At 42.8% G+C, this 60,948-nt stretch overlaps 1 protein-coding gene across 1 annotated transcript; it reads right to left on the bottom strand.

The window, feature by feature from the left end:
- Positions 1-337: 337 nt before the first annotated feature.
- On the bottom strand, positions 338-33,265 carry LOC144682214 (uncharacterized). The gene is made up of 6 exons (XM_078544667.1): positions 33,130-33,265; positions 32,988-33,027; positions 26,726-26,814; positions 14,442-14,587; positions 748-845; positions 338-636 (listed from the first exon to the last, which is right to left on the bottom strand). The coding sequence occupies exons 1-6, from the start codon at positions 33,242-33,244 to the stop codon at positions 477-479; spliced, it is 648 nt and encodes a 215-aa protein (XP_078400793.1). The 5' UTR covers positions 33,245-33,265; the 3' UTR covers positions 338-476.
- Between the last annotated feature and the right edge of the window lie 27,683 nt (positions 33,266-60,948).

Raw genomic sequence — 60,948 nt, 5'->3', positions numbered from 1 at the left:
CAATGCACAGAACAAGGGACCTAATACAGTACCTTGGATGCACTATTGTTTCACTAGATATTGGGAAATAAAAGTGCTAAATGTGAAGTATGCTTACAGGAATGTTTAGAGATGAGAGAATATCTAGCACAGACAAAATTTATAAAAGTTGTCTTTTGGAATAAACAAACTAAGGGAAGGTGAAGTTATCTTGTAATGATAAACCACTAAAACCAGAACTCAGGAGAAAAGTTGCAGTCAGTGAACATTAAAGTGATAAGAATATCTCATATGGTCACAATCCCAAGTGTTATATAAGATTTAAAATTATGAAAATTAATTGCCGCCTTTTATGTATAATGATTTAAGACTCCATTTAGAAATCTAAATTATTCAAGCAGTAAACCTGGAAAACTACAGTTATTTAAAACAACGATGGAGGACATTTGCAGCTTAGGAGAGTGGCATATCCCATTTTTATTCTGCTTTCAGAACTCTTAAATGAAGTCAAATGGGTCATTGAGCTCAGCTGCTGGATCAGGCTTGTGGATGTTCAAGGAAATGTCAGCCAACTTGTGACAATGCAATGATTGATAAGCAGTCAGTTTTCCATAAATTTGTTGCTTTTCAATGTGCTTTAGCCTTTGTTCATGTAACCTAAAAGAAAAATCAGTTAACATTAAACTTGCTATTACATACACTCGGGGAGATCCACAATGGCCATATTTCTTGATACTTCTAGGAAGAGAATGGTTTGTATACAATTACCTTCTTTTCACAACTGAATCTAGCTGTTCTAACTCCCTTGTAACTTCTTGACATTTCATTTTGAGTAGGAACAATGCATCTTCGGCTTTACTTTTAACCTAGAGCAGGTAAAAGCATTGTTTAAATCAGATACGTTTCTAACTGCACACTGATTCCTGTATCTTCATACATACCTCTACCTAAATAGATGTATAGAATTATTAAAATCAATTTTTAAATTCATTTAAATTATTTCCATCCCTAATTGCCCTTGAGAAGGTGGTGGCGAGCTGTCTTAAACTACTGCGGTCCATGTGGTGGAGTTACACCCACAGTGCTGTTAGGGGGAGGGAGTTCCAGGATTTTGACCCAGTGAAGGAATTGCACTGCATTTCCAAGTCAGATTGGAAGACTGATTTTGTTGGTAGTTTTATTCTACAGTAGAATCTAGTCTGTTTCAACAAACTTTTACTATTTGGTTTTGGTATAAAATTGATTTAAGCAGTACATAGTGTACCAGTATTTCCTTCATGTAATATTATAGAAAGCACCTTTCTTTGTAGAACCAATACCAACCCTACATTTTAAATGCAAAACTAAAATGCAGCAAAGCGAGAACCTATGATTTTGGGGAGGGAGGAGAGTGAAAACAGTTCATTACTAGGAAATATAGCATGACCATCTGTTCCTTGCTGTTCTGGTTCCCCCGCCATTTAAAAAATAGACTCCTTGAGCCCTTCACACCAAGCTCACTGGTTTGATGATTGAATTCTGTTGCTTTCATCTTTCTATCACTTGTGGTCTGTTTCAATTGCAGTATATTGTAGGTGTCAATTTTGATAATTTCCCTTGACACATTGTGCTCCTTATGATTACGTATTTATTGGAATTATATTTCAGATATATTTAATTAGTTACTCAAGAGAAAACATTAAATGAAAAGGTGTCCAGGGCAGAGGTGGGAACATGGGTTGAATTTTCAGCATTGAGTTCCTGTCTAAACAGTGGAACCATTAACAGGGTAGGTCAGGAATCCACTGAAATGTGGCATTTTAACTGAGTCATAGTATTAGCATCCTGTTCCCTGACCAATTAAGGAGAGTGGATGGGATGACATGCTGGATCTGTCATTTAAGAACTTCTATTTAATGGTAGGGGTGACAATAATAGCAGGAACTCTTGTAGCAGTTTCCTCTCCAATGTAGGATGGAAGCTACACATTGAAAGGCTGCCCAACTGGTTCTTAGACACAGGTAGAGGTGATGATGAAAGCAGTGAGGGTCAGGAGAGAAGTCCTCTTCCCTGAGGACGAGAGGAGAAAGCAGGCATGGTGGTATTGCTGAGGCTGTCAGTAGCTGAAGTATGTGGATGTGTATGAGGACATAGACAGTGTCATAAAAGGTTTAAAGACCTCTTTAGGCCTAGCAAAGTGATCACAGCAGCAATCACTCTCACCTCCCTAGCATTCTCTGACGCACTTTGCAGTTATACATTCCTTTCTTGCAGCTGCCGCCTCAAATTTCATCTCAATAAACATCACTCACACTCATCTTATTGCCCTTGTACATCCGTTCCTCACAGGCACCCTCCTTCAAGTGTGTTCATTCCATCACACATCACACTCATACCTCTACCTTTTTGCTTTATAAGAACACCCATAACTGCAATTGTCACCCTGACTATTGGAGGGCAACACACTGGGTGGGACCATCATTGGGCATCTATGATGGAGAGAGGGGTGTGAGCCAGGGACAAGGTGAGAGCACTATGATGCACTTCATTTGATCCATAACATTCACTTACGTTGAACTGATGTTCACAATAACCAAACTTGCAAAAAAAATGCATTATGCTGAGCTTGGATTTTTTTTTTAAACTGTCAGACAATAACTTCCCTTTCACTGATACATCCCCAATGGAGAACACAGGACACTCCAAGCTCTGCTCAGCTGAGCCTCAGCTGTCATCCAATAAAAGGGAAATTCCGGAGCAGCAACGGGAAACGTGTGCTTCTGTCAGCGTTTCCATAGGCTGTCTTGGAATGAAATTAGAGGGTTCTATCTCTAGCAGGTGTGTTACAACATCACAGGTATTAGCACTGATATCCATGTCAAGTGGCCACTGTAATGCAAAATTAAACACAGCAGGCCACCAAGTGATTGTTGGTCCAGATCAATGACCTGTAGTTTCTGTTCCATCCTCTAAAGTGACAGAGCCTTGGTGGCGCAACACCTCATTGTGATCAAGTGCTCTCCACTCCTGGCTAGCAATGAAGTGCAGGTGGGCCCTGAGAGGGAAGATGGAGAAAGAGTGCAGGATAATGAGGACTTTTCTCAAAGTGCCCCCACTTTTCAGTCCTTATGTCCTCATATAGAGCCACATGCACCTCCTTCCCCAGTGACTGAATCTGCCCATACACAGGGACAGGTGGGACACTTTAATGAATAGAGCACTTGTTGTGAACTTATCAACTCATGGCCTCTTTGGCCTTTCATTGCATCCCCTATTCACTCTGGACTGTAGCCTTCAAGTGAATGGTTTGATCAAACTTTGAAAAGGAGTGTTAACATGATGTTTGGGTCATTGAATGTTAAAATGACGGTTGATGGGCACAGGACTTTGAGATAACTGCCTGCACAGACACACTATTTTTAAAAGGAAGCATTGCTGGATTTGGTTCTAGGTGCGACAAGTTGCTCAATTATCAGTCGAAGAACATTTAGGGGACAGTGATCATAATAAAAGGTTTAAGTTAGCTATGGAAAAGGATAAAGAGCAATCAAGAGTAAAGGAAATTAATTGGGGAAGGACCAATTTCAATAGGGAGAGAAAAGATCAAGCCCAGGTAAATTGGAATCGCAGATTGGTAGGCAAAATTTTTTTTAAATTAGGAGATGTGTGCCTGAATGGGACCATTGTGGCTTCTCTAGCAGCCAGGTGTGTAGTTACTAAAATAACTGACGCACCAGGCTCTTTAGAGGAGGATGCTAACCACTCTTCACCTTCCTCCTGCTGTAGCTTCACTCCTCTCAGCAGTGCCATGTTATGAAAGACATAACAGACCATGACAATCCTGGAGGCCCTTGCTGAAGTAAACTGAAGAGCACCCTCAGATCTGTCCAGACCCCTGCACTACATCTTGAACAAATCAAATCACCTGCTCTATTATTGCTCTAGTGAGAATAGGGCACCTCTCCTCTGGATCAAAGGCTGGATTCTTGACAGGAGTTATTGGCCAGGTCTTCGGTGAGTAGCCCTTGTCTCCCAGGAGCCAGCCACTGAGGCTGTTTAGTGGACAGCTCGCCTGCAGCAGGAGTGATTGGCAAAGAATGAAAGAATTGTCAGCTCCCTGAAAATCTGGTGCAAACCTTCATGATTACTTTGCTGTGGTCACAAACTAGCTAGACATTAAGGGAGGGCAAGCCCTTCCAATTCATGAAGATGCCTGCCTGAGCTGTAGGCACCTTGATTTATTGCATGCATGTGGCAATCACTCCCTGAACCTGTGGAAATCTAGCCATTGAAATGAAGTGAAATGAGTTCTGGGTTTGAGTGGCCCTATCCATGGCAAGGCTGATGGAATTGATGGACTTGACAAACAGGACATCGATTGCCTGGGTGATACACTTGTGAGCAGCAGACTGGTATCCAGGAGATGTCTCTAGCCAATGCCTGAAAGGACCTGGATGAGATGAAATTCAAGGTTGTGGTAACCTTGATAGCTACTGGCAATACAAATGCATGGTCCCCTGGTCTGCTTAGAACAGGCTTGGCCAACTCCATGTGGCCCCCGAACCGCTTGTTGAAAATGCCGGTAGGACGGCCAGTGAGTTTGAAGATGTCTGCAGGGCCCTACTCCTCCAATCACCACCTGGTTCTCTCCCACATTTGCTGCTGATTGGTTTGCTATTGAACCTATCAGCAGCAAATGTGGGAGAGAAACAGGCTGCAATTGGAGGAACAGTGAACACTGGCAACTCTGGAGCATGCTGGACCTCAGCTCACCATGCACCCCCTCCCCAACCCCCCCTCCAGGCTTATAGTGTTTTGGCATGGTGTCATGAAAGTATAAGAATTATTATAATATTATTGTGATTTATTGTAAAAGTAGGTTAATAGTTTCTTTGTGTGTGTCTGTTTGTGTGGGATTTAATTGAATTGGAGACAGCTAATCTGAAGGCTTTTGATCCATCAAAAGAAGCTAGGTTTTAAATACTAAATACGTAAACGTGGCTGAAGTTTTAGAAGGTGAAGTGAGCAGAATTTGCATTTTTAGATAAGTCAGGGTAATCTGAATTTCAAAGAGATGGTAGGATGTTACACCTAGCCAGAGAAGCTAGGCCAAGCAGTGTGTTTATTTTACCCAAAGGTTACTGATAGTATTAGCACCATGAATAAATTTATATTATGAGAAAGGTAAGTTCCAAAGACATATGGAGACAATGGAATTTGCATTAAAAGGGAGAAACATGTATAAAGGAGAAGAGGCTATGTGTCAGAGGGGAAAGCATTGCAAGATCTACCTGAAGTGTGAAAAGCCTCCAGTACTTGTGCAATAAGCTGCTGTCTACAGAAACCAAAGCTGGGAGTAGCCACTTTGGACTCTACTGTCCAGGATGTTGTGGTGATCTATTTAAAATCCCCCCCCCTCCTTCCAACTTCGCACTAGGAGGAAATAATCACAGATGAGGCATTATTATATGCTGGAAGGGGCAGTTCTGGATTTAGGGAATGAATCTTAGCAGGTGAAAGGGGTATCAGTGGCAGTGATCATAATTCAGTTAAATTTATCAGTTATGGAAAAGGTTAAAGCTAGAAAAGGTTAAAGCTGGACCAAGAATAAAAGTTTCAAATTTTATTAAGCTGAGATGCGATTTACCGTAGTGGACTACAAACAGCTATTTGAAGGTAAATCAGTGTCAGAGCAGTAGGAAAAATTCAAGGAGGAGACAGATGGAGTTCAAAATAAATACATCCCAATAAAGAAGAAAGGTGGGACTCCCAGATCTAGATCCAACTGAGCGTCAAAGAGCATACAGAGTAGGATAAGGCAAAGAGATAAAGGCCTACATAAGAGTGTGCAAAATTAAAGCACATGGGATTGGGGGTAATATATTGGCATTGATTGTGAATTGATCAGCAGACAGAAAACAGAGAGTAGGAATAAATGGGACTTTTTCGGATTGGCAGGCAGCGACTAGTGGCGTACCGCAGGGATCAGTGCTTGGGCCTCAGCTATTCACAATATATATGAATGATTTGGATGAGGGAACCAAATGTAATATTTCCAAGTTTGCTGACAACACGAAACTTGGTGGGAATGTGAGCGACGAGGAGGGTGTTAAGAGGCTTCAAGGCGATTTAGACAGGTTGAGTTAGTGGGCAATGCAGCATAATGTGGATAATTGTGAAGTTATCCACTTTGATAGGAAAAACAGAATGGCAGAGTATTATTTAAAAGGTGATAGATTGGGAAATGTTGGTGTACAAAGGGACCTGTGTGTCCTTGTACACCAATCACTGAAAGCAAGCATGCAGGTGTGGCAAACAGTTAAGAAAGCAAATAGTATGTTGGCCTTCATTGTAAGAGGACTTGAGTACAGGAGCAAGGATGCCTTACTACAATTGTACAGGGCCTTGGTGAGACTACACCTGGAGTATTGTGTTCAGTTTTGGTCTCCTTAGCTAAGAAAGGGTATACTTGCCATTGAGGGAGTGCAGTGAGTTTCACCAGGCTGATTCCTGGGATGGCAGGATTGTCATATGAGGAAAGATTGGGCCGACCAGGCCTCTATTCGCGAGTTTAGAAGAATGAAAGGAGATCTCATTGAAATATATAAAATTCTGACAGGGGTGGACAGACTGGATGCAGGGGTGATATTTCCTCTGGCTGGGGTTTCTAGGACAACGGGTCACAGTCTCAGGATACAGGGTAAATCATTTAGGATTGAGATGGGGAGAAACATTTTCACTCAAAGGGTGGTGAACCTGTGGAATTCTCTACCACAGAAGGCTGTGGAGACCAAGTCATTGAATATATTTAAGAATGAAATAGATAGATTTCTAGACTCTAACGGCATCAAGGGACATGGAGAGAGTGCAGGAGTACAGCGTTGAGGTAAAGGATCAGCCATGATCATATTGAATGGCGGAGCAGGTCCAAAGGACTGAATGACCTACTCCTGCTCCCATTTTCTATGTTTCTATTATTTAAATATCTTATCCAACAGCTGCACAGTTCCACTCTTTCGTCTGAACTTGCTGAGGTGAAACCCATAAGTGTTAGAATGATGTCAGGATCCAAACCTGATGTCACTTTTAGGGATTTAACTCCCTGGAAACCCTCAAACCTGCCTCCTCATGCTTATAGAAATTTCCTCATGCTGGTTCAAGGTACTTCATTCTAAGTGAACTAAATGTCCCCCTCTTTCTCTCCACCTCCATGTAACAAAATACACATGGGGCTGAATTTTCCCAGAATTGCACTAAGTGCAGTAGCGGGCGGGTAAAATGGAGTCCTACCTGCCGATTAAAATGGTGTGTTTTCACGCCATATCTTCCCGAGCCTGCCTCATTATATATTCACTCCCATGAAACACGCCGTTTCCATGGCAGGCGGACCCTCATTCGCCCGCTCACCATCACCCCGCTGTTGCATCACACCGGCTGCCATCTTTAAAAGGCAGCTGCCAGCAAAGCACTTATCATCACCAGCTCACCACCGCTGTCCGAGAGACATGGAATGCAAAGGCAAAAAGACTGCAGCCCCCCCGCCACCAACTTCAACAACAGGCCCCTCGAGCAACTGCTGGATGCCATGGAGGCCCGCCAGGATGTGCTCTGCCCCCGCTTTGGCTGCAGGATGGGTGGCAATGTCACCAACCCAGTTTGGGAGGTGGTGGCAGCGGTGGTCAGCGCCAATGCCCTTCAGAAGAGGACAGCCACTCAGTGCCGCAAAAGGATGAATGATCTCCTCTGTTCTGCCAGGGTAAGTCACTCTGTTCATCACACACCCACAGGGCCCTCACTCACTGCCAGGTCAAGGGACATCACCATTCATTCTTTCAAACATACCATCATTGTCCTCATCCCGTCCATGGGACCACTCACCACCCACACGGGCCAGGCATACTTATCATCTGGCCTGGCAGGCGTCCTGATACACTCTCCCCATCTCTATACATGCAGGACAAACTGGCTCACAACAGGAGGGAAAGGCTGCAGACAGGTGGAGGGATGCCGGAATTCAAAGTTCATCACAGAATTTGAAAACAGAGCAATCCAGCTGGCCAGCGATGACCAGGACCGGTCTTGTGCTGACAGTGAGGTCGGCACTGCTCTACCAAGTGAGGATCCAGCAGTGCAACATCCATCAGATAACCATGCTGTGAGTGATGTGTTCTCTTTCACAGGCCACTGCCAATGAACTAATTATCTCCCCTTGCTTTTGCAGGCACATCTGGGAAGCAGCAGACAAAGTCCATGATCCAGAGCCTCCAAGCAAGCTCCGAAGAAACCTCCGAAGAGGAATCTGAAGGCACCCTCCCTGAAGTCCCATCACAGCGCCCACCCACACCCTCCACCAGCACAGAGACACATACCTCGGTGGGACCTAGCTTTAGAGTAGCCTCGGGACCACAATCTGGTGAGTACATCGCACTTTCTGATCCACAGCAGGCAGAGGCAGGGACTTCCCAGGCCCCCGGCACTCGGAGCACTGCTGGAGGCCAGAACATTGCTGAGTCCGAGTCAGATGATGAGCCTCTGAACTCAGTCATGTCTCAGTTGCTGGAGCTGCAAAGGCAAGCTCGGGAACATCAGGAAGGGATGGCCGCTGCACTCTTCAGATTGCAAGGCATGATGGAGGAATCCATCTGTCTTCAGGCTGAGGTGATAGCGGTGCATTGTAACGCACCAAGGTCAACACTGGCAGGATGGCGGTCGCCATGGAGACCTTGGTCCAGGACATCACTCCTGCACTGCTGCGCGGGCTTAACTCAATCACTGATGCCATAGTTGGCCTCCAACAGTGTGTACGCGAGAGGGGTGCCGGGCAGTTCGATCTCACTCCAGCTACCCCTTCCGCTCACAGGGTCAGCCAGGGGCCCTCAGGCACCCACAGGGAGGGGGATCAGTAGGTGCACCTTCCTGGGCCATCTACTCAGGTGAGTCTGAGAGTGACTCCCCTCTTCCTGTGACCTCCACAGATCCACCTTCACAGGCCGAGGAAGGTGCCACTGCTACACAGCAGGACCCCAAAAGCAGGCCAGGGCCCTCCAAGTATTTGCCCTCCAGAGGACGCCCACCAAAGTCCTCACAGACAGCAGGCTGCCTCCCCTCCGCTGTGGATGTCTGGGGAGCACCAAGATGTAGCGCCAGGGTTAGGACAGTTAAGGAGAATTAGTTGCATAGCCTGGGAGTAGGTGTTAATCACTTGTATATAATGTTAACTATTGTAAATAAACTCCCAAGAAAGTCTCCTTGTCTATGACTCCTTGTTCTGATGAGCAGTGTTCTTGCCACTCAGATGTGAAACCTTTCTGCACAAGATAAAAGGCAGGTATCTCAGTCCAGGGCCTCTTCCCTGTGCTCTGTGCAGCTTTCAGACCACAGTGATGGTCCAGCCTCACACTCACTGGAAACATTACTGATGCCTGCACCTCGGTGGTGCTGGTCATTCCTGCCAGAATGTAGTGGGCAGTCACCACAGAGTTCTCTCATTCTCTCTGTGTGCTCTCAGCACCTTTAAGGTAGGGTTGGCCCCCATCACGCCAGCATCTGCGACCAGTGATGCAGTGCACCAGCTCTTGAAGGGCTGAGGTGCTGATGTCGGACATAGCATCAGATGCATCTAAAGTTTCATGGCTGCGTCTCAGATGGCCCTGATCATGGAGCGCAAGCAAGCTGCCCTAGGTCAGACAGTCTCAGAGGCCATGGAGTGTCCTCACTGCATGTTGTCATCATCCTCCTGCGATCGAGCGACTATTAGGGCCTCCACTGCATCTCCATGACAAGAGCATTCTCTCAGTGGGTATTGGCACTGAGATAAGCCAGACTGGAGTCAAACGTTCATAGCTGCGATGTGAGGATCTATGGGGACACCTCACTGCATGTTGTTATCATCCTCCACAAATCTGGCAGCTATGAGGGCCTCCCGAGTGCACCTGTCCCGTCTAGCCAGTGAGACAGCCTCTTCCCCATCATCATCACCGCAAAGGACTCTCTCACCCTCATCCCCGTCAGCGTCCTCCTCATCGGAGAAGACATGCAGCTCCTCCATGTCCTCTCAGCCAGCTCCTCACCCTGTTGTAGCGCCAGGTTGTAAAGGGCGCAGCAGACGATGACAATGCATTACACCCTCTGCGGACTGTATTGCAGGGATCCACCAGACCAGTCCAGGCACCGGAACCACATTCCGATGGACTGCTCCACCAAGTTGCAAGCTGTAGCATGAGCCTCATCTCTGTTGATCTCTGCAGTCTGAGGCTGCCACACGGGTGTCATCAGCCAAAGCCTCTGCGGGTAGCCTTGTCCCCAAGGAGCCAACACTTCAACATCTGTGGACCCTGGAAGACTGCAGGGATCTGCAAGCAACTCACACTACCAGGAAACCGTGCACATATCTGCAGGATGCGTTTCTGGTGGTCGCATACCAGCTGCACATTCAGTGAATGGAAGCCCTTGCAGTTGATGAAGTCCACTGAGTGTCCCCTCCATGTCCCCTTGGTGCCAAGTAAGTGGCAGATGTGAGCCACCAGGTCCCTAGACATGCGCAGTCGTCGGCGACACTGGTTCTCAGTCATCTGCAGGAATGGCAGGCGGTGTCTATTGACCCTGGGTATCGCTAGGCGCCGACCAGCCATAGCTCACTGTCGCTCCTGGGCAGCGTGTGCAGGAGCCCCTGCTGCCCCTTCTTCATGAGGTTGCTGCTCCTGCCTTTGTGCAGCCAGGTGCCTCAGTCACTCTCTCCTCTATCTTCTACGGTTTCTGTAGGCCATCAGGCATACAGCTAGATCACTAGGATCTATGATCCTTTCGTGATCCTCCTGCAGCATGAAAGAGAAGGAGACGTGGTTATCATGGCTGCACTTAGCACCTTTCCTGGCCCTGTGTGACCGCCCCTTAATGCTTCCCAGAGAGTGCTTGTCACCCCTCAGATGGCCAGAGATGAGTGCGCTGCATGGCTGCCCTGTCAACCTGTGACATGGGGGACACTGGTCCAAACCAGGATGCTAAGATTGCAAGGGGCTGTGAGCACCTCCAGCAGTGATTGCTACATGGAAAGCATTGGCGAAGAGATTGTACAACGTGTGCAGTCCAATTGCTCTGCAGTCCAATAAAGTGATGGGGTAAGGTATGGAGCGCTTGGTGGCCCTTTGGTGCCTCCGCAATCCATGAGTGGGCAGGCTAGGAGCCTGACTCCAATCATATCACTATGGCTGCACCTGCTCTGTCTTAGTTGCAGAGGCATGGTCAGTTTATACAGGTGTCCTGAATGCAATGCCATTTCCCTCGCTTACCCTGCCCCTCCTGCTCCCCATCTCAATTGCCTGTGCGCGGGATGCAACGCCAGGGCAGCACTTGACCCCTGCCCCAACCGCCCTCAGCAGTCGCCTCCAAGGCTGGCCAGCACTTGCCCCCAGACACCCCTCACCCGTCGCCTCCAAGTCTAGCCAGCACTTGCCCCCAGACACTCCCATCCCTCAGCAGTCACCTGTGGGTCCAGGCATCAGTTTACACCGCCCCTGAGGCCTGTAAACAATGGGCGAGCTGTGGAGAACGCTGCTGCTCACTCACTTCAGTTCCCCCAAAGTGAAGGCCACCGTGCACGTCGCCTGCTTGCTGTTGTAAAACACCTCGCTGTTCTTTCCTGCCAACATGGACGGAAGATACGGCGGGGTTTCAAGAGCCTGGTGGGATGGCCTTTTAATTATATGCTAATGTATTACAATTAGCTCCCCGTTGATGGATGGCAGGAAATGCGGCCCACCATTGGCGGGCTGAGTGGAAGATCGTGACCTGCCTTCACGCCGTCGCGAAGTGGGTCCTGCCATATTTTCCACGCATGCCACCTATCACACCCGTCGCCAGCAGACTCAGAAAATTCTGCCCATGATATCTTGTTGTGAAATGTGACAGGATTAATGAATGACCTGAGAGTGAAGGCACCCTTAGGTAGCAACGACCACAATATGATTGAATTTTACATCCAGTTTAAAAGGGAAAAGAGTGGGTCCAAGACTAGTATTTTAAACTTAAATAAGGGAAACTATGTGGGCATGAAAGCTGAGTTAGCTTAAGGGAAGTGGGATACTAGGCTAGGAAATAGATCAATAGAGAAGCAGTAGCAGACATTTAAGGGGGTATTTCAGAATACTCAGAATAAGTATATTCTTACTGTAAAGAAAAATTCTAAAGGGAGGACTCACCATCCGTGGTTAACTAAAGAAGTTAAGGAATGTATCAGACTTAAGGAAAATGCATATAACTGCGTAAAGATGAATGGCAAGTCAGATGATTGGTCAGAATATAAAAAGCAGCAGAGAATGACTAAAAAGTTAATCAAGAGTAAGAAATAAGGGAATGAGAAGAAGCTAGCTAGAAATGTAAAAATGGATAGCAAGAGTTTCTATAAGTATTTAAAAAGGAAAAAAGTAAAGTGAGTGCTGGTCCTGTAGAGAGTGACGATGGGGGGTTAATAGAAGATAAAAAGGAAATGGTGAAAGAAATTAACAAATATTTTGCTTCTGTCTTCAGTATAGAGGATACAAGAAACATTCCAGTAATAGTAGTAAATCACTAGGTGGAAGGGAGAGGGAAATTTGGTGAAACTACAATCACTAGGGAAGCAGTACTGAGCAAACTGATGGAGCTACCGGCTGACAAGTCTCCGGGTCCAGAACTCCTGAATCTTTAAAGAAGGGTCATACAGACTCAAAACATTAGCTCTGTTTCTCTCTCCACATATGCTGTCAGACCTGCTGAGTTTTTCCAGCATTTTCTGTTTTTATTTCAGATTTCCAGCATCTGCAGTATTTTGTTTTTTCTCTGGGTCCTGAAGGGCTTCATCCTAGCGTCTTAAAAGAAGTGGCTAATGAGTAGATGTTTTGGTGTTAATCTTCCAAAATTCTCTAGATTCTAGAAAGGTTCCATCAGACTGGAGAGTAGCAAATATAACCCCTCTATTCAAGAAGGGAGGGAGGCAGAAAACAGGAAACTATAGACCAGTTAGCTTGACAACTGTCGTGGGGAAGGTGTCAGAATCGATCATTGAAGAGGTTATAGCTGGGCACTTGGAAAAACTCAAGGTATCAGGAAGAGTCAGCATGGCTTTGTGATAAGGAAATCATATTTAACCAATTTATTGGAGTTCTTTGAAGGAGTAACATGCACTGTGGACAAAGGGGAACCTGTAGACATGCTGTACTTGGATTTCCAGAAGGCATTTGATAAGATGCCAACATCTAAGGTTATTGTCGAAAATAAATGGTCGTGGTGTAGGGGGTTGCATATTAGCATGGATAGAAGATTGGCTGGCTGGAAGAAAACAGAGAGTATGCATAAATGGGTCTTTTTCTGATTGTCAGGATGTAACAAGCAGAGTACCGCAGGGGTCTGTGCTGAGGCCTCAACTTTTTACAATTTATATCAATGACCTACATGAGGGGAGTGAAGGCATGGTAGGTAAACTTGCAGATGACACAAAGATAAGTAGGAAAGTACATTGTGAAGAGGACATAAGGAGTTTGCAGATGGATATAGATAGGTTCATGAGTGGGCAAAATTATGGCAGATGGAGTAAATTGTGGGAAAATGTGAAGTTGTTCACTTTGGCAAGAAGAATAAAAAAGCAGATTATTAGTTAAATGGAGAGTGACTGCAGGGAGATCTAGGTGTCCTAGTGCATGAGTCACAAAAAGTTAGTATGCGGTTATAGCAAGTATTTAAGGCGGCTAATGGAATGCTATCCTTCATTACAAGAGGAATTGAACATAATAGTAAGGATGTTATGTTTCAGTTATACAGGGCACTGGTGAGACCACATCTCGAATATTGTTTGCAGTTCAGGTCTCCATATTTAAGGAAGGACGTAAATGTGTTGGAGGCGGTTCAGGGGAAGTTTACGATACCTGGAATGAACCTGACACCTGGAATGAACAGATTGTCTTATGAGGAAAGGTTAGACAGACTGGGCTTGTTTCCACTGGAGTTTAGATGAGTGAGGGGTGACTTGATCGAAGTATATAAGATCCTGAACGGTGTTGACAAAGTGGACATGGAAAGGATATTTCCTCTTGTGGGTGAGTCCAGAACTAGGAGGCACTATTTTAAAATTAGGGTTTGCCATTTTAGAACAGAGATGAAAAGAAATTTTCTCTCTTGAGGGTTGTGCAACTTTGAAACTCTCCACCTCAGAAGGCGGTAGAGGTGGGGTCATTGAATATTTTTAAGGCAGAGATAGATAGATTCTTGTTAGGAAAGGGGATCAAAGGTTATCGGGGGTAGATGGGAATATGGAATTCGAAACACAAACTGATCAGCCATTATCTTAATGAATGGTGGAGCAGGCTTGAGGGGCTGAATAGCCTACTTCTGCTCCTATTTCGTATGTTCTCCAGCGTACCTGGCTACTGCCATAATTTCAATAATAGACATGAATTTTCAGGTCATGTTTAATACTGTAATTAAATTATGTTCAAAACATTCACACTTACCTTTTCATTTGTTCTATTGTCACTTTGCAGACTCTGCCTCGACTCCCTGCTAATTACTACGCCTGGAAGCTGTTTTTCTAACCGTTCCTGATCTTTTTCTGATGTTATGCTGTGAATATTCCATAGTTCACTTTGGCCAAAAATACCTGCAGGAAAAATGCATTTTTGTTTATTTTTTAGGGTAGTATAATCCAAACAGCAGCCTCATTTTCGGCATTACTGTCCAGACAGGAGAGGGGGTGCAAAATTAATCTTTCTTCACGTGAATGTGTGATGCACTATCAATGTAAGGTGCCTGACTTAGAAACCTAATTAATAACCAACAAACCTGAAGTGTCAGTTTAGTTTACTTGGTAGCACTCTAAGTCAGATTCATAATGTGAACAAATAATGTAGGTGAGCATGATTACAATACTGTCCTTTGGTTTAAATTAAATTGAGGTCCTATTTGGGTGAACAATTGACCCAAATTGTTCACCCAATGACATTATTTTGAATAACGAAATACTGACAGCCTGGCCAAAACTCCCAGCATCAATCACTGAAACTAAATTCAGTCAGTTCATTACTGTTATAAAAGCAAAATATTGCAGATGCTGGAAATCTGAACTAAAAGCAGAAAATGCTGGAAATAATCAGCAGATCAGACAGCAGCAGTATAGAGAAACAGAATAAATGTTTCAGGAAATGTTAACTGTGTTTCTCCACAGATGCTGCCTGATCTGCTGAGCATTTTCTATTTTTAGTTCATTAATTTTTATGGTTTCTTACTCTGACACTATAGCGAGTTTTAACTATGTCACAACAATCATTTCACTTGGGTTTGTTGTGTAGAGTCAATACATAAATGCAAGTTTTTCTTTTTGCTCATTGCAAATGAGTTGACAGTTTGAAGAAGCCATAAATATGAGGCTGTATCTGTGGAACAGATGATGGAAGGATGCCAATCTCTGAAATGCTGTAATTTCCCCTTGCAGATGAATGGAATTAACTTTGGAGGTTGTGTGTTTTTTTGTATTTCTTCCCTTTTCAAAAAGTTGTTTTCCTTTACCCCGTACAAAGTAGCATTTTCATCTCCCACAACACTTTCTCTTAAGGGACCTTCTAAGTGATGGTTAATTTAATATCATTCTGGGCAATTTTGTCTTAGGTCCATAACAACTTGCATTTATATAGTGCATTTAATGTAGTAAAACATCCCATGGCTCTTCCCAGAAGCAAGATCAGAGTTTGGCACCAAGTCACATAAGGAGATATATAAGGCAAGTGACCAAAGGTTTGGTTAAATAGGTAGGTTTTAAGGACATACTTAAAGGAGGAGAAAGGTGGATGGAGAGGTCTAAGGATGGTAGCAGTTTAGGCAGCTGAACGTAATGGTAGGGCAATGAAAATTGTGGATGTACAAAAGGCCATATTGGAAGAATGCAGGGATTTTAGAGGGTTGTAGGGCTGGAGCAGCTTATAGAAAAAGGGAGGGGCAAGGGCATTGGGAGATTGGAAAACTAGGAAAATGTTTAAATTGAGGCAATGTCAGACTGGAAGCCAATGTAGATCAGCAAACACAGGGGCAATGGGTAAATGGCACATGGGGTGAGTTAGAATATAGTTATCAGAGTTTTGGAACAGCTCATCAATGGAGGATACCAGATGGGAGACCAGTCATTAAAGCAATGGAATAATTGAGCCTGGAGTTAACAAAAGCATGGATACGGATTTGAACAGTAAATAATTCCATTCCTTTTTGTTACGTTTGAGTTTCAGATCAAAGGGGAACCTTAAACTAAGGAGAGAATTTCATCAAGGTTCAATCTGTGGCACATCCCAGAAATGAAAATAAATTCAGGGTGATTTTTCTTCTCCTCTTTTTCTCTATCTTTGTCATCTGCAGATTTAACCATTGTGCTTTTAACTCACAACTCCAGATCATTTATAAAAGATATTAAACAAAAGAGATCCGAAAATAGACATTGGTGGGATCTCACTGCGAACATTCTTCCAAGCTGATGACAATCTTTGTATCACTAATCTCTGGATTCTACAGCAACTCATGTCAATTGTAATATATTTTCACTGATTTCCGCTTTCTTTATTTTCAGCATTTCCAGAAGCAATGTATTAAATACCTTATTGAAATCCAAGTACACCACATCCATTGTCTTACCCTATCAAGCTTATCACACACACACAAAGAAAATCAGTAAATTAGATAGCAAGATCTCCCTTCATGAATCCATATCGGATATACAAAAGAATTGGATATAGTAGTCCAGGAGGAACACTGCAAGATATTGGATGGTTTAGTCATAAAGAGAAAGGAAGTACTCGAAGGGTTGAAATCCTTGAAAGTTGATAAGTCATCAGGGCCAGATGGATTGTTTCCAAGGTTGCTGAAGGAAGTCAGGGAGGAGACAGCAGATGCTCTGAGGATGATTTTCCAATCTTCACTAGATAGAGGGGAGGTACTGGAGGACCGGAGAAATGCAAACATAGTTCCATTGTTTAAATAGGGATCAAAGGAAATGCCAAACAATTATAGGCCAGTTAGTCTTCCATCGGTAGTGAACAAATTAGTAGAATCAATCCTGAGAGATAGGATTAACTGTCATGTGGAAAGGCATGGACTAGTCAGCGATGGTCAGCATGGATTTGTTAAAGGAAGGTCTTGCCTCACAAATTTGATTGAATTCTTTGAGGAAGTGACAAGAAGGGTTGATGAAGGTAGTGCAGTGGATGCTGTGTACATGGATTTAAGCAAGGCATTTGACAAGGTCCCACATGGCAGATTGGTCAGGAAAGTAAAAGCCCATGGGATTCAGGGTAATGTGGCAAACTTGATAAAAGGTTGGCTTTGTAACAGGAAACAAAGGGTAATGGTCGATGGATGCCCTTGCGAATGGAAAGTTGTCTCAAGTGGTGTTCCACAGGGCTCGGTGTCGGGACCCTTGCTGTTTGTGTTATATATTAACAATTTGGACGTGAACGTGGGGGGCACGATTGGGAAATTTGCAGGTGACACAAAGATTGGCCGAGTAGTGGATAGTGTAGAAGATAGCCATAATCTCCAAAACAATATAGATGGGTAGGTGGAGTGGGCGGTAAAGTGGCAGATGGATTTTAACATAGAGAAGTGTGAGGTCATACATTTAGGGAGGTCAAACAGTTACAGGGATTACACAATAAATGGGAATATACTAAGAGGGGTAGGTGAAATGAGAGATCTTGGCGTACAAGTACACAGGTCCCTGAAGGCAGCAGTTCAAGTAGACAAGGTTGAAAAGAAGGTATACGGAATGCTCTCCTTCATTGGCAGAGGTATAGGATATAAAAGTAAGGATATAATGTTGGAATTGTATAAAACACTGGTGAGGCCACAACTGGAGTATTGTGTGCAGTTCTGGTCACCACATTACAGGAAGGACGTAATAGCTCTGGAGAGAGTGCAGAGGAGGTTTACAAGAATGTTGCCAGGGTTAGAAAAGTGTAGCTACAAGGAGAGATTGGATAGGTTGGGGTTATTTTCCTTAGAACAAAGGGGGCTGATAGGTGACTTGATTGAGGTGTACAAAATTATGAGAGGAATAGATAGAGTGGACAGGATAAAATTGTTTCCCTTGGTGGGGAATTCTAGAACCAGGGGACATAGATTCAAGATAAGTGGCTGTAGGTGTAGAGGGGACATGAGGAAGAACTTTTTTACGTAGCGGGTAGTGGGTGTCTGGAATTCACTACCCGAGTTAGTGGTAGAGGTAGAAACTCTGAACTCTATTAAAAAATACCTGGATCTGCACCTTAAGCGCTGTAAGCTGCAGGGCTATGGGCCGTGTGCAGGAAGGTGGGATTAGAAAGGACAACTGGGTGTCATCGGGCTGGCACGGACAAGATGGGCCGAATGGCCTCCTTCTGTGCTGTAACTTTTCTATGGTTCTATCATTTATGATTTTTATCCAGATGCTTCATGATCTTAACTTTAATGAGGGTTTGTAGAACTTTATCTAAAATAGATGAAAACTCTCTGCTCTAGTTTACTGGGTCACTTATGCTACCTTTCTAAAAAAAAAAGTGACATCTGCTTTCCTCCAGTACTCAGTGATTTCCGGAAGGTTTGTGCTGGAGTTCCTAGAAATTCCTCCTTTATTTCTTTAAGATACGTTGGATACACCTTATATGGCTCCTGAGATGCATTCCCATTATTTTTCCTTGCTGGCCCAAATGAATGTCAAACATACTTTGCTGCATGTTCAGAAGTTGCCAGCAGAAGCCTTCATATCCTTTGCAAGGTACTCCCACAGCACTGTTAGGTAGGGAGTTCCAGGATCTTGGCCCATCAACAACAAAGGAATGGTGATATATTGCCACATCAGGATGGTGCGTGACTTGAGGGAATTTGAAGATGATGGTGTTTCCATGCACCTGCTGCTCTTGTTCTTCTAGGTGGTATCAGAGAAGCCTTAAGGGAGTTGCTGTAGTACATCTTGTCAATGGTACACATTGTAGCAATGGTGCCACTGGGTGAAATAAGTGAATATTTAAGATAATGGATGGGGTACTAATCAAGCACCCCATCCTTGTCTTCGCTTCAATAGTCCAGCCAACACTTTCTATGAACTGATATAAGATCCTCCACACAAAATAATCTGGGGCACAGAGTACCCAAAGTAAACAATAAACCCCTTATATTGAAGATAAGTACACTGAATATAGTGTGTCATTTTAGCCTTTGACTCTCTTTGTGTGCAGGCAAATGGTGCTGTTACAGGCCCAACATCTAAGGCCATAAACTATGTCGTGTAGACACTGTTATAATGTAGGAAACACAACATACTCTCACAAACAACAATGTGATAATGGCCAGATAATTTTTTTTTACTGATGTCGATTGAGGGAATAACATTGACCAGGACACCAGGGAGAACTCCCCTGCTCTTCTTCGAAATAGTGGCATGGATCTTTTACATTTACCTGAGCAAGCAGATGGATCTTGGTTTAACATCTCATTTGAAGGAAGGTACCTCTGACAACGCAGCACTCCCTCAGTACTGCACTTGAGTGTCAGCCTTGATTTTTGTGCTCAAGCATTGGAGTGGGAATTGAACCCAGACCTTGTGACTCAGAGGCAAGAGTGCTACCAACCCTACCAGAAAATTTTTACATTATTCTGCGTTCAACAGTGTTCATATGTGCTCATTTATGATCATCTGCATTCAAAAGCGATCATTTAGTCATCATTTGACATCAAATAGCAGTTAAATTGGTGATCAACTAACAAAATGAAATCATACAAAACTCAAACAATATCATCTGCAATCATCTAGCGTCATTTAAATGCTCAGAAGGTATTCAACTAACATCAACAGCGATCAAGGAGCCTGTCCTTAAGGAAAAACTCTAAGTTCTGCAATCATGGCAAAATTGACTAAGGCTGGGATTTTCCGTGCCCACAGGCGTCAGGCATGTTCAGTGGTGTGAGCGGACAATATGGCAAGAAGGTCAAAAATCGGTTTCACAACGTCGCGAAACCAGTTTGCGATCATCTGCTCCACCCACCGATGGTGGGCTGCATCCCCACCATTGGACGTCAGGAACCTCTTTATAGTACATCAGCATATCATTATAAGGCCAGCCCACCGGACTCATCCCCTCCTGCTGGATTGTCCACCCAGGTCGGCAGGAAAACACACCGACGTGTTTCACAACAGCATATATAAGGCGTGCACTTGACGGGCTGCACTTCACTCGGGACTTCGGGGTTTGCTTGCTTACCTTGCTTCAGCCAGCACTCACAGTCATCTGCGCCAGGCTTCACAGACAGCACCACATCACTTTTAGTGGAGCTCATGGGTAGGTCTCTACCTACCAGGTCAGCCATATGTAGATGGCTTTTCAATGGCTGCAGGGCAAGGTCCTGCTGGGGAAAGGGAGAAGTGGCCTCTGGCAAGGGAAGAGGCAGTGGAACAAGAGTTGTACTGGGGAAGGAGGGTATCCCAGGATGTGTGTAGGGGCACATGTTGATCTATGCAAGTGGCCTCAAGATGGTGAGGGCTGAAGAGGCAGTCTCCAGAGGAGATGAGGGGATGTGTGTGAGAATGGGTGGTGGTGTCCCTTGAGCTGGCAGTAAACGAGATGCCAGTGAATGTATGATGGGCTTGAGTGTGTGAGTTTAGAGTGATGAGATGGTTGCCATACCCTGGCTGCACGAATGAGATTATTCATCCTCTATCTGCATTGTATGGAGGAACAGTGCATTAAATAAATTTAGGCAAATTTTCCAAACACAGTTTCAGGTGGTCCCTTAACATATGCACAGAGGCATTAATGACCCATTATACCTATTACCATTATCAGCCGACTTTCATCCTCAGTCCCCACCCTCCCCACTCCTGCATCCTCTAACCTTTATTTTCTACTGTCTCATCTCATGATTGGGTGCGTTCCCTGAATGAAAATCCATTTGAGGTGCATGTACATTGTCTCATTTTAAAACATTTTTGAGCAGAAAGTTGCAAGAATTACTTAAGTGTCAATACTAATTTGAGATTCGCAAGTGTTGCAATGTATACCTCATCTTAATTGGCTCTTGAGAATAAACTTGGTATTTATGTGAACTAATACAATTACAATATTCTACATCATAAAAACAATAAAAAGTTTATTTCATGATCTCAATCACAGACTTTGTTTTGTTTTATTCCATTATTCATTAGAATTGTATTTACCCTTGCATCCACCAGGCATTTTGCAAATTTCTCTGGGCTCTACAGCCTGGTCAACTAGATGCCCTGCTCCCAGCCCTGTCCCGGATTGCAGCATCTCCCTGCCACCCCTTCCCCTACTACCATATTGCAGCACCTCCCTCCCTCATCTGCCCCTATCCTTGGATTGGAGTACGTCCCTACTCCCCACCCCAACCGCCCAGATTGCAGCACCTTCCCCCACTTTCCTCCCCCGCGCAGCAACTTTCTCTGTGCTGGCGAGGTGTTCTGAGGGCGTGGCCGGAACTGGATGTGACGGAGTAAGGTCGGGGTGGCAGGTGGCAGAAACAGGTGGTGTTTGGGGTTGGGGTAATTGGGGTGGGGGAAAGAGTCTGACTATGTCGGAGCGCTGGCCACCATGATTGGAAGTGGAGGGGTAGGGACACCACTTCCAGGGGGGTCTGATTTATCTGGAGAGGAGGGGGATCTCAGCCGGCAGCGTCACTCAGGCCTGACTCGGGGGCAGGAGGGTAGGCCCTAGACTGAGGGGCCGGGCCAGGCCTTTTAGGCCCAAGACTGGACAGGAGTTGGGGAGGTCAGGCACACAGTCCAATGCAAGTATGTTTCCAACAGGCCTGAGGGGGAGGGGAGGGTTCTAGGCCAGCTTGAGGGCTTCCGGCAGGGACAGAGGGGGGCCGGGGGAGAATTAGAAGTGGGGGGGGGTGGCGGGGAGGAGGCGAACGCCAGCACCTCAACCCCGCTCTTCCAGCGAGGCATCCCTCATTTTTTCTCCAGAATTGGCAGAGTCTGGAAACCCTGGCGGAATTGGCAACAGCAGCAGAGGTGGTGGCAGAAACAGTGATAAAGTAGGCAACTGCAGCAGAAACAGCAGCAGAGGCAGCGGCAGCAAAAGCAGTGGAGGAGACAAATCCTCACTCGGCCGTGGAAAATCTGATAAAGTCTCCTCTAAGACTCCTACAACAATGCAATCCCAAACTAACTCGCCTTTCAGAGCTCCATATTCACAATTCTCAGCTAGTTGATATAAATCATTAATGAGGGAATCTACACTCTCTCCTGGTCTTTGGGGACATCTATTAAACTTTGCTCCTTGGATAATGGTGAAACATCTGAGGCTGAAAAATGTGTCAAAATTTCTTATCGCCTCTTTGTATGTTGCTGTCTGTTCATTTGTGCCTTGTCTGACCATTACATTGTCTGTCTGAACTACTGCCTACGGCATAGAGAAAGATGCTGACCTGCTCCTTGCTAGTCTTCTCTACCAGTCCTGAAGCTGTTCTGTATCTGATAAAGCTACCACACCAGTTCTGTCACTTCTTAGCTTGATCTGGGCCTTCCATGTGGTCAAAGCACTCTGGTAAAGGTAAGATTTTCTCAAGCTTTTCTTCACTCTAGCTTTTCTTCAGCTAGAAGTTTTTCCTGCACTGTCCTTGTCCCGCAGTCATTTCTTTTGCTGCTGCTTCCAGTCGCTGGGCTCTTGGTGATTTTTCCATCATGTTTTCCGCTGTCGCCAACTGTTGTCATCGTTGTGGGTCATAGATGTGGTTATCCTTGATCTGGGTTGATCGAGACTGCTGGAGGCTAGGCTTTTGGTAAACTTCACCTTTTACTGAACATTCTACTGACAATATTCAGTACAAGGCTTAGCACAAGGCTTCACATAGGAATCTCTCTCAGCCTACTGTTAGACTATCTATTTACATATTTAATAGTAACCCTTCACACTTCAGGAAGGAAGGGATAACGTGCCAAGTGAAATGGAAGGGGCAGGGAAGTTCTTGGAAAACTTTTGAAAATAAGCGGTAAGATTTGTTGTTTATATTTCCCATCATAATACATAGGAAGCTGCACTGATATCCTCATAATCACTCTTGATGTCTAATGATCATCTTTGATGCCTAGTGATCGCTTTTGTCCAGTGACTGCTTCTCAGAAACTTCTGATCACTAATGATTGCTTCTGAACGCTGATTCATGCTTTTGAATGCTAATGATCACTTCTACAAATTTAACAAGCTGTGATGGCTTTTGAATGCTTTTCAGCTTTTTGATAACCCCTGAAATAGGAGTGATGAGCATGTTAAAAGATGGCTAACTAAGCACTTTTGATCACAAATTATCAAAACTTGCTCCAAATTACACCTTTTGATGTTAAATGATGTACTGATCATTTTGAGTCTGAGTGCAAAATTGATGTCAAACATTTCTGGTAAGGAAATGATTCACAGCGGACACTATTAGCTATAAACTTTGAATTGAGTATTATAATTATAGGTGCAAGAGTAAATATATCATATTATTGGAACATAGACACAGAACACAGAAATGATAGGAAGTCTATTATAGGAACATAGAAACGGGAGCAGAGACCATTCAGCCTCTCAAGCCTGTTCCATCCTTTAATGAGATCATGGCTGATATGCACCTCAACTCCATTGACTCATCTTTGATCCATAACCCTTAATACCCTTACCTAATAAAAAACTGTTGGTCCTAGTCTTGAAAATTTCAATTGATGCAACATCCACAACCTTTTGGGAGAGTGAGTTCTATTTTTTCACAAGACTTTGGGTAAAAAAAATACCCCTTGATTTCTCTCCTGAATGGTCTACCTTTAATATCAAGATCGTGCCCTTTTGATCTGGAGATTGTGCCCTTTTGACCGGAGCAAATAACTTCCTTGCACCTACTCTATTCAATCCTTTCATTATTTTAAACATCTCAATTAGATCAACACCTCAACATTTTAAAATCAAGAGAATACAATTTAAGTTCATGCAACCTGTCATCATAATTTAATCTTTATCACACTGATATAATTTTGGTAAATTGGTGCTACACTCAGTCAAGGATGAATATATCCTCCCTGAGGTGCAGTGCCTGGAACTGAACACAGGATTTCAGATGGAATATGACCCAGGGCACTGCACAACTGAATCATAGCTTCCTCCCAACTCCCACCCCCACCACCTCCTTTGTACTCAAACCCTCAAACCCTTGTGAGATAAAGGGCAACATTCCACTTCTTTTTATTTACTATTTATACCGGAGCACTAACTTTTAATGATTTCTGTACCTGAAAAGCCAAATTCCTTTACTCCTCTACAGTTTTTAGTCACTTGCCATTTAGAAAATTTTCAATGCTTTTCTTGGATCTAAATTGGACTATCTCACACTTCTCCACATTGAATTCCATCTGCTATAGTTTTACCTACACATTTAATCTGCATGTCTCTTTACAGCTGCTTCCAAATACACAATTTAATGTGCTTACCAACTTAGTATCATCTGCAAACTTGAATATATAGCTTCTCTATTCCTGCAACCACATCAATACAATTCCATAGTACAATTCCACCAATCAGATTACATTCCTTTATTCCTATTCTTTGTCACTTACCTCCCAACCAGCTCATGTCCTAAGGTAACCTCCAATTCCATGCACTTGCATTTGTGTTAATAATTACATAACATAAACAAATGTCACCTGGAAATCTATATGCTCTTCTATCCACCTTGTTATCATCTCAAAAAATTCAATTAATTAGTCAGGCATTAGTTGCTCTTCACAAATCTATGCTAACTCTCTTTGATCAGCTCACTAGTTCTTGTTTGGATACTCAGTCACATTGTCCTTCACAATAGTTTCATTACAACTGACATATACCTGATTTTGCAACGAATCTTTACATTCCTCTCAAAAAAAATTATTTTGCAAAACCACAATTTTGATAACTTGGAACACATACCCGTGGAAAACATGCATGTAAATTCAAACATTCATTCTAGTTTTTTTTTAGGCTGCATTTATTTGTGCTGCACCACAGGGTTAGCACTTGCTGCACAGCTGTGACACCACTGACAGCAACAGCCTAGGCAATTGCCTGCATTGAAGATGGCGAAGACCAAACAGAAAACAAAACAAAACACTCTTCTGGTTCCCTCCTGCTTCCCTCACCACCTCACCCCCAAAGCCCCGCACTCTCTTGGCCACTACACTCAGTGGATGCACAATAATGACAAACAGTTGAAGAAACTATGCCTGCACTGGCAGACAGAATGGGAATTTATTCGTAAGATGTCTTTTGTTGTGCAGAGATTTACTTCACAATTTCCTTTCCTTGGTCCGTGGGAGGAAGAGACACTAGTTTTGCTTATTTTCATGGAAAGTTGGTACCCCTGGCAAGGTCAGCATTTATTGTGCATCCCTAAAGTGCCTAGTGTTCATGGAGATTCATTGAGGGCCCAGTCACAGGACAATATACCCATACCTTTGCTATGAAGCCCAAACAGACAAAGAAATATCAGAAGTTTATTTTGCAATTAGTCAAAAACTATGGCAAAAAGCAGCCAAAAAATCTAACCCATTGTAAAATAATTCGGAAGCAGAAATCCTCTGAAATTACATTTCACATATATTAAGAAACTACCACAGTGCCAACCTCAAGCCATTCATCACTTTTAGGATAAAGCAAGAACGTACCTTCCAGTTAAGCAGAATCCTGCAGTTTAATTTCCTCATATGAAACTGATAATACCAGAAAAGAAACTCAAAGGGGAGAATTTCCTCCCTGTCAGGGGGGCTGAGTGGGAGCGGGCATGGGTGGGCGCACGCGCAGCCAATCGCCACCCACCATTTTATGTGACACGCACCCGGAAGTGCTGAGCGGTCCCTGTGCGGGCGGCTGGAGGAGGCTGAGTCAGGGCCTGCGCTCTTTCGCGCATGCACACGAAAGAGCGCAGAAATCTCCCTGAGGCACAGAGCTGCCTCAGGGAGATTAGTATAATTATTATTATTTGAAATAAAGGAAAAAAAATTATTCAGACATGTCCCCTCATGTGACAGTGACACATGAGCTGCAGCATGCCACTGATTTTTAATTAAAATTCTCATTTGATTTAAAAAGCCTTCATGAAACCTCATCCCACCCGTGGATGAGGTTTCATGATAAATGCGAAGGCCGCTTGGGCTCTTTGCCTGCCCACCAACCTTAAGGTTGGACGGGCAGCTATGTTAATTCTTTTAATTGGTATTTAAATGGCATTAATAGGCCTTTGACAGTTCAATGGGCACACAGCCGACTCCGGTGCGTGCCTGCTGAATTGAAGATCTGAATGACGCGCGGTGACGTCGGGATGCACGCCCGACGTCACCGCGAGTCATCTTATGCATCGGCAAGCGGGGCCCGCCCTTGCACGCCGACCAGAAGATTCAGGCCAAAGACACCAGACTATATTGGGTGTATTTAAAGGGGCCAATATATTCTGAGGCAGGGAAAGAACCAAATTGAAGTGATCACTGTCACAAACTTTCAAACAAATATTATTATAAAGTTTTATAAAATGAAGTTAAATTTTGCACAACAAAATATGAATAAACCTCTGTTACAGCCAAGTATGGATGGAAAATGCAGTTAATGAGTCAAATAATTAAGCTTTGGATATGATAAATTCAAACTACTGCCCCCCACCCCCAATCATGAAAAAGTGCAAGCATCGTCTGTGCGATAACAGAAAAGCAAGGCTAGTGAGTGCAGCAAAACAGATCCAGCTCTTATGGCCTTCAGGTACCTACCTATAAACTCTCCTTTGACATTCCAAAGCTTCACACTACAATCCACAGAGGATGTGAGCAACCACTGATTCTCATCCACCAGTGTAATACTGTAGACATAATAATAGAGAAAAATTGATTGTGGTTTCTTAAAATATATTTACCCTGTGCATCACGAGGCACATGCTGACAGAGAGCTGTTAAGCATCACCTCTTGGTGCTTTGCAACAAAATAAACAGTAGCTGCTACATGACTGACTGTCTTTCAAAAAATATTTGGTCAAAATCTGTTCTTGAAGAAGTCCACAAAATTTCACAAACAAGTGAGTCTAGGAAACATTTCTGAAACAAATGCTATAGAAAGAATTGCATTACTAGCATTTTCAGCATTTAGTGTTTCACCAAAGTCTTCTAAAGTCATAAAACATAAGAATATCAAATGAGAACATTACCTCAAGGAGTTACTTAAGTATTGCTGAAAAAAGAAACGTTTTAGTCGAAGCTTTCACCTTGCACTCATCAGTACAATTCGCAATACCGAATGAAAGAATACATTGGTATTTTCTTGTGAATCGTCCTGATGAGTGCAAGAAGAAAAGCTTTGGCAAAAAATGTCTCTTTTATCAGCAATACTCAAGTTCTGTACTACCAAATGGCTTAAAGACTCTATGGAGCATAAAAGGTCACCTTCAGCTTCTAATCTAATATAAAATCCTTTTCAATCTCCTCAGGAGAGGTGAGTAAATGGAAGGTTTTTTTTTATTTCTGGTAACATTGCCGCAAAATGATTAATACAATTCATTTCTGGAAGGAACGAGAGCTGAGCGGAGCATAAAGAGTAGGTGAGAGCGCGAGACTTCACTTCAGGAAGGAGTGTGAGCTGAGTGGGGCTTGAAAAGCGGCAGAGAGCGCGAGACTCCACTTTGGGAAGTAGTGAGAGCTGTGGGGGGTGCTAGCCACTGCCAGTCTGTAGGTTCATAGCCTGTGTTCGGAAAACAAATTCGAGGTATGGCATCACAAGGAAACAGGTAGGTGATTTCCTAATTATCTTATCTAACCTAAGGAATTTAAATCTGGACGTATAGAACTTAAATTGAGATTATTTGGGAGTCAGGAGCAGAGGCAGGAGCTGGCTGCAGCTGTTTGGAGTGTGCCAGAGTTTGGGAGGAAAAAAATCAAACCGTGACATCACAGGTAAGTCATGAGTTGACTGACTGGTCAGTATTGTTGCTTAGGGACTCAGTCTAAACAAATGGCAGATTAAAAAACGTTAAAAGTATTAAGTATTAATAACAAGTAATAAAAGAGCAGCTAGTGAGTCACCTTTTATTTGAAGTAAGATTTATTACTACTAGTGAGGTGTATTAAGTATTAGTAGGGCTTATCAATATTAGCATTGGTAAAGTTTATTAATAGTGATAAGGTTTATTAATAGTGATAAGGTTTATTAGAAATAGTAAGGTTTATTAGCAGCAGCAAGGTTATTAACTAATAGGCAGAGGAATGGCAGGGTTGCTACAACATCTAGAGTGCACACCCTCTGCTATGGGGGAATTTCAAGACACCCTACCATGTCCTGGATAACCATTTGTCAGGAAGTGTCATCAATTGCAGCAGCTTAAGCTCTGGGTTTCGGAACTTGAGCAACAGCTGGTGTTACTGCAGTGCATCCATAAGGCACGTTTATAGATGTGCTCACCCTGCAGCTTAAGAGTATGTAGGGAGAAGGGGAATGGGAAATCATCAGACAGTCAAGTAGAAACAGGCAGATAATGCAGGAGTCCCCCGAGTAGATCACAATCTCCAACCAATATTCAATTCTGGATACTGATGAGGATGATGGTTCATCTGGGGAGTGCAGCCAGAGCCAAGCCCGTTTGTTGGGGTTGGGGTGGAGGTGGGGGGGTTGAGTGTACATGGAAGACTAGAAGGCCAATAGTGATAGATGGTTCGATAGATGGGAGGGAGCAGGCATTTCTGTGGCCGCAGACATGAATCCAAGATAGTATGTTGCCTCCCTAGTGCCAAGGTCAAGGACATCGCTGAACAGCTGCAGAGCACCCTTGAGGGGTGAGGTTAAACAGCCAGCAGTGGGGATCCACATCAGTCCCGCGACATAGGTAGAAAGAGGGATGTGATCATGCAGTCAAAAGTTAGGAGGCTAAGTAGGAAATTAACAAGCAGAAACTCAAAAGTAGTCATCTCCCAATTACTCCCAGTACCATGTACAAGTGAGTATAAAAATAGGAAGAAAAAGCTGATGAATGCGTGGCTCAAGAGATAGTGCAGGGTGGAAGGCTTGAGATTCTTGGGACACTGGGACTGGCTCTGGGGTAGATGGAACTTATACAGACTGGTTGAGTTGCACCTACATAGAACCAGGACTGAGTTCCTTGTGGGGTGATTTGCTAGTGCTATTGGGGCAGGTTTAAACTAACTTGTACCAGGACGAAATATCAGAGAGGAATACCAAGGTGCACAGAATACTGGGAGAGTAGCACTATAGAAACGAATAACAAGTTATTAGGTGGGGTCAGAGTAAGGGAGAAAATAATAAAGTCTAAATCAGGGTTATTGTGCATGTATGTGAATGCACGGAGTATGATTAATAAGATTGGTGAGTCATAGGTGCAGATTGACATGTGGAAATATAATGTTGTGAGACCTGGCTTAAAGAAGGGCAGAACTGGGTGTTAATTATTCCTGGATACAGGGTGTTCAGGACAGACAGGAAAAGAAGAAATGTTGGAGGAGTGGTGATATTGATTCCATTGCAGTGCTGGAGAGAGAAGGTATCTCAGAGGGGTCAAAGACAGAATCTATCTGGCTAGAGCTAAGGAACAAAAAAGGTGTAATTACATTGCTCAGTGTAGTCCATAGACTACTAACTAATGGAAAGGATGTAAAGGAACAAATGTGCAAAGAAATTACAGAGAGGTAATGAATTATAGAGCAGTGACAGTGAGGGCTTTAGTTATCCAAAAATAGACTGGGATAGTAGTAGCGTAAAGGGAGAGAGGGGCAAGAGTGCCTAGAGTGTGTCAGGAAAATGTTGTACAGCAGTATGTTTCCAGTCCAATGATAGGAGAGGCACTGTCGACCTGGTTCTTCAGAATGGGCTAAGTGGGTCAAATATCTGTAGAACATTTAGTGGAAAGTGCTCATCGTATCATAAAATCTAGGTCGGCTATGGAAAAGGACAAAGAACAATCTAGAATAAGAATAATTGGGGGAAAGCAAAATTCAACGGGTTAAGAATGGATCTGAGGCAAATAGGTTTGAATCAAAAGCTAGCAGGAAAAATGGTAGCTGAACAATGGGCTATCTTCAAAGAAGAGATAGTTCAGGCACAGTGAAGGTTTATTCCCTCGAGGGGGAAAGGTAGGGCAAAGAAATCCAGAGCTCCCTGGGTGTCAAAAGAGATAGGGATGAAGGCTGAGAGGAGATTTGATAGGGGTATTCAAAATCATGAACAGTCTGGACAGTGTCGATAGGGAGAACGAGACAGAAAAGATATAAAGTAATTGGCAAAAGAAGCAAAAGCAACATGAGAAGAACTTTTTTATGCAGTGAATGGCTAAGGTCTGGAATGCACTGCCTGAGAGTATAATAGAGGCAGGTTCAATCGGGGCAGTCAACAGATAGAGGTGAAGGAGAAAAAAAAGTGTCCTTATGCTGGATGTCAGGTGGATAATAAATGGAGAACCAGGCTGAATATAGAAGGTTCAGAGGGGAAAGTTAAAAAGCAAATAAGAGAAGCAAAGAGGGAGTATGAAAAGAGACTAGCAGCTAACATAAAAGGGAATCCCAAAGTTTCCTATAGGCATATAAATAGTAAAAGGGTGGTAAAAGGAGGAACAGGGCCAATAGGGACCAAAAGGGGATTTACTCATGGATGCAGGGGGAATAGCTGAGATATTAAATAAATACTTTGCAACCGCCTTTACCAAGGAAGAAAATGCTATCCAGATCACAGTGAAAGGAGGTAATTAATACACTAGAAGGATTTAAAATTGATGAGGAGGTATTAGATAAGTTTGTCTGTATTTAAGTTGATAATGCACCAGGACTGGATGAGATGCATCCAAGGATACTGAGGGAAGTAAGAGTGGAAATTGCAGAGGCACTGGCCATAATTTTCCAGTCTTCCTCAGACTCAGGGGTGGTGCCAGAGGACTGGAGAATTGCAAATGTTACAAAAAAGCCCAGCAACTACATGCCAGTCAGTTTAGCCTCATTGGTGGGGAAACTTCTGGAAACAATAATTCAGGACAAAATTAATAGTCACATGGACACATGTGGGTTAATTAAGGAAAGCCAACATGGACTTATTAAGGGGAAATTGTGTTTAAAAGTTTGCTGGAGTTTTTTGAAGAGGTAACAAAGAGGGTTGATGATGGCAATGCTGCTGATGTGGTTTACATAGACTTGCAAAAGGCGTCCTCTGATACAGTGCTGCACAACAGACTTGTGAGCAAAGTTCATGGAATAAAAGGGACAGTGGGAACATGGATACAAAATTGCCAGAGTGACAGGAAGCAGAGAGTAGTGGTTAATATATGTTTTTCAGGCTGGAGGAAGGCATGTAGTGGGACTCCCTAAAGATCAGTGTTGGGACCTCTGCTCTTCCTGATATATATTAATGACCTAGGCCTTGGTGTACAGGGCACAATTTCAAAATTTGTAAGTGATACAAAACTTGGAAGCATTTTGAACTGCAATGAGGGTAGTCTAGAACTTCAAAAGGACATAGACAAGTTGGTGGTATGGGTGGACAAGTGGCAGATGAAGTTCAATACAGAGAAATGTGAAGAGATTCATTTTGGTAGGAAGAAAATGGAGAGAGTCAATATAAAATAAAGGGTACAATTCTAAAGGGTGTGCAGGAGCAGAGGGACCTGGGTGTATATATGTGCATAAGTCATTGAACGTGGTAGTACAGCTTGATAGAGCAGTTAATAACACATACAGTACTCTAGGCTTTATTAATAGAGGCATAGAAAATAAGAGCAAGGAAGTTATATTGAACTTGTATAAGACACTAGCTTGGCCTCAGATGGAGTATTGTGCCCAAGTCTGGGTGCTGCATTTTAGGAAAGATGTGAAGGCATTGCAGATAATGCAGAAAAGATTCACAAGAATGGCTTCAGGGATGAGGAATAACAGTTATGAAGAAAGATTGGAGAAGTTGGGACTGTTTTCCTTGGAGAACAGAAGGCTGAGAGGAGATTTGATAGAGGTATCCAAAATCATTAGAGGTCTGAACAGAGAATATAGGGAGGAACTGCTCCCACTCTTCAAAGGATCGAGAACGAGAGGGCACATATTTAAAGTAATTGGCAAAAGAAACAAAAGTGACACGAGGAAGAACTTTTTCATGCAGTGAGTGGTTAAGGTCTGGAATGCACTGCCTGAGAGTGTAATGGAGGCAGGTTCAATTGAGGCATTCAACATGGAATTAGACTGTTATCTGAAAAGGAAGAGTGTGCAGGGTTACAGGGAGAAGGCGGACGAATGGCTCAAGTTAAATGGCTCATTTGGAGAGCTGATGCAGACAAGATGGGTCGAATGGCCTCCTGCGTAGTAACAAGTCTGTGATTTAATTATCAGTATTTATACATTATAACGTCTCCAGTCTGGAAATATGAAGTCCAGAAACACCAGTTGCCCAGAAATTCGTTGGGCAGACCTAAGCAATTCACAGACTCACCACTTGACTGTTCGGACAGCGCAACAAATTGAGAAGCATGGGCTCACCTATCTTCGGATTGAGGGTAGGAAATGTCAGTCTATTCTCCATCTCTCTCTGTCCCTATTTCTCTCTCTCAATCTCTTTCTTCATCTCTCTCCATTGTCTCTCTCTCTCCCTGTCAGTCTATTTCTCCATACCCCTCTCTCTCATGTATAGAAACATGCGTTCTCTCAATGTCACCAGCATCATTTTAGTACAGTACCTTGGGAGCTGAAACATGGAAAGTACAGTATTTGGATAAGTAAAACAATCTTATTTACTGCTTTATAATGTTTATGTTTCACTGTTTTCTGTTTCTGGTGGTTTTCTGTTCACGCACTTGTGGTTAAGCATTCTAACATCATTCTATAATCCAGAAAACTTGGTCCCAAGCATTCCGGACTGGACAGTTTATAGTATATCAGGATTCTGGTAATATATCCAAATATTTAGGGAGACTATGAAGTAAAAAAAATCCTTTTAGGGAGTTCACAGCATGTTCAATTTTCAATTCCTTCATTAGCACATCCATTTCTAAAACTTCCAGCTTACCTCGTAACACTGCACTCATGAGCCCTCCAATGTGTCATTGCTTTTAAAGAAAAGTAATTTATTCAAAAGATTAGTTACAGTACATTCAATTTCAGCAAGTTGTTCAAAATGCCTCAAGTATTTGATTAAATTCCATTCTTACTTTTTGGAGGGTGTGTTTCAGGTCCATGAAGTGCATACTGAAGAACGTGAAAGATGTAGATGTGTCCACGGTGATCAGCAGCAAACAGGAGTGAGCTGTCTTCACTAATTGCCATGCTAGTTACTGTGGCTTTATAAGCAGACTGATCAAAATATATAATTTGTTAAAATATTTTACTGCATTTTACACAAGTTAAAATTATGAATAAAGTGCCAAATTCCAGCAACTATCTCAGTTTTGTTTCTTTTCTCTTTACCCTCACATATTCTTTTCGCTGAATCACATTGATACGAATCCACCAATGCTAAGAATTCACCAATATCTCACCCGAAATAGCTGTCCTTTGTGTATGAGCCTAAACCATAAATATTAGTGGGATATCCCAGGAGCCACCGCTTTTGACCCTGACCCTATCCTCATACATATTAATTTCAAGCCAACGTGGTAGCTGGATAGTATTGCATTGAATACAACTTAGCAACAGGCCTTTCAGCCCAATTGGTCTATGCTAGTGTTTCTGCTTCGTATAAGCCTCCTCCCACCCTAGTTCAACCAACCCTTCTCCCTCACATGTTTACCTAGCTTCCCCTTAAATGCATCTATGCAAGGACAGCTGAGGGATCCTGGCTGACATGTTCTCCTTGCCCAGGGATGTTAATGCCATCAACAACTCATTTATCGGTACCTGGCCAAGGCTAACAAACACTGCACAAACCAGTGATTGAGTTTAGGTGCTTTGGATTTATATGGTAGCACCAGTTTATGCATTTACCCACTGAGCAACTAGCAGTATTATTAAATGTAACATTTGTTATAAGTGCTATTAACCAACTTCAGTGCTGCAGTAGCTGATTTGCATTTCACCAAATGAAGATGTTTGAACAGGGCCTAACAGTGGCAATTTTAGAGATTGCATAAAACTTCACATCCAGAATTGAAATTCCCAGCACCTGAACTGTTCACCACTGACCACAGTATAAACAATTTATTTTACAGTTTAGATTCAAAAATGGAGAGTTGGGCTCAGACACAGCTGGAACCTGGCTCACAAGGCAAAAGAAAAATTAGAAATTTAATGGAAAGGTATTGAAGAATTTGTAGTCCCTCTTAGGGATAATACAGAGAATCTCTTTATTTGCTCACAAATATAATTGTCCTGTGAACAGGTTTTGTGACATAATGAGACACATTGTCATGATAATAGTTGATTGTGGTAGTGGACTCCAGTATTACATACTATACTCTGTACTAGATAGGGGGGTCACCTGACCAGGGGTTTGCCAGTCAGATAGTACATGTTGGAGCCAGTCTTGATAGAATTCAGTTACTGCAGAGATATGTGTTTGTTAGGAAAATGTGTTATCAATAAAGTTAGCTCAGCTACAATGTCGACATGCAATGTGCGTCATTGAGACAAAAAACAAGACACACATAGTCTGAAGCAAAAATGTCAATAGCACCACAGCCATTAAACCCAGGATGTAAGATCAGGATTTGAAAGAACCATATAAACCAAAACTAAACTCAGGACAATTCCCTCTCACTTTCTTCCTACAGCGTGAATGCACTGAAAGGTTCCACCTATCTAGTAAACTGTAGAATTAGATTAGTGACAAAGTCTGACCATCTATTAAATATCCAGTTTATTATAAACACAACTATGATCCTTATGAAATGAATATAGGGAGGATTACAGGTTGTTATTTTTGAGGAATTCATTGATCTGACTCACCTTCATACAATAAATGAAATGTTACCAGACATCAGCTATTCCGCTGGTAGGAGCATCCCTAGGACATACACTTTGGATTTACCCCTGACACAGTTATACTAACTTAGTATCAGAAAATGGTGAGCTCAAGTGCAAGGTGTAGTGAAGGGTAAATTCAAATACTAATGAATATCATAAAGCTTTGGGAAAGAGTACTAGGCTAAAAAAGCATTGTCCTTTGAAATAACTTGAACGCTAAAAGGGCTAAATTGGGTAGCTCCCAAAAATGGGCACAGGGATTGCAGTGATAGTAGCTTGATATTTAATTCTCTTCCCCACATCCCACTTTCCCCTCATCTCACAATTCCTTCTGACTTAAAAGCTGAAAATGGTGTAAGCATGTAATCCTTTCTATCCTCTCCCCTCATCACAGCCTTACACCTTGTCCCTTTTTTCTTTCATAGGACCAAGAACTGCAACGTAGCTAAGCAGTGGAGGAAGACTAAGAAGGCAGTGATGATAAAGATACTGTCACCTGATTTCACACTCGCAGCCATAACTCAAATTGACATTGCACACATTTTAGAGCGGTGCTTCTCAAACAGTTTCCCTCTCTGACCCCATTTTGATGCTTGAAAATTGGAGTAACCGCAGAGTAAGAATAGTGGGGGGAGGTGATGTCAGGTGCCAGAGCAAGGGTGGAGGAGTATAGAGGTATCAGAGCTATCAGAGTTGGGGGCGGCGGGTAGCAATCATAGCAGGGCAGGCGGGGTAATGGGGGGAGCTGCTGTCAGAACAGGGGGAATGCTGGATGGCATCCAGCGATGGTTTCTTCCCCTACTATTTTGCAGGTTCTGTTGGAAGATGCAACCTCAGAGCTCATTTCTTTAGTATATGCTCTCCAATACAAGTCAAGAAAAAAAACGTACACACGGATGTCATGAGGCCTCGGAGTCGAGCACGGAGTCCCAACAGAGTCTCCTCTCCACAGTTACCTTGCTGCCTTAGAGGAGGGAGAGCTTGTGACCCCAACTGCTCATCTTGTGACCCTTTGGGACTCCCATCTTAGAGGATAGCAAAAAGTTAAGATCAGAACATGGTGAGGCACCAGACTGCTCTGCATGCTCTGCAGCCCGGGCAGAAGCAAGGATAGTACATGTGCCAGCTTGCCAGAGGGTGAAGTCGTACACAAATTCTATTGGAGGACTCGGATGTATACATCGATGGACCAGACTACTGAAGGAGGCTGATGGGTCAACATGCCGAAATGGTTAATGCATTGGGCATCCTGCAAGAAAGCTGCATTCAATGTCAAGGAGTCTGGCATCAACTTGGCACAAAGCTTTGTGCAAAGTTTGGAGTCATCCTGGCCAGCATGGAACTGGTGGCCGAACATGATGCACCATCTGACTGCCAATATCTCAGGTTCCATTGCGTGATAAGCAGTTTCTACCAACAGTCAGGGTGCTGCAATGGAAGTTGTGACTGATGTCATGCAATGTCAATTTGGTCATGGCTATTGATATCAGTGTTCAAACATGCCTACAGTGTGTCACAGCAGTCCAGCAACCGGTCCTCCAAAAATTACTAAAATTGCGGAGATGCCACCCAGGATGAGTGCTCTTCTCTTTGTCGGGATGACAGGATTCGTGTACCCATCCCACCACTCTGTCAGTCCCCTTGCTGTTGCCTGTCAGCCAGCCAGCTCAGACCATTGCAGCCTGTGCTGAGATAGTGTAGTCTGAAGCCAGGCCTCTTAGGCCCAAAGCTGCTCAAAGTCACCCTCCAAGGTTATCTGCAGTCTCCTCCACCAAGCATGCTGCGGACACTGGAATAGCACTTTGTAAGAGCATTAAGGCAGGCAAAGATACATAGAAGATAGGCATTGATGTGTGAAGGGTGATTTGTTTCATTCGGTATGCAATATGGCATGGTTAATTTATAAATTTGAGTTGGAGTATGTATTTTGTGTTGGTTTTTGTTTTTGCATTGTAACCAATGTGATGGTCTGTGAAGGAGGGAAGACAAGGAGTGTGAAACTGGTGGTGAATGGAGAGTTGTGACTGAATTTAATGGTACCACACTCAAATTAGCTCTTTATGTACAGCCCAGGCAGGAAGGAGCTGTCTAGGTTTCAGCCTCCATTCCTCTTCCTCCTCTTCTGTCACCTCCTCCTCCTTCTCATCTGCTCATCTAATGGGTAGTGGCAAGAGCAAGATTTCTGCAAGATAGCTAGGTTGTGCAGCATGCATCAGACTACTGAATATTTTGATAACCACTCAGCCAACTACAGCAGGGCTCCTCTGCAGCAATACAGGCAATGGAATCATTACTTCACCCAACTATGGTCTGTTCCATCAGATTTCATGTAGCAGCATGGCTCTCATTGTATGCATCCTGCACACATGTGCAGAGGTTACAAATCAAAGTCACAAGCCATAATGTTGTCAGACGTTTGGCCTTTTCGCCCAGTACAGAAAAACACACTGGGAGAACAAAGCATTTAAAAGAGGTGTGGAAACTATGCAGCAGTGGTCGTGCAGCAAAGTAAAGACAGAAACAGAGGCAGGGAAAAATTCAAAAAGTTAAGTCAACTACTGAAGGAACAGCAAAACCCAAGGATTTTAATATGAGTTTCTGGGTTAAGTATCTATATAATTATATATACTATACTTGTGTATTTTTATTTGATCATCTAGTTCAAGGACTGGACAGCACAGAGGAGAGAGAGGTAAAAACACCTAAGTGACATTAGCATTAGGGAATAAACTGATTGGTACATAGTTGGTGAGTGTTTTCTTTTCCAGATCAGGGATAAGTCTTGAGTTTATTTCTGGTAAGTTTACAACAACAACTTAAGTTTAGATAATATTCTAATAAATAGAGACATTAAAAATGTTTTCCACTGTTTTAGTGCTCAATGCAAGTCAGCGTATAGAAAAAGAAAAATAACAACAATCTAATAAAAAGTGGATATAAATAATATAAATAATCTGGACTAAGATTTGGCAGAGCAGCTTGTGTGCCTGGACTGCAACACGTGGGGGTTTGTGGACAGAGCACACACATCCACAGTAAATGTCTCTGTCCTGAATCGGCTCAAAGTCATTGAGCTGAAGTGCAAGTTGGTGACACTCTGACAAGAGGGAGGGGAAGCAGTATCTGCGCAGCTTGCTGCAGACTTTCATTGCGCCATGCAGTGAGGTACAGGTCCAGAATGGAGTTTGTGTAACTGACAGTGTACAGAGTAAGAGGAACCCAGGTGAGATAGAGAATTAGGATCTGCAGAAACTGATCCTAATCAATAGGTGCATTAACTGTAAGGATAAGCATAGAGATTGTTGTGAATGGACAGCCGGAATGTAAACTATGGCACCTTGGAGCAGAAGGTTGTCCAAAGGGGGAGGACTGCAAGGACGGGGTGGGGGAAGCATAATGCGGTGTTTGTAGCGGATTCATAATTAAGAGGGATAGATAGCATCCTTTGTAAGCAGGGTTGAGAGTCCCAGATGGTATGTTGCCTGATACCAGAATAGGGGACAACCTGTAGCAGCCTTAAAGAATATTGGAGACGGAGGAGGAGGATGCAATCATTGTGGTTCATGTTGAGGCCATTTCATGGGACACTGAAAATGGGTATAGGAACAGGAAGGGACTATACTGTTGGGATGGGCTCCATCCAAACTGGGCTGGGCCCAGTCCTAGCGGAAAGAAATAGGGTGATAACAGGGACGTTAAACTTGTAAAGGAAGGTGGGAAAGGAAGGCTCAGGTAGAAAAAGTAGTACAAGTAATAGTTCACAAATGAGAGTGACATAGAGCAACAGTTATAAATTCTGCTTTAAACACTACGGTGAAGAGAAAACTACAAGATGTAAAATGAGAAATAAGAAACATGAGTGAAACATCAGAGTTAAAGGACAGGATAGGGTGTATGGGGTATATAAGCATTCTTTATACAAATGTAGGGAGTATAAAGAACAAACAGAATAAAACTTAAGGTTTTGGGCAAGAGATGGTGGCGGGGGTGTGTGGTGGAATGTGAGCAAAAAAACTTTTTTATGCAGCAATGCTAATGACCTGGAACTCACTGTGGTGGAAGCGGGGAAGATCAATGATTTCAAAAGGAAATTGGATGGGTTCCATGGAAATAAACTTGCACAGCTACAGGGATAGAGCAAGGAGCTGGAGTGCTCTGCTCAGCATGGGTTAGATGGGCTGAATGGCCTCCTTCTGTGCCATAATGGCCCTGACTCTGATTTCCAGGCACAAATAAATTCAACCTTGAGGGTATGGCTTGGTAGCCATTTCCGAGCCATGGCTGCAAGATGGTCAGGACTGGGAACTAACCATACCAGGTTATCAGGTCGGAAGGAAAATAAGCAAAGTGATAGAGGGGTAGGAGTAGCCATAGTGATTAAGGATTAAATCAATGGTAAGAGAGGATTTAACAAGAGATAAGCAAGGAGTGGGGACTTTATGGGTAGAATTAAGAAACAGAAAAGGATTTAAGACTGTCGTGAGGGTTGTGGAAAGGCCTCCTGGTAGCAGCTGCGAAGTTGTAGATTGTATAATTGCAGAGATTAGACAAACATGCAGTAAAGTTATAGTGGTTTTCTGCAACAATATATCCTAGAATTGACATGGGGACATGCCATATTATTTGAGTAATAAGCCAGATTTAGTTAACAGCCTAATGGTGTGTGAAGATAACTAATAGCTCTGGTACCAGAGTAGGGGACATCTTATAGCAGCCTTAAAGAATATTGGAGATGGAGGAGGAGGATGCAATCATTGTGGTTCATGTTGAGACCATTTCATGGGACACTGACATGGGTATAGGGACAGGAAGGAGCTATACTGTTGGGATGAGTTCCATCTGAACTGGGCTGGGCCCAGTCCTAGCTGAAAGAAATAGGGCGATCACAGGGACGTTTAACTAGTAAAGGAAGGGGGTTTCTGGTGGGGAAGGGGGTTCAAGGGGGTTCGAGTTCAAGGCAGTGTTTGAAAGGGAGAAATGTGGAATGGCTACTAAGATTCTATATTTAGACAAAGCTGACTTGAATGGGATGAGAGAGACTGGATAATAAACTGTGCAAAGCTGTCAATGAGTAGAGCAACAGAGGATCAGTAGAAGTTGTTCAAAAAAGAATTTAATGGAGTACAGAATCAGTTCATACCCCTGAGGAATAAAAGCTCTACTTGCCAAAAATAAAAATCACAGATATCTAAAGGGATAAGAGACAACATAAAATTAAAAGAAAAAACATATAAAAATGCAAAATAAATGCAGAGATCCTGGCAAATGGGGAAGATATAAAGAACAGCAAAGGGCAACAAAACAGATTGTGAGAGTTACAAAAGGGGAGTGTAAAAAGAAACATGCAGGGGATAACAAAATCAACACAAACATTTTTAGTATTTAAGAAAAAGAGGTCGGAGTAATATGCATCCTTTAAAACTGATAACAGTAAAATCATCAGTGAAGTAAGGAAATGGCAAACATGATCTATAATTATTTTGTTTTAGTATTTACAGTTGAGGAACAGATCAGCTTGCCAGAAATTTCAAGGAAACTAATAATGAATCGAGGACAGGGACTCGCCAAAATTGACATAAGCAAGATAAAGTGACAAATCCCTAGGACTAGATGGTTCCGATCCTAGGGTTTTAAAAGAACACTAAGAACGTTGGAAGATTATAGTTAGGGTGTCTACAAAGTTCTCTCAATTCAGGAACTGTTCCTTTAGATTGGAAAATTGCACATGTCACTGCTCTATTTAAGAATGGTGAGAGAATTCAAGAAATTATAGACCAGTTAGCCTAACGTCTGTTGACAGGAAGGTTAAGGTTACTGAGCACATTGGAAATTTTCAGCTGATCGGAGAGAGTTAGAATCGGTTTATAAAAAGTAGGTCGTGCCTGATTAACCTGATTGAATTTCTGGAAGAGGTGACTAAACCAGTGGACAGGAGATTGTCTATGAATGTTATTGACGCAGACTTTCAGGAGGCACTTAATACAATACCTCATAAGAGATTGTCAGGTAAAATTGAAGCCCATGGGTTTGAAGGCAAATCAGGAGGGCAGCTAGGTGGAAAGGCACTTGCACCCTGAATCCGAGCTCGGGATACCTGGTCATCCAGAGTAAAATTCAAAATGATGAACAACAATGAGGCTCACAGCCTCAGTGCAATATTTAAAGTGCCCACCCTCCTCCTTGGAACAGGCTGTTTGCAGCCTCCAGTCAGAAGTGGGCAGGTTTGAGGCAGATTGGTGTCAGCGTTCTAATTCTTAACAATTTAACCTCCTGTCTGACTCAAATCCACCTACTTTTGGGGGTTAAAATTCCTCATATAGTAACAAAAATGTGTCTGAATCTGGACCAAAAATATACCTTCAATAGCTGAGCACCAGAAGTAGTCAGTGGAGTAGAATTTTTGTGGTTCTCTAGCAGCACCTTTGGATAAAACCACGCAGGCACAGCAAAAATTGCCACTTACACAATTTCTCCAGGGATGGACTGTTCCGCCTGCCGCCCCCTATAGATATTTTGTCCATTGTGTAGTAAACCTCAGCACAAATCTCCAGTAGCCAACCCATACCTTTTGCTCATCCAAGTGGAAAATCATGGCAGGAGAGAGCAACACAATCAGATAATATAAATATAAATTCAAAAGTACTTGAAACTTACACAAAGAAAGTGAGCTAGTAGTTTTCCACCATGAAATATGTTCCAAAAATGAATGTAACCTAAGATAGACATATCATCACGATTAGAAACTAGTTTATTGACCAATGGTCAAGTTGCATTAAATGAACAATTATCTGGAAATAAAACAATGCTATTTACACATTCTTGTAGCACAAATTCAGCACCGCTTCACTTGCAAGTAGTATCATGTCAAAGAAAATATGTGGTTGTTCCAATTCTTCTCCCTTCCGTTACCTCAAAGGGAGAGTTCAAATTTCTACAGGGATCCTCCTGATCACCTGTCATAGCTTCAGTGGTAGATCAACAGAAACTATGGAGAAATACTGTTAACGACCATTTACGGCATTTGTTCAGAGCTCCCACTGATATTCCAAAGTTACAGTGGGGAACTGGAAGAACACCCATTGAAATCTATCCCTGTATATGTAAGTGGTAAGTTCAGAGATATTATAACTAATCATGCAGAGGCATAGCTATTTATCACACGATTGACAGTAGCTGTAGCAAATTACACAAGCAAGGCATTAGCATGAATCATAGCCACATGAAATAAATATGCACTGGGTACATTTCTAGTGCAACATGTCCAGTAAGATTAGTTTATTACACTTTCAATGACTCAGCTCATATATTTGATGGCATTATTTACTTGGTTTTGAAATAACTATATAAAATCTTGCTTCAATGGGTAAACAAAATAAGGAAGTGCTCTCCTGAATGTGGCTATAAAATAATGCACACTTGACTCTGGATTAAAAGCACAAAATTTCTAGAGCTTCTTTGTACTTGAATTAGAACTTTTTGTAATGACATTGATAGATGACAATTCTACACTTTTATCAGCATATCTGAATATCTTAATTCAAAAGCATTTTGTATAAATGGTAAACATTTATGAACAATTGCATTTTTTTCCAAGGAATACTCCAGGATGATATCCCATAATGACCTCATCCTCAAATATATTCTGAAAAACTACACCATAAGCCATTTTTAATGTATATTTGTGCATTCAAATGCTGAAAAAGCTAAAACTATTAGGTTAGCATGAAGGATTAATAAAGGAATTGTTATTCTATAGGGAATACATTATAGACATCCAAGTAGAGGAAAGAGGACAGCTGACAGAAAAATGCTGAAACAATTTAGCCTTAATAATGAGTTAATGATCTAAAGGCACCGGGATAACGGTAATATAAGCATCAAGGAAATGGAAGTGTTCCTATAATATGTTCTAGGTCAGTATTTTTTATTGCATAACAAGTAAAGAAGCATTGCTGAAAGTAGTTCTAAAAAATGAAATGGGGAAGTCAGAAACGCAAGAGGAGGGGAACAACTAGGAAACAAAGACTATAACATAATTAGATTACAATGCTCAAACTGAAAAGGAGAAAGTCAAAGATAAAGGTACATGACAGGAACAAAATACATATCAATCAGATAAATAGGGAATGAGCAAAGATAAACATGAAAGAAAAACTGACAGAGGAAAAATTGCCTTCTCTCTAGCCCTCCATTTTCCACAATATTTGTACATTGTTGATTTGCTTAACCACTCTCTCACATCCATCTCATCTCCAGCAAAATCTTTATCATCTCTCTTTAAAATTGTTCCTTTGGTAAAGTCCCCGCCTTCACTCTCAAGGGTCACAAATTTGAAAATAACCATCACACATGTGGCTTATGCACCCATTTCCATATTGTGGCATGACCACAACAAGCTCTACCATGCCATGATCATCTTCACTTGTGAAGTGCCTTGCTACGTTTTACTATGTTAAAGGTTCTGCATAAATAAAAGTTGTTTTTGCAGGAAAAAAAGACAACCCTAGTTTTCTTCTCCCTACTGTCAGCCACCTCAGTAAATCTGTCTCCACCTTCATCTCTAACAAGAGTAAAGAGTTCATGAATTTGTCTTCAAGATGAAGACCAGTTGCCTTTGATATATTTCTCCTTCCATTTGACCACTAAACCAAATGTCCTCCACTGACTCCATTCCTGAATTCCCTGTTTCTCTCTAGCTTGTAAACCATCTTCCCTTACCCTCTTCCAGTTCATCTCATCCATGAGACCTACCCTCCAATCTTTTGATCCCAACCACACTAAGCTTCCTTAAGATACAGACCTGGAGATAAAATATTAAAGTTTGTGAAAAGTACAAAATTTAAGAATGTAAACCCAAAAGGGATAGTATGAGACTTTAAGAGAATGTAGACAGATTAGCAGATTTGACAAAATGTCACCAACCCAAAACATTAACTTTGTTTCTCTCTCCACAGATGCTGCCTGATATGGTGAGCATTTCCAGCATTTTCTGTTTTTATTTCAGATTTCCAGCATTTGCAATATTTTGCTTTTGCATTAGGCAGATAGATGTCAGATATTATTTAATGCAGAACAATATGAGACAATGCAGGCTTGGAGGAAGAATAAGGTGGCAAAATGGTAAAATTTTTAAAGGTTTAGAAGGGCATAAAAGCTTAAGAGGTTCAGATACACAGATCCTTAACAGTAGGAGGACAAGTTTAAAATGCTGGAGGACAAGCTAATAATGCTGTAAACAATTAGCCAGGTCTTCCAGATTTTATAAATATGAGCATATAGTGCCAAAACAAAGAGGTTTACTAACTTTATACAACTTGTTGGTTAGCTGCAGTAACCATATTGTGACCAGTTTTGAACAGCTTAGCATATCTTGAAAATGGCACAGAAAAGGTTCCAGAAATAAGCGTCTTTAGTTATGACAGAAATTGAGGGAAGCTGGGGCTCTTTTCATTAGAGTAAAAAAGAATCAAGAGACGGGCTGGTAAAGTTGTTCGAAATTATTGAAGGTTTTGATGGGATAAATCAGGAAAATATTTCCACTGGTCATCAAGTCAATACTTGGAGGGATTATAAAATCATCACCCAAAGAACAAGAGAAAGAATGTTTCAGAGATTTTTTCAGTGAGGAGGGTTGCTTAAACATTGAATGCTCAGTGCAAAAACAAAATCCATAACAGCATTTAAAGGGAAGTTGATACATTTTTGAAATAAAAAATTAAAAGGGCATGGGAAAGATCGGGGAATACCTCTTTCCGAGAGTTGGTAAAGTGGTGATGACCCCAAATGACAGGGCCCTGCTATAAAATTTTATGATTCTATGAAATTTTAAAGGGATAAAATTGGAGGCATCTGAGTTCACCATTATTTCCTAGATTGCAGGGCTCTTAATATCCAATTTTTCTAATTGAACACTCTCTGCCATCAATTACTTTTCAGGAGATGGTGGGTAGTGCAGGTCAAGTATGAGAGAAGAAATGTCATATTTCAGTTCCCAACCTTAGAAATTTAGCAAAGATAGCAGCTAACAGGAAAGCATTCATATCATGATGATCTTATTTTTAAAATAATATTTCAGTTCTAAACAAACAACAATGACTAAAGGTTTGATTTTTTCAGAATGATACTTTGAGTTAAGGGTTAAGTAGGAGTATTGCTTTAAGGGATCATAAATTATGACTGATTAAACAAACCTTCAAAAAAATGGTATTTTATTCAAGAAACCACTTGGAGCACAAAGGCTGAATTGAAGTGTTACTTATATTGAAAAATTCTATATAAACTAAGTAATCAGGTTAAAAGCATGCAAACATATAACAATCATGTAGTAACAAAAGTAGACAAACAAATTCAGCAAGTAACGGAAATGGTGGGTGGTGTATTGAAGAAAGGGTAATGTTGAGCTAAACATGTTAAAATTACAAACCAATGCACAATGCCTACGTTCCAAACACTGACGTACATATACATTTCATCATTTAAGTGCTTCATTAAGACTTGAGCCATACAATAATATTGAACACAATACTGAAATAATTAATTGCAGGAAATAGTAATAAATAGCCATAGTGGTTTTGTAGAACTATATACTATACCTCTAGGTCCACTAGCAACCACTGTTGCTGATGTTTTTGCACAAGAAGTTCGGGATCTGATGCACAGTAGTTTATAGATACTCAATTCCTCACCTTCCAGGGTAAAGGAAAATTGATTATGCACATTTTTACATATATATTATTGTAAATTCAAGATGAAGGTTCAAGCCCTATCATGAGACAACACCAATGTTTGAAGAAGAAATGAAAGGTATCAGGAGGTGATAAAATCAGGAAGCAGTGATTAGATTACACCAATCTTGGGTTTTAAAAGGTTCAAAATGTAGGAGGAAAGACAGACTGAAGGATATAACAGGAGAGAAAGTCCAAATAAGTAATTTTGCAGTCAAAATTTGATTTCAATTATGATTTTCAGAGCATGCATACTTGTCTGAGGTTTAGACAGCGAGGCTTGACTTTCAATAATTCTGAAGGCACAATTTTGTAACTTCTGGAGGATCACTATAAACTGCATTGTTTTAACCAAGTAGGGAAATATTGCCAGATATAACTGTTTCTTGACTATTGGCCTCAGGGCTTTAACCTTCTTCTCCACTGTGTCATTTAAGCTGTTTTGATTGATCACTTATGCAAAGTTCTATAGCATTTAGCTACATTTACAAAATAGCAATGCTACCTCTATCATTGTTATTTGGCAAATTCCACTTGCTATTAATGGTACTCATAGGTCCATTGAAGTTTAAAACATCAAAAGTGACCATTTTGCACATCATGTATGTGAGGGTTCTTTGTACGAGCAATTCAAATTGATTCAATAGCCCTGCTATCCCCATAGACTTGTTTCTCACACCTCAGAGCTGTTCCTAATTGTCTGGAGTCAAGTTTGGCTTTTGGTTGCAATGCTGATATGAAGATTTAATTAGGTACAGAAACCAGAAAATTTATTTTTCTGAAAACATGATTCTGCACTTGAACATTTGGGCTTATGTATTTTGGTAAGTCAAAGGGAAAGAACAATGAGAAACTTAGAATAGTATGAAATTAAATGGATTAGTAAAAGGAGCTTGACTTCTCACTCAGTGCATTATCTGATTTCCCACTCTACTTTGTAATTGCTTTTAGCTTTTTTTAATTCATTCATGGGATGTGGGTATCGTTGGCTAGGCCAGCAGTTATCGCCCATCTCTAAATGCCCTTGAGAAGGTGGTAGTGAGCTGCCTTCTTGAACCGCTGCAGTCCATGTGGTTTAGGTACACCCACAGTGCTGTTAGGAAGGGAGGTCCAGGATTTTGGCCCAGTGAAAGTGAAAAACGATGATATTTTTCCAAGTCAGGATGGTAAGGGGCTTGAAGTGAAACTTCCAGGTGTTGGGGTTCCCATGCGTCTGCTGCCCTTGTCCTTCTAGATGGTAGGGATTGTGGGTTTGGAGGATGCTGTCTAAGGAGCCTTGGTGGGTTCCTGCAGTACATCTTGTAGAGGGTACATTCTGCTGGCACTGTGCATCGGTGGTGGAGGAAGTGAATGTTTATGGTTGGGGTGCCAATCAAGCTGGCTGCTTTATCCTGGATGGTGTCGAGCTTCTTGAATGCTGTTGGAATTGCACTTGTCCAGGCAAGTGGAGAGTATTCCATCACACTCCTGACTTGCACCTTGTAAATGGTAGATAGGCTTTGGGAAGTCAGGAGGTGAGTTACTCACCGCAGGATTCCTAGCTTCTGATCTGCTCTTTTAGCCACAGTATTTATATGGCTAGTCCAATTCAGTTTCTGGTCAATGGTAACCCCCACGATGTTAATCATGGGGGATTCAGTGATGGTAATGCCATTCAAAGTCAAGGGGCGATGGTTCGAGTCTCTCTTGTTGGAGATAGTCATTGCCTGGAACTTGTGTGGCGCGAACGTTACTTGCTACTTGTTAGCCCAAGCCTGGATATTGTCCAGATCTTGCTGCACTTGGACATGGACTGCTTTAATATCTGAGGAGTTATGAATGATGCTGAACATTGTGCAATCATCAGTGAACATCCCCACATCTGACCCTATGATGGAAGAAAGGTCATCGATGAAGCAGCTGAAGACGGTTGGGCCGAAGACATTACTCTGAGGAACTCCTGCAGTAATGTCCTGGAACTGAGATGATTGACCTCAAACAACCAAAACCAGCTTCCTTTGTGCTAGGTATGACTCCAATCAGAGGAGAGTTTATCCCCCTGATTCCCATTGTCTCCAGTTTTGCCAGGGCTCCTTGATGCCATACTCGGTCAAATGCTGCCTTGATGGCAAGGGCAGTCACTCTCACCCCATCTCTGGAGTGAGCTCTTTTGTCCATGTTTGAACGAAGGCTGTTATGAGGTCAGAAACTGTGTGATCCTGGTGTAACTGAAACTGAGCATCAGTGAGCAGATTATTGCTAAGCAAGTGCCGCTTGATAGCATTGTTGCTGATGCCTTCCATCACTTTACTGATGATCGAGAGTAGACTGATGGGATGGTAATTGGTCGGGTTGGATTTGTCCTGGTTTTTGCATACAGGACATACCTGGACAATTTTCCACATTGCAGGGTAGATGCCAGTGTTGTAGCTGTACAGGGATAGCTTGGCTAGGGGCGCCACAAGTTCTGGAGCACAAGTCTTCAGTACTATTGCTAGAATATTGTCAGGGTCCATAACCTTTGCAGTAACCAGTGCCTTAAGCTGTTTCTTGATATCACGTGGTGTGAATCAAATTGGCTGAAGACTGGGATCTGTGACGCAGGGGACCTCCAGAGGAGGCCAAAATGGACTATCAACTCGGCACTTCTGGCTGAAGATTGTTGCAAATGCTTGTCTTATCTTTTGCATTGATGTGCTGGGCTCCCCCATCATTGAGGATGGGGATGCTTGTTTAGCCTCCTCTTCCAGTGAGTTGTTTAATTGGCCACCAACATTCGCAACTGGGTGTGGCAGGACTGCAGAGCTTAGATCTGATCCGTTGGGGATCTCTTAGCTCTGTCTATTGCATTCTGCCTATGCTCTTTCGCATGCAAGTAGTGTCGAGTTGTAGCTTCACCAGGTTGACACCTCATTTTTAGGCATGCCTGGTGCTGCTCCTGGCATGTCCACCTGCACACTTCATTGAACCAGGGTTGATCCCCTGGCTTAGTGGTAAGGGTAGAGTGGGGAATATGCCAGGTCTTGAGGTTACAGATTGTGGTCGAATACAATTCTGCTGCTGCTGATGGCCCACAGCACCTCGTGGTTTCCCAGTCTTGAGTTGCTAGATCTGTCTGGAATCTATCCCATTTAGCATGGTGGTAGTGCTACACAACAAAATGGAGGGTATCCTCAATGTGAAGACGGGGCTTTGTCTCCACAAGAACTGTGCAGTGGTCACTCCTTCTAATACTGTCATGGACAGATGCATCTGCGTCAGGCAGAGCGGTGAGGATGAGGTCAAGTATGCTTTTCCCTCTTGTTGGTTCCCTCACCACCTGCTCAAATCCAGTCTAGCAGGTATGCCCTTTAAGACTCGGCCAACCCGGTCTGTACTGGTGCTACCGAGCTACTCTTGGTGATGGACATTGAAGTCCCCTACATTCTGCGCCCCTGCCGCCCTCACTGCTTCCTCCAACTGGTGTTCAATGTGGAAGAGTACTGATTTATCAGCTGAGGTGCGGAATGGAGGGGGTGGTGGGGAGTGGTACGTGGTAACCAGCTGGAGGTTTCCTTGTCCATGAGACTTCATGGGATCTGGAGCTGATGTTGAGGACTCCCAGGGCAACTTCCCCTTGATGGTATACCACTGTGTTGTCACCTCTGCTGACCCCTCTGCAGGGATGGTGATGGTGGTGTCTGAGATCTTATCTGTAAGATGGTATCCGAGAGTATAACTATCTCAAGCTGTTGATTGACTAATCTGTGGGACTGCTCTCCAAATTTTGGCACAAGCCCCCACATGTTAGCAAGGAGGACCTTGCAGGGTCAGCAGGGCTGAGTTTGCCGCTGTCATCTCCGGTGCCTAAGTCAATACTGAGTGGTCCGTCCGATTTCATTCCATATTGACTTTCTAGCAGTTTGATACAACTGAGTGGCTTGCTACGCCATTTCTGAGGGCATTTAAGAGTCAACCACATTACTGCAGATCTGGAGTCACATGTCGGCCAGACCAGGTGAGGACAACAGATTTCCTTTCCAAAAAGGACATTAGTGAACCAGGTGGATTTTTATGACAATTGACAATGGTTTCATGGTCATCGTTACACTTTTAATTCCAAATTTTGATTGAATTTAAATGCTGCCTGACCTACTGAACATTGTTGATATTTTCTGTTTTTATTTCAGACTTGCAGCATCCACAGTGTTTTGTTTTTGGGAATTTAATATTCCTGGTTATAACGCTTTCAGGGGAGATAGGAAGTGAGAAGGTTGGGAGAGGTGTGGCAGTGATGGTGAAGGATTCTATCACAATGCTAGGATATTCTCAGGGTTCCATTAAAACAAAATCCATATGAATAAAATTAAGAAATAAGAAGGAAAATGGTACAATTCTTAGTGTACACTATGAACTACCAAACAATGAAGATATGCAAAGAGTTCAGCATATGTTAGAACATCAGGGCAACAACATTGGTCCTTGTAAACTACTACCCTTTCTCTCCAATGCTCTTGAACGTGTCATCTCCTCCCAAATCTGTTCCCATATTTCCTGGAACTCCATGTCTGAATTCCTCTAATCAGGTGCTCGCCCCTGCCACAGTGCCAAAACGGCTCTTATCAAAGTCACAAATGACATTCTACGTTACTGTGACTAAGATAAACTTTCCCTCCTCATCCTTATTGACTTGTCTGCAGCCTTTAGTAAGGTCGACCACACCATCCTCCTCCAATGCACCTCCACTGTCATCCAGCTGGGTGGGCTGCTCTCACGTGGTTCCATTCTTATCTATATAATCATAGCCAAATAATCACTTGCAATGGCTTCTCTTGCTGCTCCCACAATGTTACCTCTGGTGTCCCCCAAAGATCAATCCTTGGCTCCCTCCTATTTCTCATCTACGTGCTCTCCCTTGGTGACATCATCCAAAGGCACAGCATTAATTTTCCCATGTACACTAATGACATGCAGCTCTACTTCACCACCACCTCTCTTGACTTCTCCACTGTTGCTAAATTATCAGACTGCTTATCCAACATCCAGCACCGGATGAGCAGAAACTTCCTCCAATTAAATATTGGGAAAGCTGAAGCCATTGCTTTCCATCCAACTCTAAACTCCATCCCTCTTCCTGGCAACAGTCTGAAATTAAGTCAGACTGTTTACAACACTGATGTCAGATTTGATTTTGAGATGAGTTTCCAATCTCACATTCGTGCCTTCTCCAAAACCATCTATTCCTACCACCGTAACATTGCTTGACTTTGCCCACCTCAGCTCATCTATTGTTGAAACTCTCATCCCATGCATTCATTACCTCCAGATTCGACTATTTCAATGCACTCCTGACTGATGCGCCACATTATACCCTCCGTAAACTTGAGGTCATCCAAAACTCTGCTGCCAATGTCTTAACTTGCAACAAGTTCCATGCATCTATCACCCATGTGCTTGCTGATCTATACTGGTTCTCAGTAAAAAGTCTTGATTTTAAAATTCCCATCCTTGTTTGCAAATCCCTCCATGGCCTTGCCTCTCCCCATCTTTATAATCTTCTCCAAACCTACAACTCTCTGAGATGTCTGCGCTCCTCTAATTGTGGCCTCTTGTGCATATCCAATCATAATTATCCACAATTAGTGGCCAACCTTGCACAGCGCTCACAAGCATTACCCGTAGGACATCAAAGAACAGGCACCGTGCATTTGCAGGGGGCACAGGCAAGTCGCTTTTCCCTGGCTGGCTTTCAGTGTGGTGCTGGGGCAAGGGCTGCAGTGTGGGTCATGCCTGGGGTGGGGGCTGGGTGGGGGGCAAGGCAGCACAGGCCAAAGGAAGTTGGGGCAGTCGAGTGCTCCGAATGCAGCATGTGGGAAGTCAGGGACAGCACAATTGTCCCTGATGACTACACCTGCGAAAGGTGCATCCAGCTGCAGCTCCTGAGAAGCCGAGTTAGGGAACTGGAGCTGGAGCTGGATGAACTTCGGATCATACGGGAGGCAGAGGCAGTAATAGACAGGAGTTTCAGGGAGACAGTCACCCCTAAAAGTCAGGAGGCAGGCAGCTGGGTGAATGTCAGGAGATGGAAGGGGAATAGACAGAAAAAGCAGAGCACCCCTGTGGCCGTTCCCATCAACAATAGGTATACCGTTTTGGATACTGTTGGTGGGGACAATCTACCAGGGACAAGTTGTAGTGGTCGCGTCTCTGGCACCGAGGCTGGACCCTCAGCTCAGAAAGGAGGGAGGGAAAAGAGGAGAGCAGTAGTGATAGGGGATTCGATAGTTAGGGGGACAGATAGGAGGTTCTGTGGGAGAGATCGAGAATCCCGGATGGTCTGTTGCCTCCCTGGTGACAGGGTCTGCGATATCTCGGATCGAGTTCTCAGTATTGACAGGAGGGAGGGTGAGCAGCCAGATGTCGTGGTCCATGTAGGGACCAATGACGTGGATAGGAAGGAGGAGGAGGTCCTGCAAAGAGAGTTTAGGGAGTTAGGTGCAAAGTTGAAGGACAGGACCTCCAGGGTTACGATCTCAGGAGTGCTACCCGTGCCACGTGCTAGTGAGGCTAGAAATAGGAGGATAATGCAGCTAAATACGTGGCTAAGGAGATGGTGCAGGAGGGAGGGCTTCATGTTTCTTGACAATTGGGCTCTGTTCCAGGGAAGGTGGGAACTGTTCCGACGGGACGGTTTGCACCTGAACTGGAGGGGGACTAACATCCTTGCGGGTAGGTTTTCTAGTGCTGCTCTGGGGTGTTTAAACTAGATTTGCAGGGGGAGGGGAACCAGAGTGTTAGAGCAGATAGTGAGGTGGAGGAAGATAAAGGTCAAGTGAGGAATGCATGTACAGACAGAAATCAAGGGTCCGTACGTGATAGAAATGTTCTCAGGTGCATCTATTTCAATGCAAGGAGTATTGTCGGAAAGGCAGATGAGCTTAGGGCGTGGATTGGCACGTGGGATTACGACATTATTGCTATTAGTGAGACTTGGTTGCAGGTGGGGCAGGACTGGCAGCTCAATGTTCCGGGGTTCTGTTGTTTCAGACGTGACAGAGGGGGAGGGATAAAAGGGGGAGGAGTGGCATTACTAGTCAGGGAAAATATCACAGCTGTGCATAAGCAGGACAGCCCGGAGGGCTCGTCTACAGAGGCCATATGGGTGGAGCTGAGGAATGGGAAAGGTGTGACCGCATTAATAGAGTTGTATTATAGACCACCCAATAGTCAGAGAGAATTGGAGGAGCAAATCTGTAGAGAGATAGCAGACCGATGTAAGAAACAGAAAGTTGTGATAGTAGGAGATTTTAACTTTCCACATATTGACTGGGACTCCCATACGGTAAAAGGGCTGGATGGCTTGGAGTTTGTCAACTGTGTTCAGGAAAGTTTTCTAAATCAATATATAGAGGTACCAACGAGAGAGGATGCAATACTTGATCTCCTATTAGGGAACCAGACAGGTCAGGTGACAGAAGTATGTGTAGGCGAACATTTTGGGTCCAGTGACCACAATGTCATTAGTTTTAAGCTAATTATGGATAAGGATAGGTCTGGTCCTCGAGTTGAGATTCTAAATTGGAGAAAGGCCAATTTTGTGGAAATGAGAAAGGATCTAGGAAGAGTGGATTGGCATAAGTTGTTTTCTGGCAAGGATGTGTTCAGTAATTGGATGCATTCAAAGGCGAAATTTTGAGAGTGCAGAGTTTGCATGTTCCTGTCAGGATTAAAGGCAAAGTTAACAGGCATAGGGAACCTTGGTTTTCAAGGGATATTGCCGATCTGGTTAAGAAGAAGAGAGAGGTGTATAGCAGGTATAGGCAACAAGAAGCAAATGAGGTACTTGTAGTGTATAGAAAATGTAAGAAAATACTAAAAAAGGAAATCAGGAAGGCAAAAAGAAGACATGAGGTTGCTTTGGCATATAATGTGAAGGTACACCCAAAGGGTTTCTACAAGTATATTAAGAGTAAAAGGATAGTAAGGGACACAATTGGTCCCCTTGAAGATCAGAGTGGTCGTCTATGTGTGGAGCCTCACAAGATGGGGGAGATCTTAAACAGTTTTTTTGCATCAGTATTTACTCAGGAAACTGGCATAGTGTATAAGGAAGGAAGGGAAACAAGCAGTAGTTTCATGGAACATATAGAGATTAAAGAGGAGGAGGTGCTTGCTGCCTTACAGTGAATAAAGGTAGATAAATCCCCCGGGCCTGACATGATATTCCCTCAGACCTTGAGGGAGACTAGTGTAGAAATTGCAGGGGCCCTGGCAGAAATATTTAAAATGTCCTTAGCCACGGGTGAGGTGCCAGACAATTGGAGGGTAGCTCATGTTGTTCCGTTGTTTAAAAAAGGCTCCAAAAGTAAACCAGGTAATTACAGGCCAGTGAGCCTGACGTCAGTAGTAGGTAAATTATTGGAAGGTGTTCTGAGAGATCGGATATATAATTATTTGGACAGCCAAGGGCTGATTAAGGATAGTCAGCATGGCTTTGTGCATGGTAGGTCGTGTTTAACGAACCTTGTAGAGTTTTTCAAGGAGGTTACTAAGAAAGTAGATGAAGGAAAGGCTGTGGATGTTGTCTACATGGACTTTAGTAAGGCCTTTGACAAGGTCCCACATGGGAGGTTAGTTCAGAAGGTTCAGACACTTGGTATCCATGGAGAGGTTGTAAACTGGATTCGAAATTGGCTGTGTGGGAGAAGACAGAGAGTGATAGTGGATGATTGCTTCTCAGACTGGAGGTCTGTGACTAGTGGTGTGCCTCAGGGATCTGTACTGGGACCATTGTTGTTTGTTGTCTATATCAATGATTTGGATGATAATGTGGTGAATTGGATCAGCAAGTTTGCTGATGACACTAAGATTGGAGGCGTTGTGGACAGCGAGGAAGGCTTTCAAAGCTTGCAGAGAGATCTGGACCAACTGGAAAAATGGGCCAGAAAATGGCAGATGGAATTTAATGCAGAAAAGTGTGAGGTGTTACATTTTGGAAGGTCAAACCAAGGTAGGACATACACAGTAAATGGTAGGGCATTGAGGAGTGCGGAGGAACAAAGGGATCTGGGAGTTCAGATACATAATTCCCTGAAAGTGGTGTCACAGGTAGACAAGGTTGTAAAGAAAGCTTTTGGCATACTGGCCTTCATAAATCAAAGTATTGAGTATAGGAGTTGGGATGTTATGATGAGGTTGTATAAGACATTGGTGAAGCCAACTTTGGAGTATTGTGTGCAGTTCTGGTCGCCTAACTACAGGAAGGATATCAGTAAGATTGAGAGAGTGCAGAGAAGATTTACTAGGATGTTGCCGGGTCTTAAGGAGTTGAGTTACAGGGAAAGATTAAACAGGTTAGGACTTTATTCCTTGGAGCGTAGAAGAATGAGGGGAGATTTGATAGAAGTTTACAAAATTGTGAGGGGTATAGACAGAGTAGATGCGAGTAGGCTCTTTCCACTTAGATTAGGAGAAATAAACATGAGAGGACATGGCTTTAGGGTGAAAGGGGAAAGGTTTAGGGGGAACTTCTTCACTCAGAGTGGTGAGAGTATGGAACGAGCTACCATCTGACGTGGTAAATGCGGGCTCACTCTTAAGTTTTAAGAATAAATTAGATAGATACATGGATGGGAGAGGTCTGGAGGGTTACGGACTAGGTGCAGGTCAATGGGACTAGCGGAATAATATTTCGGCACAGACTAGAAGGGCCGAATGGCCTGTTTTCTGTGCTGTAGTGTTCTACGGTTCTATGGAAGTACTCAAGCACATGTTGCGGTTGGGGTGAGAAAAGTGGCCAAGCACTTGGAAAAGGTTGTCAAAAGTGAACATTCTTCCGCAGCTGAGACCATTCAGCTGCAGCTCCACTGACATGCTTGGAGTTGGGCCCTGCAAAGCTTTTCTGCCCACTCAAGCAATGCAAAAGCAAAAACACGAAAGTGCCATGAAATGATACAGAACTTTTCACTCCTCAGGCACAGTCTGCAAATTAATGTGCTTTTTAGAGGGCAGCAGAGCAAGTAGTCTGGGTCTCTGGATTACTAGTCCAGCGACAATACCACAATGTCATCACATCCCTGCATGCTATCACCACAGGCTGAAGGCGGACGGACTCTTCCCTTCCTGATGTTCCTGAGCTTGCTTTTGCAGCTCCAGCAACTGAGGTACAGCCGAGTCCAGAGGCCTCTCATCTGAGTTGGACTCAGCATATTTCTGGTCTCCAGCAGTCCTCCGAGTGCTGGGAACCTGGGAAGTCCCTGCAGATCAGACATTGCGATATGCTCACCAGATTGTGACCCCCAAGACTACTCTAGAACTAGGTCCCACCGAGGTGTGTGTCTCTGCGCTGGTGGTGGGTGTGGGTGAGCATTGTGATGGGTCTTCAATTAGGGTATCATCAGATTCTTCTTCCGAGGTGTCTTCAGAGCTTGAGTCGAGGACCTGGCTCATGGACCCCCTCTTCTGTTTCGCAGATATGCCTGCAAAATCAAGGAGAGATAATTAGTGCATGGCAGGGGACTGCGGAACAAGGGAATTCACTCTCAGCATGGTTGTCTGATGGATGTTGTACTGCTGGATCCTCATTTGGTTGAGCACCACCAACCTCACCATCAGTGCAGGAATGGTCCAGACCATCGCTGACCAGCTGGGTGGCTCTATTCTCAATGTCTGTGAGGACCTTGACGCGACCTCTCCCTTTTGTTGTGTGCCAGCTTGTCCTGCATGAAGAAAGATGGAGAGAGCGCTAGTAGGATGCCTGGCATGTGGGTGGGTGGTGAATGGTGCCATTGACAGGATGAAGGCATGATCGTAGGGCAGATTAAGAGGTGTGTGAGAGTGAATGGTGATGTCCCTTGAACTGCCAGCGAGTGAGATCCCTGTGGACGTGCGGTGGGTTTGAGAGTGTGTGAGTTGAGAGTAATGAGAAGAGTGACTTACCCTGGCAGACCGGAGGAGATCATTCATCGTCTTTTGGCACTGGGTGGCTGTCCTCTTTTACAGGCGTTGGCGCTGACCACCTCTGCCACCGCCTCCCATGCTGAATTGGTGACCTAGCTTGCTAGCTTTTGCCTAGAGCGAGGGTAGAGGACTTCATAGTGGCCCTTCACTGCGTCCAATAGGTGCCCAAGGAAGGCTTGGCTAAATTTGGGGGCAGCATGTTTCCTCCCTTTGGCAGCCATGACTTTGCAGCCTTTACAGAGTGCAGGGGTGCCCTTTAAATACAGCACCCGGATTACTGAAAGCCTGAGGTGACGGCAGGGTGGGCGAATCAGAGGCCACCCCACCAGCAATCCCAGGAATGTATTATTAATGAGGTGGGACGTGCTGAGAACAGGATGATGCAGCATGAAAAACCCACCATTGCAGCCAGCAGGTGGAATGATATTTTTCCCACCCGCGACCTCAATTTGTGCAAATCTGGGACAATTCCACCCTTAGTCTCTTTAATTTCTCCAGTACTATTTCTTTATTTACACTGCAGTTTTGCTGTTACACATAATATGACCCATTGTATTTTCCCTCCCACATTGAGAATTCGTTACCCGATTCAGTTTATGCTGAAAAATATACACCTCACATCTGTATATTTCTGATTAATTTGGAAGGAAAATATTTTTGTTTTCCCAAACATAAACTTCTAACTTTTCAAGGAGTTGTGTCCAACTCCCCCAATGGGTCAAAAAGCCTTTGGACTGTCTTAACAAGAATAAAGTACTCAACTCCCATAAATTAAAGCAAACGAGATACTCAAATGCGAGCTACCAAATTATTATAAAGAAATTCAAACACCACCTGACAATTTCTGAATCACTGTACTGGCTGGAGAATGAAGATGACAGAAGATGAGACCTGACGTGAAGTTCCAGATAATAATTTCACCATCATAACTTGAAGTGGCCAGCAGGTTAGGAGCACACAGGGCAACGGACAAAATATCATCCTTGTGGCCATTTTCCTGTATTTATTTTAAAAATTAAAACCATTTAAAACACTCATATAGACTGAGAAAATGATAACAGTTAAACCAAAATCTATTACATTAAAGCTAAATTGTCCAATGTGTGAATGTAAAGGCTATTTTGGCAAATGTAGCTAGTGTATAACCACTATCAACCTGCAAAAAAGCTGTTTTCCATATTCATCACAGGATAAGTTACTATGACTGGTGTCTTAACCCACCATATGAATACAACATATCACAGCTCATCAGTATAGCAATATGGCACATACTGCACATATGGCAGCCACTTTATTTAGTGTGGCAAGTCAAAATCTGTTAAGGTGACTAAATGTAATATTTCAGATATCTACGGTTCATCTGTTATAATGGGTTATATCAGAAATTTATAAATGTTACCATTAACAGTGTTATGAATTTCTGGTCTGTTTTATTCCCCTGGATATAGTTATATTGGCCCCTCCATAAGTGGCCCAAGAATCTTAGAAGCACCCCCTTGTGATCTGAACTGGATATTGTGTTTTCCACCTGTGCCTTTCTACAGTCCATTCAAAGGCACACTCAGAAACACAGGAAACCAGATAGGAATTATTAAATTACTTCATTTCAGACGGGGCGTGAACATTCAGACTAACAGTCAAAGCAAATTCCAGTTACATAACACTCTAATGGCATTCGAAAAGCTAATCTGTCCATCTACCTTACTGCTTACATATATTCAATGTCTGCTGTCTTGTGTTTTTATTTTTTCTTTAAATCTGTACAAACTCATTTTGTGCTAAGACACAACACTTAAATATAACTCAAAAACAAAATTATTTCCCTGAAAAAAAATTAAAATATGACAGTTGAGTACTATATCAGGTTTTTAAGGGTATAATCATTGTAGCATAATTGAAACATTGGTAATGTGATTGTTCTAGTGGAATATCAGAGGTTTCTAATTCAATGTTGTATTTAACAAAGTTATTCATCAGTTATTTTAGGCAACATTGCAGTGATGTGCTGTATCTCAAAATGTTCTTTTTCTGTTAATTTGGTATCACAACTCATAAGATAAATGAAGCTTAATTGGTTACACAATTTTTGGCTTCTTGTAAAACTCTTGTTAATACTGCAAAATATTTTACAGGTGCTAGCACAAGACGACAAAAATAAACAAAACTGTTGACACTATAAATGCAGAATTTCATGGAACAATCGTTCAGCCAGTTCTTACTGCATCATCTGCCCAGTGGAGTGATGGATACCGAGTATCACATTGGTCATCCTGAATGTCCTGAAAAGAAAGCATCAGTTGGGTCAGAAAAGAAATAGTTCACTTGGAAACAGAAGGCATGCTAAAGCCTATATCACGTCTGCTGCAGTCTCTTTTTTCACTTGATCATACACTTTATTTTGCTTTATATGATTTGTCTGCACAAAAATACGCAAATATTAAAAAAACCCACAATTACAACTCTGCCAACATGGGCTCGTTAGGGTCGTATGGCCTCCTCCTGTACCACAAATGACTCTATGACTCTTGTTTGGACGTACCGGGAAAACACTGATCCTTTTGTCCCAGCCAACAGATATGATAAATCTTTGAAAATCAGAGAGACAGAGAAGGGGAAATATATTGGTTAGGAACGGATGACTTTCCACACTTTCAAAAACATTCTTGAAGATACATCAAGCACTTACCCATTTTTGTATATTTCAGCATAAATGCAGTCACTAACTTCTTCAGTTTTATCCCCAGCTGAAAGGTCAGGTTATTAAATCAGTCAATGGTTTCCTGATGTGTTAAATTAGATAAAGAAATACAGCATTCATTTATATAAAGCCACTTTACCTTGCCTCAGGGTTTGTATACATTGCATATTCTGATAGTTCCATTTCTTCACACATCCATCTCTGCCACCCGTTATCAGCCTAGAAACAAAGCAGTTGTATGACTCTAAAAATGTGTTAAAGGCAATTCAACGCATCAACAGATTTATTACAATACCTCAACAGGCAACGAATGAAGCATTAAACTATGCTCACAAACATTTAACTGAGGTGACATCTCATTCAGAAGATGCTGAATATGTTTGCATTTGGCACCAGCCATCAATCAAGGTTGTAACAGTGAGTGAATGCTTTATTAGATTATTTGAAAATGACTGAAATACCTATTTCTATTCCACAGGAATTTCCACTTGTTTTTCTGTGTGTATAATGTTTCTCTGTGTGTATAATGTTTTATGGTAGCTAACTTACTTTTTTTTTTAGATACTGGCTATTCTTTAAGATGTTATAATTTTCTAACAATATATATTTTTCTGCATAATTCCCTGGCAATCAGTTCCATCTAAACGGGAGTTGAAAACTGTGTCTGCTAAAGGAAGTCATGTGAAATATTGATGGCATAAAATACATTCACTGTATCAAAAATATCACTGTATTAAGAGCTCATCAGGGAATAAGAGAGGGCGAGATCCAGTTCTGAACCAGCCATTCAGAGGTACAGTTCTCTGAAGAGCAGGATCTCTGCAATACCACACTGTTTTCTCCTAGAATTCATTAAGTGGCTTTTTATGCAATACTATTTTCAGGAGAGATTTGGTGGCACAAATGTCAGAAATGGCTAGGCCTGCTCTTAGATTCCACATGTAAATCTCCATCCCAGCCTCCTGAATCAAGGAAAGTACATGCAAATAACGAGAGGGACTGTCCTTTACTGGCCCACCCACTCAGCAGGATTCACATGCATTGTTTCCTTCTTCTCCATATATCATTTCAAATAATTATCTTTTTTTTCGATACAAAACAACTGTATAAATTAAATAATTTCACATGAGAATCATAGAATGGCTACAGGATAGCAGGAAGCCATTCAACCCAACATGTCCTTGCTGGCTCTAACAACTCAGCTAGTCCCAATCCCCCACCCTTTCCTTGTAGCTCTGCAAATTTTCTGTCTTCAGGTGCTTTTCTAATTTCCTTTTGAAAGCCACGATTGAATCTGCCTCTACCACACTCTCAGGCAGTGCACTGCAGCATAAAAAAGTTTTCCCCATGCCTCCATTGGCTCTTTGGTCAATTACCTTAAATCAGCAACCTCTGATTACCAACCTATCTGTCATGGAAACAATTTCTCTCTACTCTGTCTAGACTCCTCACAATTTTGGACATATCTATCAAATCTCCTCTTAACCTTCTCTTCTCTAAAGAGAATAACCAAGCTTCTCCAATCCATACACATAACTGAAGTCCCTCATCCCTGGAACCATTCTTATAAATTTTTTCTGCACTCTCTCTAAAGCATTCACACCCTTCCTAAAGTGCAGTGCTCATAATTGGAAACAAGACTCCGGTTGAGGCCAAACTAGTGTTTTATAAAGATTCATCATAACTGCCTTGCTTTTGTACTCTATGCCTCTACTTAGAAAGCCCAGGAT

The sequence above is a fragment of the Cetorhinus maximus genome, chromosome 1 (genome assembly GCF_964194155.1).
Source record: "Cetorhinus maximus chromosome 1, sCetMax3.hap1.1, whole genome shotgun sequence".
Lineage (NCBI taxonomy): Eukaryota > Metazoa > Chordata > Chondrichthyes > Lamniformes > Cetorhinidae > Cetorhinus > Cetorhinus maximus.
Note: the sequence above shows the minus strand (reverse complement) of the source record. Positions and strands in the feature narration are given on the sequence as shown.

Excerpts from the sequence above, each read along its gene's own strand:
- LOC144682214 (XM_078544667.1), bottom strand. The coding sequence starts at position 33,244 with ATGGCAATTAGTGAAGACAGCTCACTCCTGTTTGCTGCTGATCACCGT. Across the intron at positions 14,588-26,725 it reads TGTCAAAGGAGAGTTTATAG|GTATTTTTGGCCAAAGTGAA; the intron begins GTAGGTACCTGA and ends TTTTTCCTGCAG. Across the intron at positions 637-747 it reads GATTCAGTTGTGAAAAGAAG|GTTACATGAACAAAGGCTAA; the intron begins GTAATTGTATAC and ends TTTTTCTTTTAG.